At 38.5% G+C, this 72,089-nt stretch overlaps 2 protein-coding genes across 4 annotated transcripts; one reads left to right on the top strand and one right to left on the bottom strand.

The window, feature by feature from the left end:
* Positions 1-467: 467 nt before the first annotated feature.
* Positions 468-3,196, bottom strand: RAG2 (recombination activating 2). Of its 3 annotated transcripts, none has more exons than XM_085580203.1 (2): positions 3,047-3,196; positions 468-2,854 (listed from the first exon to the last, which is right to left on the bottom strand). In XM_085580203.1, exon 2 carries the CDS (start codon positions 2,845-2,847, stop codon positions 1,240-1,242), a length of 1,608 nt encoding a protein of 535 aa, XP_085436329.1. In that variant the 5' UTR covers positions 2,848-2,854; positions 3,047-3,196; the 3' UTR covers positions 468-1,239. The 3 variants fall into 3 exon arrangements, with proteins under 3 accessions (XP_085436329.1, XP_085436328.1, XP_021410793.3); XM_085580202.1 differs by having other exon boundaries at positions 2,955-3,165; XM_021555118.3 differs by having other exon boundaries at positions 2,995-3,131.
* A 354-nt stretch (positions 3,197-3,550) lies between these two features.
* On the top strand, positions 3,551-42,580 carry IFTAP (intraflagellar transport associated protein). Its single transcript, XM_085580204.1, has 7 exons — positions 3,551-3,698; positions 7,212-7,286; positions 25,825-25,982; positions 27,523-27,594; positions 28,511-28,565; positions 34,834-34,964; positions 41,500-42,580. The coding sequence occupies exons 3-7, from the start codon at positions 25,941-25,943 to the stop codon at positions 41,659-41,661; spliced, it is 462 nt and encodes a 153-aa protein (XP_085436330.1). The 5' UTR covers positions 3,551-3,698; positions 7,212-7,286; positions 25,825-25,940; the 3' UTR covers positions 41,662-42,580.
* The last annotated feature ends 29,509 nt before the right edge of the window (positions 42,581-72,089 follow it).

Raw genomic sequence — 72,089 nt, forward strand, 5'->3', positions numbered from 1 at the left:
TAATGTCAAGAATGATGAGGCTTCACAAATAGCCAATAAGAGAATCTACAAAAATCTTAGTAAACTCTTGGGCTATTCAACCTTGACATTGTCCTTTTCAATCTGAATCCAATCTTCCCGTGTTTTGAGAAGCCAACCGCATTTGTTTTTACCCTCACAGTGCCTCCACTGGCTCAATGAATCACTCTGAGCTGCAGTTTGCACTTCTAAACTTTCGCACTCTACACAGTCACCCTGGGAAAGCAGAGAAAGAAATGGATAGTGGAAGACCTGGAGTAAATGATAAAAGTCCTGTTCGTCAGAAGGAATTTCTTCTGAAGTCAATGGGAGCTCACAGCATGGGCGGCTGTCAAGCTAGACGTCTCATCAGGCCTCATATGGACCTCCCAAGAATACGTGCTGTCCTTTTGTAAACTTTAGGATTTACAGTATTTGATTTACCCATGAATACATGAAAAAAACTGCAGTCATTTTCATGATAAACTTTATTCTCTTACTACATTTTTAAAAATACAAAGAGCAGTTGATGATCACAGTAGTTTATAAAAAGCAATTAAATTTTTATTATGAGATTATACTCAACTGTAGCCAAAACTAACATATAATCATTCCATAACTCTCAAAATAAAAAATTAATTATCCAGAATTAAATGCTCCATATGTAAGCTTTCCATAATGGAAGTCTCTGAAGAAAACTGACCCTCAGTATCTGAATATTTCATTATTTCTGACACAAGGGACTTAAAACCACTACTTTTGTTTAAAACCAGATTAGTCTCATTTTATTTCATTACACCAACATAAAACTAGAGTAATGCAGCTATAAATTAGGTCAAATATTTCTAGAACTACTGACTAAGATAAAAAATGTAAATGGGCAATATGTTCTTAATGGACAGATGGTAACAGCACTGACTACATGGGACAATGTCTTACCCTACCAGCAGTTCCGTTAAACATACTGGGGAGTAAGTTATAGCCTAAAATTCAGCACACAGTTTACCAGCGTCTGCCTGTGTGTTTGCACAGTGCCCTCTAAGATGTGCTCCCTGTCTGGGTATTACAAAAATACACATAAGAGACAGAAAAAATTAATATGCTTTGAAATGTAACAAAAACATTGAGATAACTGAAATAAAAAATCTCTTCAAGCTTCAATAACCCACTTTGCTTCAAGCATTGTTGCCTTTGCTTGTGATTTCATTTCCTCCCAGGTGAATACAAATCAGCAGTGTAAATCTATTCAAACAGTCTCCGAAGAAAGGACTTTTTCGTCGATGTTGATAACTTCATGGTTTTCTTTTTGCGCAATGGTTTCATGGGTGTCTTTTTCAGGCACATCACTTTTTGGGGAGTTTGTAGCCCTTTATTAAGGTCAATGTGCTCATTGCAGAAATATTTGACATTTGCTTCTGAGAGACGTAGAAGCATGGTCTCTGAGAGATCCATACACTGCGCATGGACCCAGTGGCCAGCCCCACTGGAACACAGGATCATTGCAGGTTTGTTGAGTTCTGTCGAATAGAAAGGGACCCATGTGTTGATGTCAATATTGCAACTGGCACAGCAGGTGATCCAGTAGCCTGTTTCTGATTCATCTTCTTCATCATCTTCATTGTAAGTATCAGCATCGTCAGCATCAAAGCTATTGGCTTCAGCACTAAAAAAAAACTCCTCCGAATCTTCAAATGGAGTGGAGTCTCCAGGGTCTTCACTTGATGTCTGACTGCAAGTTTGTGTTATCAGTTCTTCTTCCTTGTCCTCTTCTGCACCTTTGCATCTCAAAATGTAGAAATAGTTTGCATCAGGAATTATTTGTTTGTTGGCCCCTGGAATGCCCAGCAAAACAGACCCTTTACCCATATCACAGCCAAACCACATTCTGCAGTGTTTAATATCTGGTGTCCATTCCGGACCCACACTTTCAACAATCTCTATCTTACTATCTTCCAGAACTATGGTGTTACACGCCAGCCGTTTCTGGTTGTCTGAGTGGTAGCCACCGACAAGGACAAATTCGTTGTCACTGATCTGGGTCACTATAGCACTTGACACTGATATCCCCCCTGGCAGGATGGTGCAGGTCACAGCTGGGCTGCCCAGGGGCAGATCAATTTTTAGCCTGTACAAGTTGGGGGACCTGGTGTTATTTTGAAGTGAGTGGCCTCCCAAGATGTAGATTGTATCATCTCTGGCAATCGAAACGTGAAAAGAAAGTCCATCTTGAAGCTCTGGAAGTATGTATGATGTACAGCATCCAAACTCAAAATCAATGAGAAACACAGATGGTAAACAGTCAACTACACTGTTCCATGTTTCCGTGGTTCTTTGTGCAAGAGGAGTATACGACCTCCCTCCAAAAAGAACACTCATGCTTTTTCCCCGGCTATGAACTACATTCATTGAATGCCCATATCTAGCTTCAGGGACATCTCCACCCAGGTCTTTCTCAATGCATTGGAACGTAATTTTCTTGCTAGTTTTGCTTACCAAACTTATAAGATAAATCTTATCAGAAAGGTCATTGTTAGGTGTTTTACCACCATGGATGATATAATGGTACTCATCAGCCCTTGCATCACTTCTGAACGTGCACAGAGCAGGGTAACGGAGAGGGGGAAGGTAACATGAATCTTTAGAGAAGAAGACAGGTTTCATTTTGAGCTCATTCTGCTTTATATCAAGGAGAAAAACACCAGTGGGGCAGGATCTCTTTGGCCATCCTTTCTGACCAAAAAAGAAAACAAGCCCATCAAAATTCAGGAGAGAGAAGCCTGGCTGAAGCAAGGACGAGTTACTGATGGTGGATACCATCTGCAGCGACATTTTGTCTGTTGACTGGGCCATACCGTGGCTGAGAAAATAAAAAAGACAAAACAAACAGATCAATTAGATCCTATCACAATTACTGTGATTAGATCCTATCACAATTATTTAACACAACTTTAACAAACCCTATGGAAGTTGCGCTGCAGTTCACTCTCTGAAACTCACAAAGGCACGCTTTTCTGCGTCTCAAGACATGAATCAAGCACGAGGCGCGCACCATTTCCGCGGAATTTTGGGGATTTCGTGCACACCACGAGCTGCCGGCACACGGAGCCTACACAAAGCTGCGCTGCTGCGGCTTCCCGGGGCCCGCGGCCGCTCCCCCGGGCCCGCGGGCTGCTGGGGCCGGTAGTTCTGGCCGGGCGCCCGGCCCGGCCCGGCCCGCGCCTCCTTGGCCGGGCCGCGGGGAGCCGGGACCGGCGGGCTCGGAGAGCCGGCGGCGGTGAGTGCGGCCGCGGGGCCAGGCTGCTGGCTCAGCCCCGGCGCCGGGATTTCCTGCCCGTTTGTCGGCCCGGGGCGGCGGGGATGCCGGGCCGGAGCCCCCCGGCCGCGGCAGGGCCGGGCCCCGCGTCCGGCGGGTCGGGCTCGCCCGGGGCGGCAGGAGGCTCCGGCCGGGAGCCGGCCCAGGGCCCGCAGCCGGCGGGGGGAGCACGGCGTGCTGGGAACTCGAGTGCGCGTTTTGTTTACGAGGAAAACGCCAGCATTTGTTGAGTGCCTTTAGAGGGAGGAGGTGCCCGCGGTGTTTGCAGCCGTGCAGGATCTCAGGACAGCCCAGTCGGGATCTCGGGCTAGAGGGTGCCGTGCCGCGGGGCCTCAGGGAGCGCCCGTCCTTTGTCCGGCATCTCTGCGCTTTGCTCGCGCCTTCGTGAGTAGGTTTCAAGGGGTGTCTTTTACTCTCATAAACATGTTTGTTTGAAAGACTGAAAGGAGTTTATGTAATCAGCCTGGATATTGACTGTGAAAGAGCTTTGAAGAGCAAAGACACCGAGGGGGAAATAACTGGCTGATTCATTGGCAGCATCCTTTGGTGACAGTAGGCAGATGCCCTTTAGCAAATACCTTAAGTTTTCTGTCCCAGCCTTTGCCAAATCCCCAGCATTTAAGGGTGTGAATGAAATATTTGGAAAAAAAAAAAAAAACAAACAAACCCACTACATTCTATATTTTAAAATGTAATAACTTAAAAATAATTAGGATTCATATTTTCATAGTTGCTGCTTTTCATTTTGCTGTGACAACAAAAACAAGCCACATAGCTGTTCCTTTTTAAGGAAGGATTGGTATCTTCTAATTATGTGACGTTAAAACGTGGGGGGATCTGAACAGCTTCATGTAGAGGAAGAGTTGCTGTAAAAACATAGGAACTGGTGACACTGACTACATCAATTGCTATGTTGCACCATATTGCTGCACTGCCTGCCTGCAAACTGGTATGGGAACTGCTGTGCTAAAATAGGGATCTCCCATGGAATGTTTTTCAAAGGTGAGATGTTTTCAGGCCAGAGCACACAGACAGGGTAGGCGTAGCCATTACTGACTCTATTTGAAAAACAATCCATGGAATGGCTGTCTTAACTTGTGGAATCATCTAAAGATCATGGTTGAGTTCTGTTCACTATATAGCCTAATGTCTCTGCCCTGAAGGTGCTAGTTTTTTCTACATTTGGATTTCTTTTTGAAGTACTGCACTTCTAAAGTTAAGGTTATAAGTTAATTAAATTAGTGAACCCTTTTCTGAGCGTGTCAGTATACACAGCAGGTTGTGTCCTTATTATGCATGAGGAAAGACCTATGAATTTATTTACCTTCAGGTGATATGCTAAACAGGAATCTGCTGCTTGTTTCTTACAAGCATTCAAAAATGGCATCATCAGAGGAGCTTGCACTAAGTTAGGTTTATTGATTAGATGTCATTTGTCTCTTCTTTCGTATTGTCTGGTTACTTAGCTGCTTTGATTTTACAGGATCTTTAGAAAAGTAACATCTTTCATACTGAAGATGCCATAAGAAAATTCCTGTTCTATGTAAGAAAATTAGAGTTCTTTATCTTCTATTTCTCCAGTTCTACATTTGACTGCTGCTTTATAGTTGAAGTCTAACAACAGTATTAAAAGTGGCAAACAATTTAATTGGCATATTGGTATGCATCTTACATTTTTACACATACTTAAAGAATCTCCAAATAGGGCAATTATTGGTGTCCACAATATCACAAACTATTTCCCAGATATTGAGCAGTACTCACTTCTGAAGACCTCACTATCTGAAGAGTCTGCAGATACAGAGTGGAGAAAAAAATCAGTGAAAATTTTTTGATTCATAGACACATAGAACATACTGGTTAAGAACACTTAAACACACTTCCTTGTTTCATAATATTTCTTGAACTTTACATAAGCAAACAATTCAGTATGTAATGGAGGGAATGTTTATCTGAGATTTTTGGACAGAAGTAGCTCCTTAGGCACTGGCTGAAATTGCTTTGGCTTTTCACGTATTTTCCTGTTAATTACAGTGTGTCAATACAGTGTGGTTGCTCTTTGGCTATGCTGACCTCCAACTCTAACCTTCCAATACCACTGATTCCTCTGGGCCGTGCCTCATGTAGCCCTGAACAGCTTCAGGGAGCCCAAAAGATCTAACCTTATAAACAAAGAGTTTAAAGTGCTTTTTTGTGGCTTTATGCTCAAAACTGGAGTTGGATTAGCAGTGTAGCTAGTGCAGAGAGAAACAGACAAATGCCTTTGTTGTGGTGCAACACAGGATACCGGGGAAGAGACACTACAAAGAGTAAAGACAAATAAGAAAAGAAGTGGGGAGTTACATAAACAATTTCCAATTATGATGACTTGAGTCATGCTTCATCATATTTCGTGTTTTTTAGAAGGATTATACAAGTAAATGAGAATCTCAGCATTACTTTTATAAGCTCCCTATTTGGGAAGCAGTAGAGACCTGAGCGAGAAACTAAGCTAACAGAAAGAAAAAAACCTGATATTCTCTCTGTCTTTATTTTAAAATCAAACAGTATTTTGAGCAGGTTTTTCAGGTAAGAGTTGGTTATATGGTGAGATTATAAGGAATTCAGGTTTTGATTGATGCATTGGGAGATACATTTGTAGAAGGATCAAATGAAGACAGAAGGTATTTTTTAAAAACACTAGTTAATGTAATTTGAAATGTGCTTGCTATGGAAATAGATGGACATAGATACAATTTTGGGTGATGTACCATTTCAGAAACCCTATTAGGTGTTCACAGAGAAGTACAAGATGAACATCTTTTAGAGGCAAGGGGTAGCACTGAAGGACCTAAACAGCAACTGACATTTCATATACCTTTGGATAGTCTTCCTTGTCTTCTAGCTTCTCCTATGGAAGAAAGTCTGTCATTGTTATATATCCTAGACCCTAGTAAATCTAGGATTTATGAAATGTCACTAGATGACAGTGTGGCACTGAGTCACCCCAAACTGTGTTTAATAGTTACTGTCCTCTTTGACCCTATGAAGAAATGGTTTGTTCACCTATGTGCTTTGCCTGTTACCTGTTAGTTATCCAACAAAAATATTCTAATCAGGAGAACAATGACTAATCAGTGCTGCTGTTTAGTGTGACATCTCATATTTTTCAGCATTGGAAGTATTATTTGTAATAATTTCACAGTAATTTGAATGCTGCAAAATAATGAATGACTAATGAGTTGATCTTATGAACTGTAGCAAACACAAAGAACCTTTTTAATTTACACAAAAATAAGATATTTGAGCTGTACTGATTGGACACTGAGAGAATGAAATGCAGGATACAATGGAGTCTTAGCTGGTAAACACCCATTGCTGACCATTAATTAGTTTGCAGTTATTTTGATGAGAACACAGATACATAGTATAGAATTAAATTGATTTTGCAGTATTGTGTTTTCTTTTCTTTGACAGATCTGTTTTTTCATATCCAAAACAGAAGAGCATACCCCTAAAAGCAAGTGCTGTTTCCATATTACCCACTATCAAAATCATATCCATACACACAGAGAAGTTTGAAGTCCTCCATAAAGAAGCTTAAGGAAGGAAATCTTTTATGTAGCATTTCTCAAAATATTTTCTAAGTGTATCAACCAAGTTTGCTTTGGGCAAAACAGTAATTTAGACATACCTGGCTGATAGCAGTTTTTTGCGTCCTCCGCAATCTTTCTGTGTAATTGGGATTCAAATGTGAGCAATGTGAGGAATCTTCTGTGACAGCCGAGGGGTCTGTGGCAAGGACAGACAGCCTGATAGAGGGGATTCTATATGCTTAATTTGCAGATGTGCTCCTGAGAACTCTATCTGCTGTGGCTAACTGGCTGTGACTGGTTTGTTTTCTTTCCCCTTTTGTCTTTAGATGGCACAACAAGAAACCCACCAGCCTCCAGAAGCTTTAACTCTTTGCTGTGGAAGAAGCTCAGAGTGACAGCAGGTGCCTCTTAGGTTGTAAATATCTACAGCATAAGCTTCTTTATGGTTGAGTTTTTTTACACTTTTTTCTTTTACACCTATCAACCTTGTGATCATCTTCAGAATTTTTCAGTGCTGTTTTAAAATGTAATTTAAAATAAATTTTGAGTTAAAAAATAATTTCAATAGGTAGTAAAAGAAAACAACTCTTGCTGATTGGCATACTACTTTCCCCAGGAATTCTCTGCTGCAAGCGGGCAATGACATTGAAACAGAGCAAAGGAAATGACAAATGCATGCAGTTCACTGAGTGAGGGCTGACTAAAAAGTCCAACTCCAAGTCCACTGAATTAATTAGAAATGTCTTTTTTTCTCCTTTGGTGGCCTTCTGATCAGACCTTGAAAGACTAATAAAACTTTGCACCCTTCTGTGGCATTTTTCATCAGTTTCACAGTGCTTTTCTCCAACACAAATAAATAATGAGACTCTGGGAAGTCCACTGGGAACATATCCTTTCTACAGCTAGCAGTGCTGGGGCACAGAGGATAAACCACTTGCATAACACAGCACAACAAATAAACAGAAAAACCTGGAAAACAATTACTCTTCATAGCTCTCTGCTTTTGTTTTCCTGGCCCTACTTCACCCACTCCTGAGTTACAACATCTGCTGCACAGTATTTTAGAAATATCTCAACTCCCATTTGAAACTGCTGTGAGAGTAGAAATAGAAAGAACTTGAAATAGAATTTGATTAGTACAGCAAAGCAAACACCAAATGTTTGTGAAAATTGTCTTGAGATGCTGAATAACTGTAATGCAGATAGGATGTGGTGATATTTCTCATCTGAAATACAGCAGTGCTAAGGCACTGTGCCCTGTGGCATCCATATGGGCCTTTTCTACTGAAACAAAGATAAAAGGAAGCTGTAGTGCAGAGCTGAATGCTGAAGGACTTCCCCTGAAGTTAAGGGCATTCAGAACACATTTATTTGTATTTTCAGTAGGGCTTAGATAATACTCAACAGCTTTTTATCAAAGTGTTTGATGTATTCTGACCTTTGTTTGGATCTGTGTCAAAGATCTACTGGCAAAAAAACAAACAAACAAACAAACAAACAAACAAAAAAACCCAACCAAAAAATCCAAGAAATTTAAGTGAAAAATCCAGTCCCCCGGTTGTGTCACTTTAATATTTTACATTAATTTTAGACTTTTTTTTCTACCAGTTGACATGCCTTATCTTTAGAAATTATTTTTCCAATTACTGTAGTTGAGAAGATAGAGAAATTAATTTTTTTTTTGGCAACAGCATGTCATTTTTGGATGAGTACATGGCCTGTCTAAGCTGATCTTTGTCAATGACAAAGTGCTTTGGAGAAGCTGCAGCAAATAGCTTCAGAAAAACCTACATGGTAGGAAAATTATGTTCAAAACTGTCCTGGTCATAGCAAGAAGATCTTGGATTTCCATCCTAAATTTAACTTTATGTGAAAATGAATAGACTTTTCCTTCACAATTTCTATTTTAATAACATGGACAGAGCTAGTATGTTTTCAGTGGATTGCTCACTGTTACGGAAATGCTTTATTTCACTTGGTTGTCTTCTTCTACAATTAATTTCTTAAGATAATATATTGTTTGCATCTTCTTCATCCCAAATCATTCGAAATTGCATTGAGATATTTCCAGGCTTTTCAGCATATTTTCTGCCAGTAAAACACAGTCATCTCTGAGCTGAAATTTAGCTAGCTTCCTGTGGGTTGCAGTAATGCACTCCAGCTCAGCAGGGAAAGAGAAGACTGCCTTACTCATTTGTGTAGGGTTTGCCAGCCAGAATAGAAATATGCTAGATACTTAGCCAGGACACACAGGCTGAAACCTGTAAAAAAGGGCACAGGGAGTCCAGCATCCTACAGTCTTCAATTTTCTGTCTCATCTGAAACTGACAGTAAATGATATTTAACTTGTGAGGGAGAGGGCTTGATTTGGAGGGCTTATCAAAAATATCTGATCGAATCCAGCTGTGCTTTGACTATCAGATCCTGGACAATTGCATTCCAGGGGGCAGTGGCTGCAGCAGTTTGGATGAAATGTTACCCTTACCATGGACCTCCAGGCTGTCTTTAAAGGGAGCAGTACTCTTGAAGCCATTGGAAATTCATTAAAAAAAAATTCTGCTCAGGTATGGGACTGGCATAATAGCACTGAAATCCAAAAGGATCAACATGCTTGCTTGCAATTAAAGCCCTCGGATATATCCTTTAAAAGCTTATATGAGCTGGACAAGAGAGGCGCATGTTTTTGTCCATCTAAAGGTCAGCTCTCAGGCTCAGTAATGCACTCAGGCAAGCAGATGCAGCTCCCATCCACACAAACTGCTGATGCATTAAGTGTGTGCCCTTAAGGCCTCCTGCTGAAGGCAATGGCAAACATCCAGTTGATTTTAACAGGATTAGCTATCATGGATCACATTTTCATCTCACATGAATTGTGAGATGTTGGAAGGAACCTCATCTGAAAGTTTTTGTCCTTTGTAACTTTTATGTTTTTTCCTCCAGCTGGGTTGATCTGCACCTGCTTGTGGCCAGAACTTGGTGCCTTTGTGTTTGCTCCTGGAGCTCTGCCTCCCTACAGGTGGTGGTAGCAGGGAGGAGGAGGGAGAAAAGTAGGGCAGGACAGTAGAGCAGGGAGAGCTTTCTTCTGTAAGTACACATTTGCAGATGTCTAGACAAGAAGGAGGCAGTTTTCTGCCTGTGGGAAAATGGGCAACTGCTTGACTCAAAATGTTTTATGTCTTTCTGAAGCAGGAATTCCCAGAATCACACCTTTCACCTGGCCTACTTTTAAGGCACCATCCTGGGATGTTTGTTAAGGCAGTAACCACGGCGCATAGCTAACAACAAGCATTTGTTAAGGACAGGCTTGAGTTCCAGCTTTGCCTGCCTCTTTGCACCATGGAGGCTGATGATCTGCACTGCAGGCTCCAGCTCAGCACAGTGGGTGTAGGAGTGCCCTGCTGACATCTGCTTTTGCAGTGTGGAGGAGGCACAGCTTTCTGGACCATTTGTGAGGGTGTTTCTGATGAGGCTGTGCTTTCAGGGTTGCGTAAGCAATTATAACAAGCTGCCAAAAGGGCAATCCTGTATCTTTCCCTTGATCATGCTGCACATTCCCACTGTCCCCTTATATGGGCAATCATGATAATATGGGTGGAAAGGCAGGTTGGAAAATATGTCTTTAGTACAGAATAATACATACATTTGCTCTGTTTACTCTCAGGTTTTGTGTTGGTAGTTTATTTTGTCTGCCCAAGAGATGGACTGGAGTGGTAGACCAGGCGGTGTAGAGGAAGTAAAGGTAGTGGTGGCCTTTTTGGGAGCAGCCAGAACCTAGATAGACTTAAATTGATTCTGAGTGCACTTGTCTGCTAAAATCTCATTCTTTTTGCGAAGCTGCTACTTCATTGCTGCAACAATTTTGTTAAAGGTGTAGTTAATGTGATAGCTCTATAGGGAAAAAAGATGGGGCATTGTCCAGTGGTAATAGAGTATATGATTTAAAAATAGTGTATTTATGTTCAATCTGAATTTTGCAGATATAGATTATAAAATCTTGATAACAGGTATACCTAGTGGATATTTTCCATGAACCTATGGGCGAACTATTAAAAAAACCCATTTATTAATCAGCCTTTTTTAAAATTTGAGAATGACTTCTAGGAGAGAAAATAGTGTGAAAACCTGACTTGAACGTATGCTAGAAGTGCTAGTAATTATTTTTTTCACCAAAAAATTAAATTACATAAGATTTTATTGAGACAATTAGCTTTATTGCTCTTTCCTTAAAAAATTCATAATCTTGATTTTTCTTTCATTGCCTCCATTGTATTTTAAAGAAACATAAAGCACTTAAAAATGCAACATAAACCAGGAAGTTTATATTCCACCACGTTTTGTGTTGTTTAATAGAATTAATCACTGTATAATTGAAATCATGCTAATACTCACTTGACCTGCCTTTGTGATTCAATGCAGAGACTTCTGATTTGTCTTAAACTGCTTGGAAGAAGACTGTGTTTTAAGAAAGAAAATTGATTTTGCACAATCTGCTGATGATCAGCAAGGCTTAATGAGTGATTGCCTCAAGAAATCTCATTAAAGTAATTTGGATGGATGAGCAGGAGTGAATTGCAAAAAGAAGAAAGCATAGTTGCTGCTTGAATGCATCACTTACTGATATTTGACTCCTGAAGTATCCAAAGCCAGCAAAAGGAAAGGATCAGACACCCCTGCTTTACTTTCCTTGACACTTCCAAGTTAGTTTGATTCCTTTGGGGAAAAATGAAGATAAGTTTTTGATTTTAGTAGTATCTATTCTTTACCAAAACACTGCAGTAATTTCATTCCTTAAAGTGTATTTTTTCATTTTTTGGGGGATAATTTAAAGAAGTCATTTCCTTGAGGCTGTGAATTGGGTGAAGCATTTTATTTATGTAGAATCTACTGGTTAGCTCCTTAGCAAAGGTGAGAGTCTTCTGGTCAGCCTGGTTTCAGCTGTTCACCTCACAAAACTTCTGTGGCTGACGCAGTGTGGTGGTCATTTAAGAGAGACTCTGGAATAAAGTAGGTGGGAAGCAGCAGAAAACAAAGTAGAATGAAAATGAAAAAAATACCAAAGCCTTGATGGATTGAGATAAATTTTGAACAGCTTTCTTGTTCCATCCATCCTAAGCACATGTTCAGTTTCAGGGGCAGTAGATATTGCCCACATACCATCATCTGCACTTGCTGTTATTTAGGGCCATGCTACAGCACCAGGCAGTTCTTGAAAATTGTTGCAAGCAGGGAACAGGCAATTCTGGCTGCCAGTCTCTCCTCTGTTGTTTGAGAGGGTGGCTGTTTTTCTGAGATAACCTAGGCTTTCATTAGGGCCTTGCTGGTTTTTCCTCTCCATGAGGAGATGATTCTGTAAACCTCAATAACAGCTGTGCAGGGGAATATCTGAAGTGAAGTTTCCCACATTCTGTAGGAAGTAGAAGCTGCACAGCAGAGTAAGAATTGAAATACATGATTTTGGTACCACCTGGTCTGGGTGCTGAGTCTCGGGCTCATGATCTCATGGCTGTGATGGCTGTAGAGTATGGTTTTCACAGAGAAAGCTGTCATGCAGATGGTTAAGAATATGATTATGCCCCCAAAATGCATATTAACTTTCTAATTTAATCTAGAGCATTTTAGAGTGAATTAGTGTAAGACTGGCTGTCAGCCCTCCACTAACCTGTTTTTAAATAATTTTAATTCTTGGTGACTCATTTTTTTAATCTGCTATTTGGAATAGTATTTATTTTCCTTATGGGAATGTTTTTAAGTTTATTATGTTAGTGTTTGTAAGGGAGTTGGAGATCCTAGACACCAGACTTCAAAGAAAAAGTTAATAACTTTTTCTTGATTAGATATATATATTTGTTCTTTTACAGTAGCCTTACACATCACAGCGCTATTTCAAGTAATGGTTTTAATAACAATAATGAGGAATAGAAGGTACTGCTTGACTCTCAAAGCCGTGTAATAGACATAAACAACTCTGAGAGTCTGTTGAGTTACATTCTGCTTTGTCAGTCTACAGAGAGATTAGTAATGGTTGGATTTTTGTAAAATATTAGAAAACTTAAACTTTAGGTCATGTGGGTGTTCATGTATTTTGATATCTTCAGAACATTAGTCTTCCTTGGAAGCAGGCAATGCAATAAAATTAGAGCTTTATGTTAGAAGTCATGCTTTATTTTCTTTCTGGTCTCCAAACAATTCTTTGACCTTACTTAACTTCAGTATCAGGTTGGCAACCTTTCCTTAGTATCATTGAAGTTTTGGTGAGCAATTAAGCTTTCATTCCCAAAACCCACTTCTTAGTGTTGTGCTAAATTAGGAAAGGAAACAGAGGAACACATGCAAATCAAGCACTTCATGTATTATGTGTTCCTGCATCTCGGTTAGGTTTGTGTATGCAAACCAATTCTATTGGTGTGGACCTATGTGTATGAAAAAGAAGTAATATTTAAGTGTTTAGCATCATGCAGCTGTTAACATGCATTTAAACAGATTTTATGAGTTTGGGAGCAAGGTTAACTTCAGCAGGCTTCACCAAGGGCTGTGCAGGACCCGTAGATGAAGGTTAAGTGATGAAGGTGGGCTGCAGAGCTGTTGCTGTGTGGTTGGAGAGTGGAGCTTCCTTCCTTCAGCTCTTAGCATTTGTTCCCTTCTCAAGAATGGTCCTTGCTTTCCTGCATGGCTGTCCAGCTCCAGCATGCTCTCTCTGTCCTGTGTGCTGCCTCAGCATACCCACAGACACACTGGGATTTAACGTGTGGTCCAAAATCTGGGTTTGTGGCTTTGATGGTACAGTGAGCGGTGCACCTGGAGATGATGGATTCATTCCAAAATTTGAATGTACAGTTGTGTCCTGGTTGTTAAATACAGCATGCTGATGTGGGGTGTCACTGTTTCTGGAAAGAAGGCAGGGTTTGAAAGACTGAACAACTTAAGGGAATTAACAACACCAAGAGAAGCTGGCACTTCTGTGGCCCATTATGACCCAAGGTCATAAATTTCAAGCATAAATGATCACAGTTTCTCCTTTTGTACTTAAAATTTCTATGTCCATGTGAATTTTGGGAGACATGTTTACTTGAGTAAAGTTCCACTGATGAGATCAGAACTTCACAATGAGAGAAGAAAAATTATACTTTCTAGTGCCCGTCTATGTGAACTAGGGATTTCTCTGTTGACTTGTTTTCTGTTGACTTGTCTTCTGCCTGCAGGTAAATATAGCTCTTCTCTTTCTATTGCAGAAGCAGCCTACAAAAACAGATATACCCAGTCGACTCTCAAGGTGTAGATGATCATGGGAGAACAACTGTTAAAGAACAGCATCCTTGATCAATTTATTAATAGCCATGAGCAGTCATATGAGGAATTTCTAAATACATTCACATATCTTTTGAAAGGTATGTAATTTCCCAAACCTCCTGTTAGATACCATAGACAGAAGGAAAGATAAAAGAGTGGTATTTAGTGTCATTGTGCTACTCACCTGCTTTGTGTCTTCGGGCAAATCTTTGTGATGCTTTTGTTTTTCCACTCAGCAGTGGGAGTCCTAAGGACAACTTTCTACAGATTGTTTCCCAGGCTGCTCTGTCTCTACAGGTGGTTAGCCATTTATGCTTGCTTTAGGGAGGCAGGGGAACATGCACTGTTTGGAAGCTTAGATGTTTCCTAAGGACATCTTGCATTGTTTTGCTTGAGAAGTCTCCATAAAAGAAGAGCCTAAGGAAAGTGCTTAATAGTGTGAGATGGCCTGAGATTAGTGTGCAATTCGGGTACTTTTACAGCTTTACTAACACTAGCCCACTGTGCTCTGCCTGTGTGTGTGCCTTCTACAAAGTGATTGTCTTCTATGATGAAACAGCTACCTGCAGGGATGTGGATGTTGTCTAAATTGATTTCAGCAAGGAAGGCTTTCAACACTGTCCTTCACAAAATCCTTGTAGGCAAACTCAGGAACTGAGAGCTGGATTAATGGACAGTGAAGTGGGTTGAGAGCTGGCTGAGTGGCAGATCTCTGAAGGTCATGATCAGCAGCACAGGGTCTGGTTGGAGCCCTGTCACTTGTGGTGTCCCCCAGGGTTCAATACTGGGCCCAGTCTGGTTTACCTAATTCATCAATGACTTGGAGGAAGGGGCAGAGTTCCCTGCCAACACAAAGCCAGGAGGAGTGGCCCACACCCCAGAGTGCTGTGCCACCCTTCAGAAGGGCCTCGACAGACTGGAGAGATGTGCAGAAAGGGACCTGCTGAAATTCAACCACGGCAGGTGTAGGTTCTGCTCCTGGAGAGGAATAACCCCCTGCACCTGCACAGGCTGGGGCTGAGCTCTTGGAAAGCAGCTCTGTGGAGAAGGACCTGGAGGTCCTGGTGGAAAACAAGCTGTCCATGGGCAGCAGTGGCCAAGGAGGCCAATGGGATCCTGGGGTGCATTTGGAACAGCACTGCCAGCAGGTTGAGGGAAAAGATCCTGTCCCTCTACTCAGCCCTGGTGAGGCACATCTGGAGTTCTGTGTCCAGTTCTGGGCTCCTCAGGACTAGAGAGACTTGGAGCTCCTGGAGCAGGTCCAGCAGAGGGCTACAGGGATTATTAAGGAACTCTCACTTAGGAGCATCTCACTTAGGAGGAAAGGCTGAGGCAGTCTGGTCTGTTCAGCTCCAGAAGAGATGAATGAGAGGGGACCTTATCAATGTCTATAGGTATGTGACAGGAGGGTGTCAGAGGATGGAGCCAGGCCTTTCTCAGTGGTGCCAGCAATAGGACAGGAGGCAATGGGCAGAAAATGATGCACAGAAGTTCCACCTGAACATGAGGAAGAACTTCTTTACTGTGAGGGTAAACGAGCACTGGAACAGGCTGCCCAGAGAGGGTGTGGAGTCTCCTCACTGGAGATACTCAAGATCTCTCTGGATACAATCCTGTGCAAGGTGCTCTAGGATGACCCTGCTTGACCAGGGAGATAAGACCACTGTGGTCACTTCCAACCTGGCCCATCCTGTGCCAAGCTAACAGGTAACTTGGATGAAGGTACAGCAGGACATCAGATAGATGATTAGGCTGAAAAGATCTCATGCTCTGCAGATGAAATTAAAAGTGGAGCTTAACCTTGATCTGAGCATTGCTGAATTACAGAAGTCCAATTCTGTAGCTCAGGTTCACATTTTTTAACCATGTTCAGACAGGTGTCATAAAAATAAGTGCAAGCTATATATTACTCACAATTCTCTTTACCACTGCTTTACACTAGAAGTGATGTCCTCATACTATTGCAGAAGCACTGTATTTTTCAATTACAGCATGTGGCATGCCCCATTGATTGGTACTCAGAAGTCTGTTCTGTCCTTATCCTTCAGGCAGAACTAAGTGTCAGTCACAAGCATTGAGCAGAAAACCAATGGGGGAGCTGAAGCTGCCACAGAAATAATCTTGTGGCAACTTTCTGTCTCTCGTGGCTATAAAATATAGAAGAGAAAGGAGACACTGGGGGATGAGATAAGAGGATTGAAAATCTGGTTCTGGTCTTATGTATGATTGATACACTGGGGATAGCTCCTATCATAGAGGCATGCTGCATGTCATGATGCTACTTGCAAAAAGCCTCAGCGTGTATTTCAGTCACTTTCACTGTCACTGTAGGCATTTGCCACTAAAATAATATAAAAGGTAGAGCTTTACCTGAATCAAATGCTTAGAAATGCACTTGTTTTCCTCCTACTTTCATTTTTCTTTAAAAATACCCAACATGCTGGTCTGCATTGTAAACTAGTAACCTGCAAAAAATCTACTTAAAGCATAAAACATACATTGTCATCTAATAGATTTTTGTCTGTCATAACATTGGAAACAGAAAACACACAAAACTAATTGGATCCCATTGATTTCCCAGAATAACATATTTACAGAAGGTCATTTTCACTTTTGCATGAATTTGTACTAGGTGTAGCATTGCAAGGCTATTTTCAGCTGAAGTTTCCATGTTATTCTTGAAAGCATTTCATAAGTGATTTATAAATTTTTATTCATATGCTAAATTTACACACAGTGAAGCTGTAAAGAATATACCTACAGTGGAAAGACCCAAGCATCCTTGGTTGTTCTGGCCTAGCTAAAAAGAGCCTTTTGAGGCTATATATAGCCTGGAGTGACCCCCTGTGAATACATTAGGACCTTCTGCTGAGAGTATAGTTTAATTCTTAAAAATGTGGGAAACAAGATTAATGAATTTTTACATTCCTGACTTCAATTTGGCTTTTTACGAATTGCTAATATCCCAATCAAGAAAATCACATTTTTAGAATGTTGTCTTTTTATTGTGTCTGAATGTGTGATATTACCTTCTACTACTTCTATTCTTCCTGTGCTATTTGGAAAGATACTCTCTTAGTTCACATACAACAAGATCTGGAATGAAAATAAGTCCTTCTAAATTCTTTGTAATTGGTTTAATTATGTGTGTTGGGTTTAACTAGCACAGAGATGTGTTATAATTTAGCTGGACCATAAAATTACATCTTTGATATGGGTTTTTAATCTTCCAGATTTTAGTATTCCTGAAAATCCCAGTGGTTCTGTTTTTTAAAATGTGCTTAGTGCAGTGAGAAAATGAGAGTTCATAGACTAATTGACAAGTAAATCCTATAGTAAGACTATTATTTAATGTCTACAGATCTGATGGAGAATGGATAAACATACGTAAATATATTTTTAAAACTCTGATCTCAGCATATAAAACATGAACATGACCTATACAACTTAAATAAATACTATTTTAAAATTGTAGGAGTACTTGCTCTGTAATGGAATTTTTTTAAAACCCTTTTTATTGATTCTGTAATGAATGGGCATTTGATAGCTAGGTTAAGATTCTAGTTAAGTCTCTTTATTTTTCCTATTTAGAGCATCCAAAGTGTGTTTTTTTGTCATAGGGATAATAGGAACTAGATGAATATATGGGCAGAAGGGCTGGTGAACCCATGGGAATCTAATTTAGTAAATTAGAGCATGAGTGCAAGAAGATGACATCTTCCATACTCGCTGTAAAGCTTTGCAGTTGAAGGAGCCTCAGAAGAGCTGAATTTACAAAGGAGCGGGTGATACAGATTTCTGCAGATGAGGTCAATGAGTGGTATGTTCAGAACTACACACTTTCTAGAAAAACTTTGGACAAAATCTCATAGAAATCCATCCAACTCTGCTTTTGAAAATATTGCCACAGAGGACAAAAGCCTCTTTCAAATCTTAAGGAGAGTGTTTGAAATCTGGTGCAGAGCTATGATGCTCAAAATCAGAAGGCAACATCTGCTCATTTTTAAAACTCAGAGGAAGAACGGGAAATTCACTGGAGCATAAAATATCTCATTTGACCTTGTTAAAAAATACAGAAAAAAAAACCCACCAAATGGTCCAAGCTTCAAAATTTTCATATAGAAAATTTTAAATTACTCCTCTCCCACTTCTAAAAGTACAGGATTAGGGATTGTTCAGCTGGATAGGAAAATGCTACCATGGACAAAATTCTTACCCAAATCCAAGTTAAGATTTGCATTTTTTTCCATGATTCTGGGCATTTGACTGCTAGGATTAAATGAATTCCATTCATGCTGTTAATTTTGCTGTATTTCATATACCTCCCACTGCTTGGGAGTTTGATGAAGTCCAGGGACCTTATTTAGACCCATCTAAGCAAGCCACAGCTTGGATTGAAACTTCTTAGCCTTGGTGCTGTTGTTTTGATGCCTCTGCTGAACAAACTGTCAAGTGGAGGAAGTTTGGAAGTGACTGATCACTTCTGTGCTTACAGGTGGCATGGCAGGGCCATATTCTATGTTGTGCTCAGATTAACTAAATTCCCCAGTGAAAGCTGGGCAAGGTATTCAGTTCACAGTCCCTTTGACTGTAGCTGTCTGCTTCCTTTTTACATTAACCACATTTAGGAAAAACAACAACCTTAAGCTTCCCATATAAGTGGCAGTGGGGGCACTTTACAAATGTCAGTCTTCACAGCAGAAAGCATAGCAGAGAACTATATGAGAAGTGACAGTGAATGTGCTTTTATTTAAAAATGGACCAGTAGGACAATGCTAACCCCAAGAGAAATTTCAACCTATGAGTAGATTTGCCAATAAAAGCAACTAGACAGTTCAGTAAAATGAATTAAATTAATCTGTCATCCCCAGGGAACTTAAACAGGGCATGAAATAGGGAAACAGCGTCAATTCAGAGCTTTTTATTGATGTGTTGTGCTGGATCATTTGAAAGAATTGGTTGGGAGACAAAATTTGCAATTTTCTATTGATCATAAATTCAGTAGCTATCTCTTTGTAGCCTTTATTCAATATAGTATAAAATCAAATGCCATACAGAGCCCCTAAATGTAAAAAAGAATCCCAGACATAGAAATGTAAACTTAATAGATTATTTTTGCAATAATAACTGATCTGTTTTATGGATATTTGTTGTCCTGGTATTTGCTCTGCAACATACTTCATTTCAATTGTATAGACAGATAAAAATAGGCTGAAAGAAGGGAAATGACTTGTGCATTTGCAGAGTAGCTCAGTGCCAGCACCAGATAAGTATAGAGTCACTCAGCCTCCTGAAACTGGAACAGCCTTTGAACAGTAGTGCTTCCCTGATAGCAATTATTTGTTTTCTGTGATGCCTTTATTACTAAACAATTTCTGAAGAGTATTTCAGATTTAAAAAACCCATGTATTTTCATTCTCTTACATAACTGAGATTCTTTAGAACAAAAGGGAAATATTTAGTAATTTTCTTGTTGATCCTTTGCTAGAAGTTCTATCCTACAGGGGCATATTGGTAGTGATTGAACTCTGCTAATATAAAAAGTAGTAACACCAAGTGAATTTTGCTGTACTTCATTACCTTGTCTAGAAAAGCATCAAAGTGCACTAAATGCAGCTCTTGGCTTAGTTTCATGTATTGCAGTGAGCTGAAGAAGCCTTTCCACATGTGGGAAGGACACAAAGTAAATAATGTCAGAGATCAAAGTTATGTATAAATGACTCAACAGGACAATCAGAAAGAGAAGTACCAATTTAGTGCTGAACTCTTTGTAGAATTAGGTACTTTTCAGTGTTCAGTATAAAATTAAATAGAAATGCCTAATTTCAAGAAAGTAGGCACTTGCCTTTAAAAAAATAAGTCAAATAGGGATGCCTTAATGTTGTGATTATAATGTCCAAATTCTAGCATTTTCAAAAGTCTTGGGCTTTCTGACAGTAAATTTTATTCCCACCTGCTGTCATCTTTTTTACATTACTTGTTAAGAAAGGAATACTTTGTATGAAGATGTCAGATGCTTTTCATTATATGCAATTTGCTTGTTTCTTACAGCGCTTACTTACTTGCCTCTTAGTGCTGAATTCTTCTAGGATGCAAGCGCACAGAAAGTCTTCAAGATTGATTCTGCCCTGATTTATTAGTACATCACATGCTCTTTTAAAGTGCTCCCAACATATGTATTTAATGTCGTTTCCTTGTGCTGAGGAGGTCTTTAAGCAAATTTGCAGTTTCTTTGACTGTAAAAAGAAAAATCAAAAAGCCAAGCATTTAAGACATAAACTCAAAAGGTTCAAAGTATGGCTTAGTATAACCCAAACTCAGAAAGAAGTCCAGAGTTCTTGTACATCTGTTGAAACAGGATTTTGCTTGTACAAGCTACTGAAATGATAAAGTGCACATTTGCCTTGCTATTTAATTCACAGCATTAGTATTCAAATGGAGAAGGTATCCAGCAGCAGCACTGCTGAGCTGTGAAAGAATTATATGAATTTTTAAATGATCAGATGGAATGAACGAGGAATAAACAGGAAATACCACCCCTTTTCTAACACTGAGACTATCAAAAGCATGACAGAGACATAGATATGGATACATATAAATACTACATAAAACCAGAACACATATGTTCTATTAAGTACAAAAGGAGAGATACTGGTACAATAAAAAAAACCCTAAATTTTTGAAAATAAGGAGCTCAGTTAATTTTAGAGAAGTATTGCTCTACATAAACCTAGAGCAAGTCTGTGAGAGTGGCTGAAATATACTTGAAGTAGCAGTCATTCACCATTCCCCTGAAGGAGCACATAAAAAAATCCTTTCCTATCTTATTTTTAAAACATACTACAATAATTATCCAAAAATGGCAGTCAAAAGTAACTATTCGGACTTAAGAGTTTACCCTTTCAGGTTACAGTTAGTCCCACTGAAATTACTTGTCCCAGTCCATGGAATAGGTATTTATCCTGGCTGAGGAGATAATACAGTGAAATTTCCTTAAGAATTGGGTAAATTTAAATTAAAAAATCAAGCCCATATTACTGATTATAGTAAAACTTGACCTTCCCTGAAGGGGAAAAAAGAAAAGCTAAACAATACTTTGTGCTGATTGTTATTTAATCAGGCTAAGATCAAAGACATTAGGGGAAATGGCTGCACCAGCTGAATTTTTGTGTTACAAATATTAATTCGCACACAGAAGTAAATGTTTTAGGCAAGTTATTTGCTGTAAAGGAGTTCTGCTTGCTTAGTACTACTCTGAGATCACTGCCATTGAAATTAGTGTGGATTTTGATGGAGTAAGATTGGAATGTACCTTACAGGAGTTCAGATAGTAATGGGATAGACAATGCAGATGCTGAGTGTGGGCAGATATGGTACAATATCTGGAAAACATCCACTGCCTTTTTGGCTGACATCAGGAGGCTGAGCACTTAGACTCTCAAAATATAGCTACATGATGAAATTTAGGTGCCTGAATTACACCTGAATCACTCTTAATTTTGGACAGGCATGGAGGATTCTTACACTGAAATCCTCCAGGTACATACTATATGGAATAATTCTTGTGTTGAAAAGTCAAACTTCATTGATATACAGCAATTTATACATAGAAATATATGGAAACAGAAAGGTATCTGGTTGACATAAATCAAAATGTCTTTTTTAGGCGTTTAGGCTAAGTAACTTTAAAACACTATGTATTGTATGTTGTATTCCCAGCAGGACAATATACAAGCATAGGGAGGCTGCAAGTTTTGTTAGGGTCACTGTGTCATAGAGTTACTGCAGAAAATGTGGGAGCTGCTTTGAGTTAACAAAAATTAAGAAAAGGTTCTAAAAAATATCTTCTCAGAAAACTGGATTTTTAGCCTTGAAATTTCTTGTTTTCCTCTTACAGCTTGTAATTTAGGGTAAATGAATGCAGTGCTGTACAATGGTTAACATAGTCGCAAATAGTTAAATACAGGTAGTTCTAGAGTGTGTTACCACCTGTGAACATGTCAAAGTGGTATTTTATGGAAACATTTCAGTGACAGCCTTTTCTTGTTTTAAAATGTTTGCTGATGCTGTGTTTGAAGAATGGAGAAAGTGAATGAACATGACATTTGTATTTGTTATCTCTGCTCAAGACAGTTATTATCGTACTGTAATTTTTTTTTTTTTCTGTTCAGGAGTTCTGCAGAAAGACACTGTAATATTTGAATTCCAGGTTTTCAATCAAAGCATAATTTGGAAGAGATTTAAGGGATTCATAGGCCTTCTGCTGGCCCTCAGTCCAGGATTTGAGGACAAAAAAAGTAAACTGGAACTTAAAATAGTAGCTTTGTTCTATGTTGTTTTTTTTTTTTAATAACTAAAGGGGCCTGTTTCTAAATCTCAACAAGTTTGTTTTTGAAAAGAATTAATCCAATTGAAAAAAGTGGGAAGTACTTGTTAGTTTGAATTGTTTTGTCCAGTGTATTATCCAAGCCAGGTATTCTATGGTATGTGATTGATTGCTGTGTCTGGTCTGGCTTTGAAATGCTTCAGGCCATGAGAATTTTATCATTCTTCTGGGGCTACTATGTCATCTGAGAGATTTCACTGACAGTAAGTTTTTCCTGATAATACAGGTAGCTCTCTTCTCTGGTTTTGTGATAAGTGACTCCATTACTCTTTGAAATATGTGGGTAATCACTAGACATTCTCAAAAAATTCCTGTCCAGATTGGAAGACAAAGAGAATTTTAGGCAATATATAGAACAGATAGCAGGAGAGAAAATAATTTATCAAGTTGGATATCCTTTTTGATTGAAACATGTTTCTGAAGTCTGCACCATACTTGTAGTGACACTCAATTATGATGGATACTGCCCTTGAGAGACTCAGATGTACTTTTCTAGAGATCTAAGTTGGCTTGTTATTTCATTTTTAAGATACTGACAGTGAAATGACTAAAAAGTGAGACAGAATCTGTCTGCAGAATAAATATGTGAATCTTTATATCATTTCAGCTTTCTTCCTCTGCTATATTTTGTTGTGTTTGTATCCCTTATTTTTGATTTTTATCACATATTGTGAAGACCAGTGTTCTACAACAGGATCCTGGCAGGTTGAGAGCTGTGACTGTGAATAATTAGTCAATTATCACTTAGTCAGGAGAAAGGCAGAGTGATCCTCTTGCTGGCTTGAATGTGAGCCTTACTTCTTCCCTTTCTCTTCAAAAAGTAAGGACAGAAATGGTTGAAATTCAGAACACTATCACAGAAATACACCTGTGATGCTTGTCTTCAGATTGTAGTTTCTTTAACTTCAAAACAGCTTTTGTGTGGCTTTTTAAAGAATATTTTTTAACTTCATGACTGTTACTGCTTCAAAGAGGCCAGTTTTGTGGTGCATGCATTGGGAGACTGTAGGTGTCAGGAGTTGCTTTGGGCAGCTGAAGTTGGCTCTTACTGGTCCTGTGCTCAAGGCTGGCAACAAAATGTTTAAATCACCTGCCCCCCTTTAATTTATATGGCATGGCCTCATTATGCACATGGTTGCATAGCTGACATTCTGTCCAGAGAATTGCATTTAACAGCTGCTTTGGGTTGCTTAGACATTTTTCTTCTCAATTTTTCTTCACAAGCAGTCATGAATCTAGTATCACATTGCAGTGCTGAATGTTTCATTGAATGTATTGTTTAATATTCTCTAGCCCTATAACTTTGCAATGGTCTTAACTAGAAAGAGGTTTCTGTCAAAAGTTTATGACTGATCTCTTAGGAAAAGGGATAGTGCTTCTAAGCTGTAGTCTGGGGTTGGTAAATGGCACATAAATACTCTGAATGCACTTGATTTCTTACTAGCTCATTTAATCTATCTAGCGTTTTAGCTGTGACGATAGCTCAGGTGTCCAGAAAATCCATAACCTAATAAAGCAAGTTTGTCAGCTCGTATGTGTGCCTAATTATAACTGCCCAACTACATGTCATAGGTCTTTTGATGCTAAACGTGGTATTATTTTCTCTGGAGAATTCAGAACCTATATTTTTGAGAAGGATGATCCAATTTATAGCCCAGAAGAATGACCACAGCGGTATACAAGAAAAACATGGGCTAGTGCAGGAATATCATGTTTACTCAGAGTATTTAGCTCTATGAATTATGCTTCTGATCATTCCAGTGATGATTTCTTTTATATCTCTGTTGGTCTGGTGAGAAAAGTGTTTGGCTTCCAGAATTTTTTTATCCCTTCTCATACGGAAATGCTCCTGATGTGCACAGGGAGGACCCTGGGTTGGTTCTCAGACCCTGTTGGCACTCTGATGGTCTGCAGATGTTCAGCTGCATTATTTGCCAATACACATTTGCCCCGAAATACATTAATACTCTTTTGTGGCTTATCAATCTTTATGATAAAGCTTGCAAGTTCTTAGGGTAAAACAGGAAGCCCATCATGTTTTACTGCTAAAGTAAAAAAAGATGGAAGTCTTTTGAGCTAGCCATCTAGTTCTTCCTGTAGAGTAGGATGACAATAAAATTATTTTCAAATAGTGCTTGACCATTTTACCGGTCAAGAATTTAAAAGAGAGTTTCATGTCTAATATTGCCTAATTTCCATGGCTTAAAAAGAGAGTAGGTTGGGAAAAAGTGATGGCTCATATATAGTGCTGTATCCAAATACTGTTTTAGGAAAGTACTTGCAAAAGACTCAGGGAGAAGCAAGATGTTACAGAGACCTGGGACTTAGGAAATATGCAGAGGATCCATCTGTTATCTGAGCACTGAAACCTGTTTGCTGGATTGCTTTGGTGTGGTGCAGTTTGCTTTCTATGAACCCTGACTCTTGTAAGTGTGGACTTCAGGTTGTGCCCAGCCTGCCAGCCCTTTCTGCGTGTCACAGTAACTGCAGCACAGAGCTGTCCCAGGGGATTAATAATTCTTTGCTGTATGGCTCAACATAGCAACCCCAAAGGCATCATTAAAACTCTCCACAAGAGTTACTTCAATGCTTATAATACATAATTATGCTTTAGAAATGCAGTGCAGTGTTTCTTATTGTTGCAAAATAAATTTTTCAAACTAAACCCAAAAAGCTTAATTAAGGGAGCATTTATTTTTCATTAAGAACATGTAGTGTGAAGTTCATTTTAATTGATTGACCTATAACTGCTCCTTATTTCATAATGGGGCTTTTAAAATAAAAAGTACTGCATTTTTATTTTGGCTATGATTACTTTATTTTTTGCCAGGTTGAAGGAAAAAACCCCAACTATTCAGTGTGGTTTTGGCAATCCATACTTCCAGGTGCATAGCAGTCAGCTTCTAGATGCAATAAGGCGTAACCTTACTGTCCTGCTTTTTGGGATATTTATATTCTTGGTTGATTTTATGAAGTTTTTTGTATCTTGCATAAGCTTTTGTGATAATGAATTCTTCAGTACTGAGGAATAGGTGGGACTCTGTGCAATTGAAGTTCAGACTGCATTTTCAGTTTTATGGTAAAGTCTGGTAAGGTTTTATGCTAAAGTTTTATTTTATACTTAAAATAAATATATATGTTGTACAAGGAAGCTTTCATGGGAGGAAAAGTGAATGTGTAAAAGTATTAAATTTAATTAGATACATGCTTTTCTTTTTCTTGAACTGTGCGTTATGTTATCTGATCTGGTGTGATTCTGCTTGCAGAGAAAGAAGGAAAGACAGTTCAGGGAAGTAAAGTGGACTCCTTAAGAAAAAAGAGTTTTACTTCTGAATTACCAAACAGAAATAAACAGAATGGCTCATCTGAAAGAAGCAAAGAAATGTGGGTGTCATTTCCAGCAGAGATGCCAAATGAGAAAGAGGTAATGAGTTAACATTTGTCCATGTGGACAAGCACTACATTTAAACAGATGAAAATACAGAGAGGTACACTGTCCAAATGTTAGAGGCTAGTGGTATTTATCCTATGTGAGGCAAATATTTAAAATACTACCTAAGTGTTAAATACTCTAAAGAGGCACCTGCAGAGATCATGTTTGGCAGTGGCATTTGCCCTGCTGAAAAGCTGCCATAATTTGACTAACAAATAAGGCACCCTGCAATGAGCTAAGTAATGCTTTCACTGAAGACTGCAGTTTGTGGTAGAGGTTGGCAAAATGGAAAAAAAAAAAAATCCTGAAAGTATGGATGCCACCAGCATGGACAGATTTATTTGTTTCTTGTAGATTTTAGGAAGTACGGAGTTCTATGTTCCTGAAACTATGTTACTGCCTGAAATAAACAGTAGGCAGGCCAGAGGCATTTTTGATCTTCTGAAACATAAGGCATTAGGGATTTAATGTGTAGGGACAAGAAAAAAACAGACATCATCTGGAAGGGAGGGAGATGGAAATCTGAGTCAACTTGTTAAGAATTTCTGCCTTCCTGTCTGAATAACAAATAATTAGGCTGTGATCTAGTCTGTACTCAAAACTGCCCTTCATTAAACTTTTATTAAAAAAAGAAGTAGCAGGTCCTTTTGTGAAATACACGGAGCAATACACCGAAGTACTTTCAAATTATGAGCCTGCCAGGCCTCAGAGCACAAGTTGCCACTTTCCTCCTTGCTAGGACATGTCTTTGAGGTAGAATCAAGCAAGGCTTTTAAAAAAATTATGTTCTGTCAGTTGATTGTGTAATAATAATGACAATATTTTTTGCCATATTTTTTCATAAGAAGTATTGTTTCCTCATGGGTATTAATTTGTCTTTGTGTCTCTTACTTTAGCCACATCAAATGGTCTTTCTGTCACATAAAGCAACATACAACTTCCATTATGTTTTATGTAATGGAACTTCCATAAACCTTTATGTATGTTTTTGTTTCTAAAGAAGAAAAAGCTTCAGACATGCCTGCACATTTTTGTCACATTAGCAGTTTAAGAAACAAATACAATAACACTAGAATGCTGCAGAAAATTGCAGTGTAGTAACAGGAAGAGGCCGTGATGCATTAAGTTGACTGCTGTAACCTGCCCTGAGAAAGGAAAAGGGGGAAAACACTGCTGTTGAAAGCAGTGCTACTATTCTAAATGTTGCTTTTTAAGCATGCTATGATTACTTGCACTGTTGTTCCAATTGAATCAGTCTGGTCCCGTGTAGGTTTTCAGAGTATTACCTGTACCTGTTCTGCTTCCAGGATCATTCCATTAACTTCTTAAACATTTTTATATACAACATCTATAGAGCTGAGTAATGTGTTCTAGGGGACCCTTCTTGAGCAGGGACAAGGTGACCTGCAGTGGTGCCTTACAACCTTACCCATTCTGTGATTCTTTGAACTAGGTATAAATCAGTAGGAGCTTTGGTTGTGATTTTGATTCTGTTTCATGCATGTAAGTATTTCTTCCCATCTATCTACAGACAGTGATGAGTGAGAGCTCAGCAGCTGGTGTTTCTGATGCAGATAATCTCAGTTTGTCTGAAAGAGTGAAGGTGAGGTTTTTTTTGATTTTCTTCAAAGTGGGGATTATGAGCAGAACATTACTGACTTCTCCTGTATTAATTTACAAATTACTTGCAATTTGTTTATGTATTTCCCATCTGTGGGAAAGAAGAATGAGAGCAGTCCGAATTTTTTTATAATGTTTTGTACTTTTAAAGTGTAAAGGTTATTTTCAAATCAGGTTGGAAAAAATTATCTGAGAGCATCTTTAATTACTTAATGAAAACACAGAAGAAAATCCAGGGCATGTAGTCAATCCTCCATGGTAACACTATTTGCAGATAGGCTGGGAAAAGCCTTTCATTGTCACTCTGTGCATCCATTCAGAGTGACACCTGAAATGAGAAATGTCTTGTCTTTGAGTATGGTTTAAATAGTTTAGATTGTTCAAGGGACATCAGCCTGAGAAAACAGTTGAGTAAAGCCCCAGGTGAAGTACTAGAAATGAAATAATTCTTAGTTTTTTTTTTCCTAATCAGTTCACCATTAGTCTCAAAACAGAAGGATCAAGCTCTAGTTTGCCTACAGCAAGTATTCTCTTTGTGCCATATGAAATGAGCTTTCAAAATTGCATAGTAACTTATGCATCATTTTCCTGTGAAAATATTTTACTTCTACATCTTCCCACTAACTTCCTGAGAAAGTTACTGTACAGCTTGAGCTTTCTTTCCATCACTTAAGTTGATACATGGTAATTTTGGCAGTAAATCTCTGACTGTACCTAAAAGTATTTCCTTTGGGTTACACATTTCAAAGAAAACTCATATGCTTTCTTGGAAAAATGCAGGGGAATATGGAGAAGATGAAGTAGACAATTTAATTCATTTTCGCTATGCTGTAGATTGTACTATAAGGAATGGAACTGATATATTTTTATCTATTTTCTGATTTGGGTTTTCATGGCAGGTGGACAAGTACTTAGACTTGGAAGATGTAGACACAGATGAAGAGACTTGCAATGGTAGGTTTCCCCCCTTCGTATTCACCATCGTTTTCTGTCTTTGAATGTATGTGAACATTCATTAAAGAACTGCTTCTCCCCTAAAAGAGATGATCTTGCTCAGTTCTTCTATTGCTAGAAAATTCCCCACATTGCCCCAGTTCTCCAGCTGAAGTACTCATTTCCCCACTCTTAAGAGGTAATGAAACAATAAATTAAGGGGAATATTTATTGTACTTTTTCCTGGTGAAGTTTTTTTTTCAAGCTTTTCTAAAAGTGCGGAGAGCTTCTTTTTAGCAACATCTCTCTATATTAATGCATTTCTATTTTATATTGAAATTACTGTCATTACAAATTTTTTTTTTTTTGTAATGTGGGTGCTAAGAGACAGTGCTGTAATGTGGAAATATTTAATGAAAATGCTGTCCCTACCTATTAAAACAGCTTCATCCTGAGCTTAAAATAGATTAGTCTAATTCTGAATTCACGGTGAACTTCTTTAAAAATTCCAATTAGAAGCATTTTGAGTCATGTTGAACTGTTCTGTACATCTATAATAATTTTAACTCTTCCACCTCCAAAAAGTAAATGGAATGCTAATGTCTATAGTTATCTGTCTATCATAGGTCCTTGTATGGTCTTTATTACAACCAAAAGTGACAACCTTTTAGTGTTTAAATTCATTTTCTTCATCTGTACCTGTGACTGTACAAGGTATCAGCCCACCCAGATGAAGGGATTTACCTGAGGTCACAGACAGAAGCTGCAGGGCTTTGATGCTTGTTTTCTTAGTTATTGCCACTTGATTGATCTCTCCACAGTAAAATTTTGATTAGTCATTCCTTTCCGAGTGTCCTGAATTCCTGTGAGGTCTGAGGGCTTAGAGACTTCCTGTATCTCACAAGATTAATAAACCAACATAAGTCAGGTTTGTGGCAAATATTCTTTCTCCAACCTTTCAGAAAGGAGGGAGTAAAACAGCAGTCCCAGATCAGGTACAGGTATCAAAGATTTTTTTTTTTTGAGTGCAATGTTCAAATGTGCCCATTTTTCCCTTTGGAGGGCATTGTTCTGTGTTTATGTCTTTAATTCTGGCATTACCTATTAAAAAGCCCCTGGAGTTTACTGGTGGAAGCACAAACCCACATTTTACTTGTGTCATAATGAAAGGAGAAATGCTTATATCCAGTTCATTAAAATATTGTTAGATATCTTTAGTTCCAAACAGGCCTCAAATTGGTTGATGAGAATAAAGACCAACGCTAAAATACCAAGCAGGACAGTGAGGAAAAAGAACTCTGCTTAAGCTTGGGGATAATTTAGTGCATTCAGTACTGTGACAGACCCTTGCCTCTCTCCAGCTTTTGGGCCATTTCTGTATATTTGTGTCCAAGAGTAAATGTTAATCACATACATATGGAAAACCCTGGCAAAACACACTTCATTTGAGGTAGACTGCCTCAGTGAAGAATGAGACTATATCAGCAATGCTTACTAACAACCTTAGGCTTTTAGATTGTATTTTCTAGCATTGAAACACTGCCTAGCCAGAAGTTAATTTTTCCTTCTAAATGCTGCAAGGAAAGTGAACAGCAAACAAATTTATACCTGGGAAACCCACAGCCTGGATCTTTGAAGATAGTGGTTGAGTCAGGCTAAAAAATTTCTCCTTGACTCCTAAGTGCAGAAAATAGCACTTATGGTTTGATAGCTGTCTTACATGTCAAAATTCACTCAATAGCTTCATACTAGGAGAGGTAAAATCTTAGTCCTGTAGAAACCTTAGCAACAAAATGCAATTTAAAATATGAAATTATGTCACTTCTGTTGCTTGTAATGTTAAAGTAATATAGAATAATATCACTAGTGAATATGTTAATGAAAGATTAATTTTGAAGAATTCTAGTTAGTTTATAAATGAGGTAAATTGTGGCACAAATTAGAGACATTCTGTTGTTGACCTTTTTAAATGCTGCCACGTTATGTCAGAACAAATGATTGATTTAAGACTTTGTATTGTCAAAACAAGCGTAAAAGTATTGTTTATTTTACCCAGTAAAAAATACCTTGCTAGTAAATTGCAACAAGCCTTTATCTCTCCTTGTTACTGGCAGCATTTCAATATGTCTGTGCTTCACGTAGCTCTAAAGGGCAGATCAGTTAGCTGAGTTAGCAACTGTACATTAATACAATAAATATTCACACTTAAGGGCAACTGACTCAAAGCTGACAGTATGAGAAGTATGACAGAAAATAGGTGTTAAAACTTCCTATCCAACCAGTGCTGTTTGGCAGATGTCCTGGGTCATTCTAGTCAAGTTTTGTGGTTTGTTTTTTTTTTTTTTTTTTTTGGGTTTTTTTGTTTTGTTTTGTTTTGGTTTTTTTTTTTTTTTTTGGTTGGTTGGTTGGTTGGTTGGTTGGTTGTATTTTTTTTTTTCCCAATTAATCTGGCAAGTTCAGTGTCTTTTAGGGTGTGAATGAATGTGACTGCTTCTTAGGAGTAGGAAAAGCAGCCCACAGATTTGGCCAGTATGCAAACTCATTGTAGCTGCTTTTGTTTGTCAGCACTGGGCTGAAAGCTTGAAACAGGGGCAATGCTTTGCATGGTGGGACTGTAGCACTGTAAACCATGATTGGCGAAGTGGAATTGCTGCCCTAAACCACAGCCTTAATGCATCGTGTAGAGACAGCATAGGCATGGTGTACTGTAATCACTCTTTCTCCCTGAATTTAATCTCTGACTGTAAGGAGCTTAAGGCAACAATAGAGATGATCAGGCTTTCTCCAGGGATGGATGGATGCTGCCTAGTGCCTATGTGTTGGCAACAGGATTTTCCAGGACTGCTTACAAATTTCTTACAGCAGGGCTTGAGGGGTAACTTAGTAATAATAGGTAATATTTGAGTAAAGTATCAAATATGTTAAATAATGTCTGGAGATCTTGAGTGTGCAATTGTTTAAATACAAGAGAAAATGAAAACAGGACTAATTAAATGTGTGTGTGAGGCTTCATAGGCAAGGATATAACTGTCTCATCCTAATCCAGCATGGAGCACTGAAGCACTGCAAACTTGTCTTTTCAAGGTCCCAGCTGTCTGTAAGCCCCCAGAGGCTGAGGAGAACCTGATTGATTCAGTTACTTTGAAGCTGAGGCCAAGCATAATGTTTGATTATTTAAATAATTTTTTGGCAAATTATATCACCATCTGTTATTTTTCTTAATCTATGCCTCTCCATTTATATTTTGAGCCTGTCCTTATAGCCAGAAAAACCGTGTTGAGGAAGAGGATTCAGAGTTAAATGAGGTGGAATTTTTAAAGTTTGGGACTCTCCCCCAGCTGGTGAATCCCTTTCTTGTTTTTCTTCTCTAGTCTCTGCAATCCATTTAACACTGCCTTGAGATGATTTCACACTAGGCAGCTCTTTGGGACTAACAGCCTGAAGCATGAGAGTTAGGGGAGACTGCAAAATTTAGCTTTTAAGCTTTTTTTGTTATCACTCTCTTCTCAACTCCCCATCAACAGCATTTTTGTGAAATGTAGTGTCTGAAAGTGGTAAAACCTGTGTCAGTGTATATATAGCTGTCAGTGTATATATAGCTGGGCATCATTTGGCTACAGTAAAGTTATAGACAAAACTTTGAACTTCCTCACTCTTGAAAGTTAAAAGCAGACTTGTGCCAGTAGATTATTTTTTCTGTACTCAAAATTGATGTCTGTGGTACACAATAAGCAAAAAACTCCAACTCAGCAGTGTTGACAGATTTAGTAATCATTTTCTGGGATGTGTTAGGGAGGGACTAAAGAGTGTTGTTCACTTTCCAAATATGCTGTTATTAAAGTATGCTGGACTTGAGTAAAATTGTCAGCCATATCATCCAGGGAGTTGATTCTTCATGGTGTGAGAGGTGCATTTCAAAATGTCTTCTCAGTCTTTTTGGTATCACTGGCTGCTCAGTTATCTCTATATATGGTGCTGTTGGCAGTATCCAAGGCTTTCCTGTTGCTAATTAATCACCTCCACAGAGAACATAATTAGCAGTTTAATTAGGATCATCATCCAGTAGTGCTGTAGCAGCAGCTTAAACAAGCTGTGAGGTGCTGGCTAGAACTTACAATGGCCTGGAGTTCCTTTGGGTGCCCCCACTGAGAAGGATGACTGTCAAAACTCTCTAATTTTTTCTCACTGAAGGGGTTTCTTTATTAAACATTATCAGGGAAAGCAGTGTTTACCAATTAGACTTTCATATGCTGTCACACAGCCAGCATAGAGAGAGACAAAGCTCATTTCTGGCATGTCTACTGGCAAACAAAGGTTGATTACATTCTTACAGGGTGATTGAAGGGAATTTGAAACACTGTTTGCATTACTAACAAGCCTTAAAAAGTGGAATTGACGTTCTGAGTATGACAAGCACTTCTTGCTAAAAGCAAAAATAAATTTCCTTCTGTTGTCCTAATTCTTAAAAGTTATCTTTCTGAGCCATTGCCAGGTTGTTGCATAACAGTGCTTCCTCCTCATCTTGTCTCTGCAGATTGGTCTGTTGAGGGGGAGAAGCTCTTATTGCAGAAATAATCAGTGTTTATATCAGTAGGTGATAAAAATCTCTTGATGTCCAGACTTGCCTTACTTTAGTAAGGATGTAGATCTAGGTTGCAAATTTGAAACAGTAGTGGAAGATGCCATTGTCTTTAAATGAGCATTCATATCTTCATTCTGTCCTATAAATACTTTTGGCCCAAATGATGAAAAAAGCAGCTGCAGAGCATGTGTAGACATAGCCTAGATACCTGTGGACTGTACTGTCCTATTCAGAAAGTTTTCTCATATAACTGGTGCAGAATCTGAACAGATGCTAATGCTGAGAACAAGGACTGAAAGCACTTACATGGCTGGAGATAGAAGCAACCAAGAGAACAGGGATGAAAACAAACCCACTTATCATGAAACAAGAGACAAAAACCCAGAAATTAAATACTCAAGGGAACTAATTCAACTCTTTTAAAAAGAACATTCTACTTTGCAATTCAAAGCCCTGCTGGCTTTTAAATAGTATACTATTCCCAGAAGAAAACGAAATGAAGAATTTGATCATGGATTTTTTATGAAGATCTAGCTAGGAAATCTTTATTTCCAAATGTAGGTTCACAGGGGAATGAGAGGTCCATAACTCCACTACTGTGGTAAAATTGTGCAGGTAGAGATAAATAGACACTGCCATTTCACCCTGGATATATGTACTGTTTTGTTGCTTCCATTAAGTAACATTGAAGCAGTGCTTTGAAAATTTATTCTGAGATTATAAGATAAATGTAAATGTAGTATAAAACTGTAAAGAAACTTGTGTATCAGCTGAAAAAAAATAGTAGGTAGATTTACATAATTTTTTGACTAAATTGCAAGACATATGGTCCCCTTAAGTTCTTTCATAAAAACATTACTGAGACTCAATGGACACATCTGTGCTGTGGCAGAGCTGAGATTGATTCATGTTAGAAGATATTTCTAAACCTAAGGCATATCCTTCTGATCTGTCACAGAATGCAAACCCACTGGTCCCCGTATGAATGTTTTGCTGAAGTTTGTAAAAGAAAAGTGATTCAGAAAAGCTGTTCATTTGTGATCTGTGGAACAAATCCTGGCTGTATGGAAAGGTTACATGTCACTCCATCCCAGACAGGGGGAAGTCCTCTCAAGTACCTCTTCTTGGAAAGCTCAGGGAGAAACAAACATTTGTGAAATACCCTTAGACAAGAGATTCATCTCGCACTGCAGTGGGGAATATTAGTCATTCTACCAGGTATTTTTACTTAATGTTTTGTGAGAGTCATACTAAGATGTTTTGCAATGATTCTTTATGCCCCATGTACAGGTGGTGAAGCTCTAGCTAAAGAGAAATGAATGAGCCTGCTCAGCTCATCAGTGGCAGACATGGTGTTTTATAACTTCTACTGCAGACATCTCTGCTGAGGACCTTCCATCTTTGTTCTGAAAGAAAGGAATGTAATCCCAGGTGCTCTCTGAGTTTAAGAGCATCTGCATCCAGATTTAATTCAGTACCTTTAAGAAAGAAGAGCTACCAGACAAGTTTGATTTTTCCTTAGTGCAGTATTACTACCTAGATTTTATCTCAGGACAGTGTGGATCTGTTTTAATGATGGCTTATGCAACAATAACCACATCACATTCGAACAAGCTACTGCCCATGTCTGAGCACTACAGGATTTTAGCAGGATTTTGCTAATTTATGCATTGAGTGGAAGGTTAATGTTGACTTCTTTTTATTCAGCAGGATCATTAGTTCTTCCAGGAGAGGTGGAAGAGACAGTGGCTTGCTGTACACCCTTCTTTGATAAGCCTATTCAGCCAAAGTTCAGAGCCTGGTCAGATCCCCAGCCATCAGATGGCAAAGCCCAAGAGGTATGAGGTCAGATGTATTCATTCAAACTTTGGGGGTTTGGCGTATTGTTATTTTTCCTGTTGGCTTCTACTGCTATTTCCACAAAAACAGAGGGATATAGATATAGTATGTTGTGAGTTAACAAGTCATATTATTAATTTTTAAATGCATAATGAATTCTTAAATATGTTAAGAATTGAAATAAACACTCTATTTTATCTTGCACACTGTTGCTATATAATCTTACATTTTCAAAATGTGCATTTCAATACTTCAAGTGGTATGTGGGCTTTTTAATATTTAATTTGTGTAATTCGCAGAATATTCAAGTAAGCCTTTGCCCTTTAAGCGTTTTAGCTACCCTTGCTTATGTAGAATGATGGACCATTTAATTTTCCAGTGATCTCATGATCTTGTGTCATACTCATTGGCTTAGTATAGGAGCCATTTTTTGCAGCAGTGAGGTAGTGAATGATCCCTTTAACATGATGCTTCAAAGAAAAAAAAAGAGATTTTAGAATATATTGTGGTCAGAATTAAGATCTGGTCCCTTGGAAATGAGTAGTAGCAAGATGCTGCTGAGAAACTGCATTGTCAAGGTCTGATGTGGAGAGGTTTGCTTTATGGCCTCTGAGCATTTCAATCAGACACAGTCAGTGCAAGCTTTAATTTAGAATTGCTGTCTTCCTTCAGAAATTCAGTTCATCTCAAACTGCAGCAGAAGGTGTGGATCGCTTACAGGCTTATTTTAAGTCATTAAGCTTCCTATCCAAACAGTCTGTGTGAGCATTAACTTTGGGGGTGTTTCTATTGCAGAGGATTCTTCATTGCTCTTTTCCCCTGCCTGATCATTGCAATAGAAGCTGAAGTTAGCTTCCAGCTAAAGTGGGCCAGTTTTGATAGTTTCATATGCTTATTGATGTTCCCATGAGGCTTAAATCAAGTTTATAAATGACGCGTGACCAATGGAGGTTTGGTGTTATAGCACTGCATATGGTGCCTCCTTTCCTGGGCTCAGTTGTGTTTAGTTCCTTGCAATAAACTCTTTACTATAAGGAACAAGTCTGCTTTGGGAAAAAGTAGATGTTCTAAAATGACCTTTCAAGCATTAATACCTACCATTCTGTGAAAAAAAATACTCACTCTTTTCCCTAAGGATTGACATAATTCAAGGTTTTGCCTTTAGATGTATCCATTGGACACAAAACAACACCCAAAAAACTAGAATGAGGCTTTATAGCTTTCTAATTTCATAACTTCTGTAGAGAAGAAGGAGGGTTGTAGCAGCCTGCAATGTTCATAAAGGACTGCATATGATTCTTTAAACTATAGTTCATGAAAAATAGATAAAGATCCAACTGCATGCAAAATTCATTTCCATTTGAGGGAAATTTGGGTTATGAAAGAAACTGAGTATTATTACATTGTCTATGAGTTGCTGCATTTTTCAAGAAGAAAGACAATTTCCACAACCATTTGGTTGGTGCCAGGCTACTTAAAATGAAGGCTTTCATTTTAAATTATAAACATATTTTTGCCTTCATTTAGATAATATAACTGTGGCCTGATTTTTAGAACCGTCAAGACTGAACAGGTCCAATTTAAAGTCCCTCAGTGCTTCAAATTGTCATTGCCTTGAAAATTAAGTCTTGCATTGCTTATGGCAGGACTAGTTTAGAAAGAGAAAAAGATTTTCCCTGGAGACATCTCTGCTTTAAAATGAGACTGTTCTCTGTCCATCGAAACAAATCTGTTAGGGAAGGGCAACATAATGTGGCTGCCTAATTGGTTTTCTTAGAGAATGGAAGACCATTCTGTATGAGAAACAGCAGGATGAGAAATGTCTATGCTATGGAAACACTTGTGAAGCACTTTAGGGTAAATTGTGTGTCTCTCAACATATTGCTAGGGAAAGTTAAAAAAAGAAGCTCTGCTAAGACCCAGTTTATAACTTGGATAATTGTTGAAGAACAACTTGTCTCCCTGAAAATGTTTTTCTATCAAAAGGTGTTAGGAAGTGGCTTAGTGAATGACACAGCAAATTATTTGTGTTGTCCACCAGTGTTGCTTCATCTTTCTTTCCTCCCTTTAAACATAAATGTATTTCAGGATTTCACTATTGACAGTGGAGCATACATAACTCCCACAGGCCACTGCAAATTGAACCAGCATTCATTTTATGTTTGAAGTACATTATCAAAGAATATTTCCATCTTCTACCCAGAAATTTATTTTCTCCTTTATTTCTACTTAATATATTTTTTCATAAAAGATACCATAGTATTTTTATGTCTTAATTTCTGCTTCTTTGTGTCTTTATTCATTCTTACTTCCTTCTCTGTGTACACATGAGTGTAGTTGATGCATAGTTTTCATACACTTGCTACAATCATGCATTCAAAGTGGGATTCATCTCACCTAACTTGGGCTTTAAATGTAGTTTTAGTCCTCCAGTCACCAAGAGGCAGAAATAATCCAGAAAGTGATTAATCCAAATTGCTGTAGGAATTTGTTGTAAAATGTAATATATCTCCATCCACAAGCTCAGGCTGGGCTGTTTTTGGCTAATTGACTATCTTAGTCTAGAAACTTAATTTTTGTATGGCTCAGATTAGGAAAGAAGAAATCTGCCCTTTTATTCTCCTTTATTTGTCTATAGTTTCAGCATTCAAAAAAGTACTTAGCATATCCAAAATTTTATTTTAACCTGTGGCATGGCAGTATTTATCCCCTAAAATACAACTTCCATTGAGTTCCTTTGGTTAAAGTTTTACTGCTAGGCATCACCTGAGGTTTGTTTCTGCTACATGCTATGCATAAATGCAACAAGAACACAGAAGAATTTAAAGACAGCTAAGTCAAAGAAGATGGAAAAGTTATATCTTCTCAGAGGCCAGTAAAGACACAGAGATTGAATGACTTGTCCAGAATGATGAAGCAGAAGTGGAAAATTGGCCAAGATTTATTGACTTCTAGTCCAGTGCCCCAAGCTCAAACAAGCTTTTTTTCTCCCAGGTACTCCAGGATATACTAAGCTTATATGAGATCATAGCATATATGCCTTCCCCCCACTTCTTTTTTTTATTTTATTTATTGTTAGTGAACTAGTAAGTTTTCCCTTGAGCATGTAATGAAATCACTGGTGAGTGTATGTGCAAGCTTTACATAACTTGAACAAGTGAATTGTAGAGTGCCATAATTACACAGAAATACAAGTTTTAGAAGGGTAGAGACAAGCTGTTCAGCTAAGTGTAACTCCTCACAGATTAATAAAAGAACCTCAGATTAATAAAAGAATCCTCACAGATTAATAAAAGTAGCCAATTATTAATAGACTTCTGAAAACATCAACTTTAAGGCATTTTATTTACAATATTACTTGGTAGAACAACCTCTAGCAAAATATTTCATTTCAGAATATTGCATTCTTTCCCTCCTTTAATTTGGACATGCAGGAACTGTAAATGAAAGTGATTTCTTTTCTTCAGAGGGTAAATCACAGAAGCAATCTTAAGCAAACTGGCAGTTTTCTAATAGAGCAGGATTCTATTCCCAGAGAGTTCTCAAAAAGATTTCAATTAGATGTTAAATTAGACACCTGAAATTTACATATTTCTCTCAGCTCCTTAGGCAAAAATAACAAGATAATAACTTGATCAGCTCAGAGAATTCAGTGCTCTATTGTAAAATGTCTTCCTTTTGACATAGAATAAAATTGCAGTTTGCAGTATATAAGTTTTAGATTGCTTGTCTTCATGGAAGTTTCAAGTCAGTGGCTTCTTGGAAGAAGAAGAAAAAAGGAATCTCTAATGTTTTGAATATTCATTTGAGAGATGAAGCACACTGATAAATATGCGGTGTATATAAACTTTTCAAATGTGCAATGAGTGGGTAGCAGAGAAATTATTAATAGAGTGAAGTTGGGTATGTTTTATTTTGGCATCATATTTCAGTTAGCACTGTGGGGTCAAGTTTTGCAAACAAAAGTTTATCCAGTATTTTGCTGTGTCTGCATAAAATGTTCATGGAATGATATGAAGGCCAAGATAAGGTCAGAGTGAATGTGTGTATACTTTTTGTAACTCTACTGAGAGAGGAAAATAGATTTGCTTTTGTAAAATCCCTATAAAGGCTTAGTGTAGTTTGAACTGTTAGCTCAGTTACCTTAGGTGTGTGTCGTGGTTTAACCCTGGGCAGACACTAAGCCCCACAGCCACTCACTCGCTCTCCACCAGCAGGACTGGGAGAGAATCATAAGGGTAAACTGGAAAACTCATGGGTTGAGATAAAGACAGTTTAATAGGGAAAGTAAAAGCCTCACACATAAGCAAAGCAAACCAAGGAGTTAATTCATTGCTTCCCACAGGTGAGCAGGTGCTCACCACCTCCAGGAGAGCAGGGCCCCGCCACACGTGACAGTCACTTGGGAAGGCAAAGAATATCACTCCAAGCTTCCCTTTTCTCCTTCCTCCTCCCACATTATGCACTGATGATTCCACCCACATGTGGTGTGGAATGTCCCTTTGGTCAGCTGGGGTCACCTGTCCCAGCTGTGTCTCCTCCCCTGCACTCTCAGCTCCCTCACCACTGTGGCTGTTCAAGAAGCAGAAAAAGCCTTGGCCCTGTGTGAGCCCTGCTCAGCAATAGCAAAAACATCCCTGTATTATCAGCCCTGTGTTCAGCACAAATCCAAAACACAGCCCCATACCAGCCACTGTGAAGGAAATTAACTCTACTCTGGCCAAAACCAGCACAATGTTGTAAAAAATATTGTTACAACCAAAATAACTGAAAAATATTCATGCATTGAATTGTATTTTAGAAGAGTGCTTTGGATTTCTGCAAATGAAAGACAGGTAGTAGAACCCTGGTTGCTGCTACCATTTGTTACACAGTTGCTGGTAATCATACTGACAAGGAATTCTACAAGCTAAGCCTGTGGAAAATATGGAAATGAATGTGAATATGCTGAGGAGGTCAAGGAGTTGGCTTTATCTCTAATAGTGCAAGCTTTATCTCTTGTAACATCTTTCAAGTGGGCTTGAAAACCACCAGGTTAAGGGTGGTTTACCTGAAGTAGTCTATGGACATAAGCAAGATAATCTTTGTGAGCAGAATGAATAGTTTTTTCTAGACCAGCTCTATCTACAAAGTTTTTCCCATTTATAAATGCCCATGGTCTACTCATCTGCACCCAGGATTATTTGGCAGCTCCAACATGTGAGCCAGTTCTCTAGAAAACTGAGCAATATAGATGATTCATAAAATTATATAACCCCATAAAAATTATTTCCTGATTATTCGTGCAAATTACAGTTTATTAATAAAGGATGTAGATACTACCCAGATGCTCTCTGCCATGTCTATTGAGTACTTGGTCACCAGAGAGGAATCCAGTTACTAATTCTCTGACTTACTAGGTGGCATTAACTGTGTCAGTGCTTCTTCTTACCAAAATGTCACATCAAATTGTGCAGGATTGTGCCTTCAAAACTGAGCAGTGATCATAGGATGCTGAGTTTTCTTCCTGCTTTTCAGCAAGTACATGTATTCATAATTTCATATACATCAGTATTCATGGGCTTCATCAAAGACTTGTCAAAGGCTTGAAAAAAATAAGCATGTGTTTAAACATTTTGCTGATTTGGTGGTGAAGTACTTAAATCTTTGAAACACATTTCTAGACAATTTATATTAACTTCTGAAGGGATAGGGAGCATTCCTACACAGTTTTAATATTGAAGATATGTCTCCTGTGTTGTCCCGGAATTCATTTTATGTAACTGTTTACCATAAACCTTTCTTGTTGTGGCCCCCTGCAGTTTCTTATCAGCATGGAGTCTGCCGTTGTTATTTGTTTCCATTGGTTTATTTTATAGGCAGAGTGGTTATTCTAAGATATTCCAACCAGAAGCAATGCAGAAATGCTATACAGGATGTCAGCAAAGCACATATTGGCAAATGCAGTAAGATTCTTATGTTCATCATGCAAGAAATGCAAACTAGCCAATTCAATGTCTCTGAGATGGTGAAGAAAAATTATTGGAGTCTGAAAATTGATTATGTGCCATTTTGCTCATTGCAGGCCTTTTCTTCGCTGAAACTGTGTTCAGCGAAGCATGTTACATTAGTATCAGATGCATGTATGCTGCAGCTTTATGTAATACTAACCCAAATTTTGATGATATGGAATGTCTTTGAAATTTAACATAGCTGCATACAATAAGTCCATATCCCCACAGCCTTGCTGCTACAAGTGTCAGGAATATAATAGATGTGTGCAAGGGAGTTTTTTAGGTTCCTTGCCTTGAGCAAAATTAGTTAATGATATTCATTCAGATACAGTACAGTACAAATGGGGCACATTAAATGGCTTAAATTAGGTCAAATTGAATAATTGAATTTATTCTTTTACTTAAAAAGAGCTTAATCAGCTGAGAATGTTAGAGTCAGAAAAAATAGTTTAATTAAATATTAATTAGAAGTTTATATTTTGAGCTTCCTTGTTATCACTTGCAGCGCTATTATTTATGTATCTGTTTTTCCTCATTACAGCTACAGGGCGATGATGTTCAACCATTCTCACTTGATGAAGAATTTGATTATGACAATGTGGCACTGACCCCGAAGTTCTCTGAAGCTGAGCTGAAGGCCATTATAGAGTTGTCTAAAGAGAAAATGGGTACAGATGTCAAATCAGCACAAGCTGAAGACTGAGTCAGAGGTGTTCTGTGCAGGGCTGTTGGAATGACCTTTTTATGGGAGGAATGTAGCTCCTTGTTGTACCCTTATTTAGTGTTCTTATCTGTGTGGCCAGTAAATGGCATCCCTGAGATTTGTCATTTTTTCTGTCAAGGTGCCTTGGATCCTGTACTGGCTCAAGGTAGGTCTGCTGGAGTAAATTTTCCATAGGAGCAAAACAAGCTGGTGGATTTCAGAATAGCATTGTGGCTGCTCTTGCTTATATCTGGTACTCACTCGGTTCCTGAGTAGTACAAAGCTGGTCCTAAAGCTGCCTTCTACCTTGTTCTTTCAGTAATGCAGTTAAGAGCTTTTTTACAGTAGACAAAACAGTCCATGAACTCTTTAAATGCATAGAGATATATGAGTGAATAAATCTGGGAATATGTTTTTTTTTCTCTGTCTTTTGAGTTACTTCAGTTCTGCAAAAAATAAACATTCCTGTTTCCAGCAAACTTTTTGTGTTGATCAAAATTGACATGGTACAACTCCTAAAATTAAAACAGTAACTGCTCAAACCACTCCCCCCCCACCTTCCACACAGAGGAAAAAATAGCAATCTTATCCATTAAAGGAATTGGCATTGAAGGGCTGTCAGATTTTAGATTTTTTTCACAGGAGATTATTCCAAATAACAGTTTATAGTTTACACTCTGCATCACTGAAATACAGCAAGCTGGAGTTGAGTAAAGGTCAGCTATCTGGGTAGTAGAGAAGAGTGTGGCACCTCTGACACAAGGTAGTATGTACTCCTTTTCTGAAGAGTTCAGAATCCTTTGTTTTCAGTAACTGTAGAAGCTTTGTCAGTTGAGGCTTGGTTTAACATCACAATGCTGCATTGTATTTTTGTTTGCTTTCTGATATAACTGCATTCACTAAAGCTTACTGACCGGCATCTTGTCCTTGACCTCTATTATTTCTGAAGTGGGTGATTAGCATGATAAATATGGGAAGAGTGCCCAAGCAGACCGACAGGGCACCAAACCATAGGTTTGTTTAAAGGCTGTGGGTGAATTTTCTGTGGCTAGTGGGCTGCTTCATTGTCAGTAATTTATAAAAACAAAGAAAGGTCTTCTGATGTTCCAGAGAAGATTTTATGGATTAGTGATTTTGTAAACCATAATCATGCTCCACTGAAATCTGAGTAGCATTGGTTTTGAGGAATGGTATTTACCTTGATTAGGGGATATAATTTAAGAGTGATATTCCACAAAAAAAACCAAAAAAACAACAAACCAAAAACACCAGAAAAGAAAGAGCTCTCACAGAAGATATTTAAGGAGACTGATAGAAAATTACAAGTATGTTGTAAAAACTGATTTGTACAGGACCTTGCTGGTAGAAGGTAATGAGAATTTTTTTTAACATTCGCACTCAAAAAAATGCCTGTGGCATAGTTTGAAATGTTGGTGTTTTTTTTTTTTTTTTTAATGTAATTGGCTATGTAGCAGATTCTGGTGGGTTTTCTGCAACTTTTTTAAAATGTGAATTTATTTTAATTCAATAAAGTGTTTTGTTGGACCCAAGGTATTTTAAATTAAATGGTTTAGCTACAACTAGAGTTTTCCACTGAAACCTTAAAGTTAAAAATTTCTGAACAGATCCAATTATTAATTCATCTTCTGAAGGATACAGATAATGTGTATAAATCAGAAGGATAAGAAGTAAGTTCTGGAAGAGCTCCATAACAAATCTGGGAAAAAGAAATGGAGAAGTGCTGTATAATGATAGCAAGGTCAGCCTTTGAAAGCCTCAACAGAAAAATAAGGGAGACCTCATTAACATATGTATGTATAGGAAAGATAAAGTAAGGAACCTTCTGGCTGAGAGGCCTCTCTGGACAGAGTTTGCTACCCTGCAGACAAGGAATCAGCCATAAATGTGAACATTTGTGGCTTTGTGGAATGGTGAATTAGTTGCTTCTTGCATGTGGTTTTTTAGAAAGGTGTGAGTCACACAAACAAGAGATCAGTCCTGTGGGAATCCTCTTGCCTGTAGAGTCGATGAGAAAACTTATTGAGTGGTTTATAATATTCTTCAGGCCACATCAGCTCTGGAATCTCTTAAGTGCCTTTTCTATTCATTTCATTATCAATTTTTCACTGTACATTAGGGATACATCCAGCCATTCAGTTCCTTCTCTCATAAGCAGATGATTCTTACCAAATGTTCGGGGTACCTACTGTGCTCCATAAGTGTCATTCAGTATAGTCATTATATGGTTTCCTTTGATATAAAGAAACACTTTGCTGCAGAATACCCAGCAAAATTGGAACTCTTTAGTGACATTCATCTTACACAGAGAAATGGGAATAATTCACTTACATTTATACCACTCAGGAGTTAGATTTTTACTCTTTGTTAACAGGCATGAATTTCGCAGTGAAGATTAGGCAATATAGGCTACATTTTCTGTACATGACATTTTATTGGCCTGCCCCTGTGGTTGTTTTTGGCTTGTACCTTTCATTTGATTGCCTTTCACAGAGGAGGCATATTTTCCTCTTAGCCATTACCAGGTTGTCATTTTTAAGAACATACTTTATGTGCATGTTAAATTTTATACTTGCTCATGGAGTTACTTACCTGGAATTGTTTTAGTGTTTGTGAGGTAGTTTGGAGTCTGAATAATATATATTTTTTTTCCTCTTGTAGCTTGTATTCTGTTTAATATTTAATATTTTCAGCAAGGGTTGGCAAGGGACATTAATCTTTTCTATTTATGGCCTTTTCTAAACATTTTTCCTGGTTTCTGAAATAATTAAAGACAAAACTCTCACATGGAACAGGAATTTGGAGTGCTACTTGGGATCGAATTATGGACTGCTGCTGTAGGGAACAGCTTTCTCCCTACCACACTGACGAGGATTTTGAACTGCAAAATCTCTGACACTGAGTGAATCCCTGGGAAGTGAAGGCTGTGTGATGCATCTCCCAGTCCCTTTGTACTAATGATTTCATTGATGTCTAAAGTGCAGCAGAGATGTGCATCCTTATCAGTCAGTGAGTTTATCTGTTGAACTTGTGACTGCCTTTGGTGTTGCCAGATGGATACTGTTTCCCTCCACAGTCTTGATGGATCCTTAGTTATGGGAAGGGACTATTTGTTTTAGGAACTCTTTGAATTTTATGAGGAGTAAAATAATTCTTCCACTGGGGATGGAAACTGAAGAGTTGTTTCCTTGGCTGGCTGAGGTGAAAGCTTGGATATTGCTAATGTTCAGGGTTAATGTTCACTTCTCATGACTGTAAAGGGAACCGTAATTATTTGTTGAGATAATGGTTGTGGAAGAATGAGATAAAGACTGAAGAAATGAAAAGATATGCAGGCAAATCTGACTCAGACAGTTATGGGTATATTTCTATTAATGCACAGAGGTATCCTGGTATACACTTGTGTACACACAATGCTGCTGAAGGAAAATAATTTTATGGAGGATACCCACCAGATAATTCAGAATCTTGGGAAGAAGATGGTGTGGAAACAAATCCCTGCTCCTATGGAAAAGACTGATCCTCTGGCCTTCATTTTCTGCTGCTATAAACTGGCAGAACTCCACTGAGGCCATTTGTATGCATACAGAGCAGACAGGAGTCTGGTATTTACAGTCTTAACTGAAAGAATATGGAGCCAAATCAATTCCTGATTTAACTTCACTGAATATATAGTTATGTATATGACCCATTATCATTATGGGAAAAGATTTAAATGAAGAGCCAATGCAAATGAAATGGAAAAAAGGGTATCTTGTAACTGTTCAAATACTGCACAGATTCTTTTGAAGTTTCTGTGGTTGTGTGTGCTTAGAACATTGCTTTTTGCTTTAACAAAAATATATATTTTCAAGTCCTGTGCAAATCATGAACTTGTTTACATACCTAACTACTAAAGATTCTGATCTACATTAGTGTGGTTTTTTTTCCCCTCTGCATATTGACAAGGATTGGAAGTGGACTTTGCTTTATCTTGGAATTGTTTTTAAAATATCTGATGTCTTTTGTAAAAATATACAATTTCTTATAAAGGTAGATTCTCAGTTAGTGATTCTACTCTAAATGCAGAAGTAAAAATAGGACCAAATTCTTGGTTGCTCAGCAACTTCATTTACATCATACTGTGGGTAAACAGACATTTGGTGTAAAAGTCTTGGATAGCAGGCTGATTTATATCCTGTTGTCCTCCACCTTGAATTTTCCTTGGGAGTCTAAGCAGTAGCTCGGTCCCACCAGGAACTGAGTGTTCGCAGCCCTGCAAGGAGACGGCGAGACAATGCAGTGACACTGACCAAAGCAGCTGAAGCAGCAGCCTTGTGCTGGGGCTCCCGCTGCAGTTTAGCCAAGTGTGGCCGTTCAACTGTGTTCGGCGGAGATTTGTGTTCTGCAGCAGTGAACGTGCTGCTCCTGAGGACAAGGCTTGGTGCAGAGCTTCCTTGGGCTCCCTTTCGGCAGCTCACTGCCCTCATCCCGGGCTGCAGCTCAGCCCCTGTCATTCCGAGCTCCCAAGTAAAGCTGAACCCCCTGCCCAGGGTCCTGCTGGCCTCAGGAAGCAGCTCCTTGCCCGCAGGGCCCAGCGCTGCTGCCAGCCCAGGGCATTCCCACCGTGCAGCGGTTTCATGTGGCAGCTGTCAGCACAGCTGGGCCCCAGCGCCACATCTGGCCCGGGCTCCTCTGGCTGGGAGCCGGCTGCCTTCGCCAGTCCCGGGCATACGCAGCTCTCCCAGGTGCTGGATGTCTGCGCATCCCTTGGGAAAACCAGGCAGACAGTTTTCTCTGCCGTGGTGTTCTGTTGGAGAACATCTCAAAAGGTGATGAGTTTGGTACGTTTGTGATTGCTGGCTGTTGGAGGTGGCAAAACCTGGCTGTTTTGCTGGCAAGATACTGAAAGCCAACGTTGCAGGTGTATGGGCTGTGAAATACCACAGATTTGACCAATAATGGTTTTAGTGCTTGTCTGTGACAAGTTTCTAAGAAGAACAGCAAGTGCTAAAAGGTACTGTCATTTTTATAAAGCTACTTTATTTGCAATTGCAGTGCCCCACAGTTAAAATGGAAATCAATTTTAATGCCTTATGAAAATGTAGAAATATTTGTCTCATTTACAGCACTTCCAGAAAGGACAGATAATAAAATTACCCTGATTTATGATCTATGATTTTATATACTCTGTGGTATCTTGTTCAGTACATCTCTCCACATAAACATTCCAAAAGAATGAGGAAAGATAGATCTGAACAACATTCCTGAATCTAACTTCACACTGAATTTCAGATTGTAGAAACTCTCTCCCTATATATTCAAAGCTCTCTTTGATCTGAATATTCCCAAATTTGGGGGAAGTAGATGCTTAACTTTAAAAATCACTAATCAAACATTTCTCTAGCAACCACATAGTACCGATCTGGACTAAAAAGCCCAAAGTAGTAAGGGACCTGCCTGTATAAAAAGAATCTATGAAATTTGAAAATTGGCATAATGCACTCTATATGAAGATAGTGGATAAAAGGACTCCAAAGATAGTAGAATTAAATGAAAAATGTTATTTTTCTGGAGAGTGAACCGTACTCAAATATTCTGTTAACTTCATGCAATTCTTGAAAGCCTTTGAATAGCCAACTGAAAAATTAGTGTAATCATTTTGTAATTCATGTGGATATACAGCATAGTTATTTCTTGAGCCATTAAAACAAGATTAAAATTTGTGTGAGATTCTTCAGTATATTTTGTGGCAGTGCTGACACCATAAATAAAGGCTTTAGCCTCATTCTATCATATGTTACAACAAAGTTTGTTCTTCCGTGGCTGTTGTGGTTGAGGATTCTTGTGGCAGTTTCTGGAGAGCAGGTGTGAACTTGTAGCAAGTAAGCTCTAAGTTTTTTTGAATACATCTGCTTTTATGTCCAGGTGTGTAAAAACTTGAAAGGTGCAAGATGATGTGCATATTTCTTAGGAAGAAGCAAGTGTCATTTATGATGTTGCTTATGCTACTCAGAATAACTTAGCAAGAGGAAAAATTCTACTGATTACCTAAAGTCTTGATTCTGCCACTTAGATTTGCTGCAGATTGTACATTTGGTGTTTGAGAGAGAAATGCTGGAGTGCATTTTTCATCCTTTTTTCCTTATATTTGATTTTGTCTTTCCTATGTCAGTTTTGCAACTAGCTTTCCAGAAGATGACACTACATTAATCGAATGGGCTACTTTCCTGCTGGATAAAATTTTCAAGGAAAAAAGATGGAAGGCTGGTGTGTGGGCCAGGAAGCATCAAAGCATGGTTAGCATTTCATGCTCGAGCTTAGCTGTCAAAACAATCAGGAAGATACAAATAATGGTCAGCCTACTTGTTGAATGAAAATTTAATTCCAAATTGCCTTTGTTCAAATCAGCTACTTAGACTTTGTCTCCTCTGCTCACCAAGGATTCTGTTAACTAACATTTTTCAAAACCCAGACTGCCAAAAATCCTGATGGCTTTCATTAGCTGAACAACATTTCCCACAACAAAATTGTGATCCATTTAAGGCTCTTTGCTTCAGGTTGTGACACATTGCCTGAATTCCATATATTTATTCCCCATTCATGAACATTGGTGATGTAAGCTGCACAAACCCCCAGTGGCCCAGTGGATACCCTTCTGCTGACAGCAGGAAGAAGAGATGTGGTAGGAACAGAGATTGGCTGAGCAGCCAAACGTTGCTTGTGCTCCGAATGCGATGCTTCATATTTTGCTTTTGATTCTTCTGCAATGTGTGTGTGAGAAGCTTGGTTGTCAAAAGCCAGCTGAATAACACTCCTCCCCACTGCACCCCCAAGCTCCCCTGTATGAAGGTGCTGGCAGGCAAGCTAACCAAATTCAGCTGGCTACTGTTTCAAGGGTGATAGGGTTACATGCATGAACAGGGTGTGTTTTACAAGGTGCTGGCAACCAGTAGCATTTCCTAACTATCAGCACTGGGCTCTGCTCACAAGTGTGCAAATGAGTGTTTATCTGGCACTGCTTGTAATCCTATGCTTCCCAAAACATAATTTTTGAAATGTATATTCTTTTGATACTTTTGACTCACTGATCCAGAATCAACAAATCAAGGACATTCTTCAAAGATAATGAGTTTGAGTGCTCTGAAGTGATGAAATTAAGAATGAAATAAAATTAGGTAATATTAAACTTAGGAAAAACATCATGCTGAAATTCAGATTCACTAGACTCTGTAAGTACTACAAAGAGAAATTGATGGAGCTGTTTTGCTAAGGTAAATTAAAAGAAATCTGGAAATAAATATTGGAGATTATGCTGTAGGGACACAGTAGCACATCATCCAGGAGCTGGATTTCATTAATATTTTTCCTCTAAGATTAAGGTACATGAGAATGAATGGTTGAGGTTTGAAGAATTTTGCTTGTTAAGGTTGTCTTGAGTTCCAATTCCTGTAATGGAAGAAAGGATGGTTCAGTTTAGTGAAGCAGGTTCAGTCTGATGGTTTTATTTCTGGAGCATCTCTACCAACTCTTGATTTGTACACAGGCTGGCAGCCCATTTGTGAAGCATCACTGGCAGCATTTGCAAAAATGAGCAATGATATATTATTTAAATATTATGCTTTTTTTGAACAGTCTCACTGCATTACAATTGCACAGTAAGATAGGATAAATGGCGCTTTTTTTTTTTTATGTTCTTAAAAGGCAACTTAGAATAGAATTTAGAAGTGGAATGTTGGATCAGAACGCCATCAGGGCTTTGTGAAAACCTGTGTCTATATGTATGTCTTTGGTTCATGACTGCATGGCTCAGCTTTGAGCTCTTTGCCAAAGTAAATTACATCACATTTGATCTTGCTTTGGAATAAGGGAAGTATTTTTTTTTTTCAGAATCTGAAATGTCTGTCAGATCTATATTTGCAGGGCATTCTTCTTTTACTGTTTTCTCTACTTGCCTTTATTGGTCTCAGTTGCTACTATAGAGAAATCAGTATAATATAGGGTACAGAGAACAAGCCAAGGCATTGCTACATTTTTCAATAAGAAAAGGGAATCTTCTCCATATTGAGAGCTGAAGAAACTTTTGAAACCCTTTGGCTGACCTCTTTAAATTTAAATAGATGCACATTGGAGTAAGCTGGTATTTTTGTGAAGCATTTGTTCTGCCCAAATCAGGGAGGTGCTGCTGGTTGAAATAATTTAGAGCAAAACTCAGGTCAGTCAACTTCAAAATTGTCTTTTGGTCATTACAAATTTCTCTTGATACTCCCATTTCACTCTGTCAGAATCCATACAGCAAACACATGGACACTCCCTGTCTTTTTCAGTTGGGCTATTGTATAATGCTGCCAATTCCCTGGGACACTTCCAGGGAGCTGCAGCTTATCAAGACACTCCCCAGAGGAGCATGGAGTTTTTATTTATTTTCTGTTTCAAAAAAGCCTCCATGCAATCCTTCCTCACCCTGCCCTCCCTGAAGGAATGACTAGGGGAGAATACCAACATCTAGATTGATTACTACTTTTTGGTGTAACAGTGTTCAATTTTGCTTTTCAGTTCACCTTCCTCAACCTTTCCTTTTCAGATGGAATTTTTCCTCTGGTGCCAAGTACTGAGGAAATAAAAATGTGTGTTTCTTCAAACCACCCCTATATTATTAAGATTCAAAAATATGTTTCCTGATGTATTCAACAGGAGAGGAAACTGATTGCTCCCTCACAGTAAAGTTTCTCTGTTATACATGTTAATTGTTTAAAGCACTCTGGAGTTTTCTGTAACCTCTAGGCAATTTTTTTTCAATGATTGTTGATACAATCTCTCAGAAGAAGGAGAGAAAAGAAGTGCTTTGCTGGCCTAGTTTCAGGTAAGCTCTAAAAGTTCAAGTGGACCAATTACACATAAAAGAGCAACAACTTTTTTACAAAGCTTCGTTTGAATCCCAAAGGGGAAAAATGATAGAAAATCAATTAAATTTCCACATGAAAAAATAGCTCATATTGCAAAGCTCTCCTTGCATAGCTTTCTGATTATGTTTGGAAGCAAATTACTTGATTATACCTTTGACGGGAAGGAAAGTCTTTTAATTAATTTAATACATACTATAGAAGTACTAAATTGTATCATGGAACAATTAAGTGGGTCTACACTGATATTTTTTGCCCTGTTGAAAATGGATATTGCTCACTTAGTGAGTCATGCTCTTGCTGGGTTGACGCAATTATCCATTCATCGTAGAGCATGTGACCAAAAAGTTATTAGGACCTTTTATATAGGAGAGAGGCTGAATGGAGTAAACAAAAAGCCCATTTCAGTGAAGAGTCAGTGAAAGTTCAGAGCCTGTGCCCCTACTGGAGGCTGAACCCAAACCCTCAAGCCCTAAGACAACCCCTACTTTGAGAATATTCAAGCTTCAGATGTATTTTCTGTCTTGGACTGAAATGAGGAGTAGAAGTGATTGTAAAGTACTGACATGATCCTCAAAATCATGTGCAGCTAAGAACAATTGATACCAAATTTGTAGTAGCATCTAGAGTAGTTGCTGCATTAGCTGCTTCTGAAACCAAGTTTTAGCTCAAGCTAAAAAACATTACATTTGTTGTGTTTGCTGAGAATAGGATTTTTAAATGACAATTTTAATTTAAATGTTCTAAATGTGACATGAAATAACAGTTGATTTTTTTTTTTTTTTTTTTTGCAAATCCTGCATGTTCTTATAATGAAGTTACATGATGCTGTTGAAAGAAAATAACATTAGGAATCTTCTTGATATGTCTGTTTGATATTGGACACGTTCTTGTCTTGCTGAACTAGTATATATGTGTCGCATCACTTTCCCTGATGGATCTTGTCTGCTGGAAATGTATTTGCCTGCATCCTGCTTTTCATGCTCAGGTGGGCTAGGTCTTTTCTGGTGAGCTGTAGAATCAAATATCCAAGAGCTGATTAATAAAGGAAAGACTCCATCACCAAAGAATATCTCATGAATTAACTCATAACTGTCTAAACTCAGATAAAATATTAAAATATTATTACAGATTTTTATAATGTTTCATGGCCATAAACAATGAAAAATAAAAAGCTGTACAAAAGAGGAACAGTACTGTCATTGCATGCTCTCTGATCTTTCTGTGTTCTTAGAGAAGGGCCAGCTGATGAGGGATTTGTTTATAAAAGGAAGCTAGTAACAATGGTTATGGAAAGACTTGGGATAAGAGGATTTCTAGCAGCAGTACTTGAAATGAATTTCAGAGGTGCAAAACTGTGGCTGTGAGCACTGTACCACAGGACTGTTAAGTTCTGATGTAGTATATTCTTCATTATTTAGTGATTTAATTTGATTATAAGTCTTAGATTTCATAATTAACATTTTGAATTGTGACAGAATTGGGCTGGAAAGCAACAGTAAGCAAGGAGTGCCGTCAGATTCGCTTTCTAGTCTTGTGTACCAATAAAAATATTTAGTGTTGACCAGAATGGCAAAGCCAGGAACCACTATGGCTGCATGACATGCTTGGCATTAGGTAGAGAGGTGCAATTTGTGCCAGTTAATTCAGTAGAGATTCACTTCCTTGAGGATACAGTTCAAATTTGCTTGTGGCTCACTGAGTGTGTGCATAGGGTGAAAGGGCCAGCTCTGTACCTGTCCCTTCCTGGCTCCAGCAGGTTTGCTGCCCATCTCCTGGACCAGCTGAGGACTGTGGCTTCAGTGACCTTGACCGTGGTGGTCAGGCTTAATTGACTGTGTGTAGTCAGTAAATGTATCCACACTGCTGATACAATCACATATTGGCTTTTTCCAACTCTGGCATGAATGGTTCAATGTAGCTCTCCACCTTCCCGTCAACTGAGATTAGGAAACAAAAAAATATTTTTTCTTCTTTGTTATTTAAATCTGCCTTTCTTACCATCGCAGACACTATACATTTATGTGTTTCTCCAGTTCTCCCAAGTGAAAAATATCAAAAACATAGCATGCCTTCACTCTACTGTAGCTTGCTTGCACTAAGGTTCTATGTTTAATGTTAAGCCTTTTTCATCAAGAGGAAAAAAAATACATTCTAGCCTTGTTGAAAGGTAAAGATTGTTTGTGAATTCTATTACTGCTGAGATCAGCATCGCAATTACTCAAGACCTAGTCCCTCTGAAAAAGAACAAGGTTGTGTCAAAGGTGGTTGAAAATGTCAGTGATCCTGAAAGGCAATCATGTATGGCTAATAATTCCCAGTGTAACTAGAATGTGATTTTCATTGGATTACTCTAGGAAAGATGCTGCTGGGCAGTTTCAGCAAAAATGTTAAAGAACTATGGTATTTTTAGAAAAAACCACTCCCTCCTGATCTATTTCAGTTCTTGAGTTTTCCACTTAAGCCTGGGATCATTAATTCCTAATGCAATTCGTGTGCCCCACGAGAACAGCAGACCAATAGGAGACTCCCAAGTGTGCTGCCTGCTGGCTGACTCTGTAAAGAGCCTGGTGGCTGATGAGCAATGCTCCAGACATAGTTTCCCAATGCCTAAGTCACAATAAAACAAAAATTTTTGTTGAGGAGAAATTACTTACTTAGCCTTAATTTTTTTTTTTCCTTTTTCTCTGAGATAACTCAGAAAGAAGGGTAACTGTACTGACTCCACAAAACCAGTTCTGGGTGCAAAGCACATGGTGGCAATGTTGCACCACTCCTGAGCAGCTCTCATGTGGCACTTACCCAACCCATATTCATTTACTGTGCAATAAATAGATAGATGCAGTAGAGTGCTGCTTTACCCAGGGAATATTATACATGGTAGCACTGATTGTGCTTTATGGTAAAACAAAGAGTAAGGTATAGGAAAAATATTTCTTCCCTTCTTTTTACCACTTCTGTATTATTTGCATGCATCCTCGACACAGAGATACAGTTTAAGTTTTGCAGAAATAATGTGGCTGGTATTGGAAAAAGATATGACAATTTAGTTTCGTTCCATAAACCAAGTACACCTGCCTTAGAGGAGTACTTAGGATAATAAAACCTTCTACCCATCACGCACACAGAGAAACCAGAAACGGAAGGTTTCTCACTTTCAAAAGAAGGCTTTACTATTTAAACAAGCTAGCCATGAACTCTCTCTTTGAAAAAACATCTCTGGCCTAAATATAAGCTTTCCTAAATGTCTTCAACGAAGTGGAAGGAAACTTTTCCTTAGCTAGAGAAATTCCAGGCACATATGAGTTCCTGGGTTCAGTGGCCGTGGATGGCTCTTAACACAAACTCCTGAGAGCCGGTGTGGCTCGGCTGAACTCTTCAGTGATCACTGCAGCAGAGCAGCCAAGGGTTCATGTACCTCTGGCTTTCTTCTCTGTTCAGCCTCACAGGAGGGCCCTTCAGAGGCAGACGGAGTGGGAGAGTACTTGCATTACAAAGGCAACACTGCTGAGTATTTCGGGTCCCTGGGGCTGTTGTCTTTCACATTTGTTCTGCTTTTGGTGTGCTGTTGCAGCTCCAGCAACTCAGTTCCCAAGCCATATTCTTCCCTGGTGTTCTCCTGATTTTAATGATCTCTGTGCCCTGGCAGACAAATCTTTCACTGTGCCTCTCATGGCTAATCTGATTTCCCTCCCACCAACACAAGATGAATGAGGTTTTTTTCCTCCTCCTATTTTTTCAGCTTTTTAGATCTAGACATGGTATAAGCCACTGCCTGGTTATTCTAATTCTCTTTAAAGAGTCTGGATTCAACTCTAGATATTGATGGCAGGAGCAATGAAGTCAGCAGGTATCCCCAGACATTTCCACACTGCTTTCTTGCTCTCTGAGTGGGAGAGGCCAAGAGGAAAAACAAAGCTGCAAGATGCCAAGAGCATCTAATAGAGCAAGAAAGAAAATACAGGTTATTTCAGCTAACAAGCAACATTGTGCTTTTTTCCCTTCTCCTAATCCTATCAGACACATCTGTAAACTAAAATATAAAAAAGCAAATGTCAAAGAGTGGGAGCAAGCACTCCAGGCAAGCCATGTTCAACCAACTGCTTAGATTCAGTTCTTGGGAGACAAGTGCATTCAAACTGGTTGGTACAGGTTGATTTTTGTGAGCAACACTTATTCACAAAGACCAGCAAAAACAACATATTAGGAATTAAATAAGTATTTGTATCATGTTGCTGTTAAGGTTACTGTAAATAAAAACAATCTAAAACCACTGTAAATATATTGAAGTAATTGATGCAGCAATAGAAGAGAAATGAATGGTGGATTTTTTCAGTGTCTAAGACCTTTTTTAGGTGTACATTTCCAAGATGAGGCTCAAGATTCATACAATTCAGTGTCTTCTTTATTTATTCACAAGAGAGATAACTTAATTGGTAGTGGAAAAATTAGAGTGGAAATGACCAACAACTGCTAATCAGGATTTTGGTATGTCTGCCTCTCCCTGCATCCAAAAACCAAGATGGAAGCCTTCAGAAATGTATTGAGGGAGGAAACTTAAGTGCCATATAATTATTTTTCAAATGTGTAACATAGCCCATATGTTATGATCATTATTTCTACTGTCAATATTAGAAAGAGAAATAAATAAGGAGAAATGGCCATGGTAATGAATTTTCTCAAAATATGTTGTCCTTGAGTGATTCGGATGGAACTGTAAAGGTCCCAGTTCAACCTGTGCACATGAACCAGACCTGCTGCCTGTGCCACTGAGTCCCTGGGCCAGACTGACACAGTTCCTAATCTTTCAATCCTATTACCCACCCTCTCTGTGTTGCTGGTGAAGCCTCTTGTGACTGCCATGTTCCCTGCCTCAGAAATGCTATGATAGCTCCCAGTGCTATTTTACTTCATTTCATTTCTCCCTATTCAGCCTCTGCCAAGTCCCCACTTGCCCAGCACCTGTCAATAGTGTGTCAGGGTTGTACTGTGTGTGATTTTCTGTGCTCTTTGCTTTACAGCCCACACTGCTGGAGATGAACAATGCAGTGAAATTTCATTAGGAGCCCTTGGCCCAACTGCCTGCAGTCCCAAGGCAAAGAAATGCACCACCCTGTTTCACTCAGAGATTTAGTTTACTTTCATCTTTCTGTTTTGGTTTTAAATTGAGTTTGAAAAAGACAGAAACAAACTCAAACACTACTAGGAAGAAAATTATAAATCCCTCTGTAAAAATTATCATCTGTGAAGTGCAGAGAAATAGCTAAGCTAAACATTTGTAATTTAGGAAGAAGGATATTAAGACCCTTAAAAATGTTGCTGGCTTTTGCTTGTTTTCTCACATGTAAGTGAAATATCTGTTTGCTAATCTCAAACAAGTGCTAAAAGCTCAAGCATTTGCCAGTTGCCCCAAAAAATTGGTGCTTTTGCCACTTTGCATTAATGGCATGGTGATCTTTTGGATTTTTTTTTTTTTTTTTTTTTGTTATTTTTGCAGTCGAGGCCTTAAGTCCCCAGGAGTCTTAGCAAAGCTTAATTGGTGTGCAGATTTATTTCCACTGAGAAGCCAGAAGTATTTCAGCAAGGGAAAGATGCTGAAGAGAAATGCAGTAGCTACAGACAGTAAAGGCAGACACTATGGAGTACTGGCTGAGGGCTAGAAAGTTACAGAGATTGTGATATTTAATGCTCATCACTAGTTCAGAGATGGTCTGTCTTTTCCCTCCTACCCTGATAATATTTTAGTTGGTCAAAGTTTAATGGTAACAAGCAACAAACTCTACAGTACATCATATATTTTGTCTTCTGCAGGTGCAGCACATATGGAAAAAGTGGGAACATCATGTTACATGTTGAAATAAATCCTGCTTCCATGAAGTGCACCATAGAAAGGATTAATTGTATGGCTTTCAGATGTAATGTGAGCTCCTTTAGAAGCAAAAGCACAGAGTAGGCTAGACAGGACCATGGAAATACAATTGTCCAGCTTGTCCAGAAACTGAACCCCATTTGTCCTCAGAGGGAGCGACACAGTCTAGAAAATGGTTAGTGGAGACAATGGCTCTGCTATCCTGATTATCTCACTTTATTTTTCTCTACTACCCTGCAATCACTGGGCAATCTCTTTTGTAGCAAACACCATTTGAGATCTCATTGTCTTTGGGGAACTTCCTTTTCATGTTTTATTACTTCTCAGTGGAAGCTACTTGTTTTGGGTGGTCTGGGCATCTGCAGCAGTATAGAAGAGCTGCAAGATGCTTATAGTATATTCCAACATTTTCCATGCTGTTCTGTGACAGATGTTTTGTCCAGTCATATTAACCTATTATCTTGAAAATAAGTTCCTATTAAAGGAAATGCAGACCTCATTTCCCCCACTCTTACTTCAAAAATCTGTTCTAGTGTGCTATTGAGGTCAGAGTAGTGAAGCAGCTATAGCATGCAGTAATTTTTACCCCTTCCATAAAGGTATTATCTTTCTGTTTGCAGTCATATAATATTTTCCAAATTGAAAATTTATTAAAAATCCTTGCTGCCCAGCTTGTGACTCAATCTGTTTTGTTTCTTGCTGTTCTGGGATTAAGTGTATCTGGTTCACTTTACTGTGATCACTGGGGGTTTCTTTCCTCCCCAGAACTGTTATTTTGAGATTCTCAGTTCCAGCAGCAATCATGCTTTTTCCCTCATGTTCAACATTGTTGCTGCTACTGAAAAAAATATTAGGTTTATTTTTTGTGGGTTATAAAACCAGTGTTTTTAATCTCCCTGCCAGATTCCTTGCATACCACATGATGATCCCATTTTTTCTTGTAATTAATATCTAATAAAAAAGAATGTGTCTGATAGTGAAATTTATTGGTGGCAATGCCAGGAAGTGCTTTAAATGTAGAAAAGGGCCAGAACACCACTCAGAAGACAATGTTTTCCCTTGAAAATAGAATCATCATGAATTAGATGAAATTCAGAAATATAGAGGGAAAGGAAATTCACATGAGGAGGGATTTGCCACTAGCCAGCTCTCCTGGGGATTCACCAGACTTCTGTCAAGAATAGGGACTTTGATATTATCAACATAACCGAAATTCAGCCCAGCTTGATGTCAAGTCTTCTATCTTGTCCCTTTAAAATGCAGTCTTCCTTAACAAATAATGTCTTGTACAATAACAAAGAAATAATCAATTTTTTTCCATGATAATATAAACCCTCTTATATCTTAATTTAATTTATTAAATATTAAATGTTTGTTGGTGTTAATATTATAATATTATTAAATTATTATAATATATTAAATTATAAAATATAGAATAAATATTAAATATATATTATATATAGATACAATATAATATACTATATTTATATATAAATATTCTATATATTCTATATATTAAATTCTATATATTAAATTGTTAAATTTAATTCTATATATTAAATTCTATATATTCTATATATTAAATTGTTAAATTATAATATTAAATATATGTCTTGTTGGTGTTGATATTAAATTATTAATTATATTTAATTTATTAATTTTAATTTATTAAATATTAAATGTCTTGTTGATATTTTTGCAATAGAAGATTTTTGCCATTCCAAGAAAAACAGAAAGAAAATTCTGTTGTCTAGGTTTTAGTTTTCTTTAAATGTTATCTCTGAAGGCACATACATTTGCTTGAAAATAATTGCAAATGGCATAACTCTGATTTAAGCCTATGTGTCACCTGAATTTCAGTGATAGTAGCACTTAAGTTGCTACTAAACTCCAGCCTAGAAATGCTCTGGCTTTTTCAGTTCTTAAAACATATTTAATAAACAGCATTTCCCTTCTAGCCTGCAGCAATAGGATTTGATATTTATATACTGCCCCACACATACATCACATAATATTGCCAGATTCTTTATGAATAAATGATATAATTGACTTCTGAGATAAAAAGAAATTTATGTGGGAGAATCCACAGAATCAAAGTTGTGATTGTATTCCAAAACTGAACCAAGAAAGGGAGGAAATAGACCTTTGCTGAGGATAGGCATTCCTTCAGGAAAGCGAGTGTAAGAAAAGCCACTGCATCAATACTGGGGAGAAGAAAGGGCATGCCAAATTTATCCCACACCTTGGCAGATCAATGTATCACAGCGAATGCAGGAAAATACAGAGCAGACATCAAGGAGATCACAGCAGGTAAGTAGTGTTCTCCAACCTGGCAAGAAGCCTTCTGCCCCTAGGAAGAACTGATTCCTTATTTTTGGACTACACTTTCACTGCTGGAGTATTAAACTTATCAGTGTTTCTCTATACTACAAGAGCTCATTCTACATTTTTGTGGGAATTCAAAAAAATGGGAAACAGAACAGCAACCTTCAGACAGCCCACAAGAAATCAGACAGGAGAGCAGCCATTTGGACATTAAGAATATTTCAGATCTTATTGCAGCTATGATGAAGAGGAAAAGCTTTTTGTTGGCATCCAGAAGACTTTATGACTTTGCTTGCAACTCTTGCCTTTTACCACTGTATGCCTGAATGTGTCAGGATCAATGCAATTTTCTTGTTTGCTTGATGATGGAAGGGTTTCAAATTAGCCAGAAAAAAGCTTTTGTTGAGTAATTTAGTTTTCCCACTGGAACATGGTGTGATTCTAGAAAAATTATCTTCCTGATGAGGACAAACTCTGAGATCCCACAGCTCCAGAGGGAGGATCAGTGATGCTGGGGTAATCTGTATCTAGGGAGTGGTGTGCTGTGCCTCCAGCTTGAAGGGTAGGGAAAGTCTACCTAACTTTCCTCACTGCATATATTAAGAGCTCCTCATTTTGTTTCATATCGCTGCTGTGGTATTCAAGGAGTGACAGATGCTGTGTGAACCCCCAGCTACTTAGTTTTTCAGCTACAGAACTGAACTTCAGCAAAGAGAGATAAATAAGAATACTTCAAAAACTATAGAAACCTGTTGTTCTTGTGTTAATAGAAGAAAACTGAACAAAGGAAGGAATAAGGCAGGGAAGATTAAGTGACTCCTTATCTCATAGCACAGTGACATTTTCCTATCCTTAGAATTCGTGGCCAGCTCTAGGAATTGGGTTAGTAAACTTATATATTAAAATTCCAACTACTTGCTGAACTTTAAAATATTTTCCCTAACGCCCATTAGATTGAAAAGAAATCTTCATTATTCCTCTATTTGTGAATGGCTTCCTTCTGTCAATGTTATTTTGTGAGGCAGCAGTGGCTGAGGCATTGCTTTACCTTTATTTATGGTGGTTGGAAATACAGAGTTATACATGCTAGTAAGCAAACAATAATTTATGACAAGGTGTGCAGTATGCAAAATGTCATGTATTTTGCAGAGATTAATGCACGAGCCAAGTGCAAATACATTAACTTAACCAACTATCTGGAAAGAAAGCTTAATGAAAGAGGGAAATGAATGCAAAATATGAAGATAAAGACCCCTATGAATTGACTCATCTCTGAGTCAAGTACACATGTACTTGGTAGGGACAGTTGTATAAATCAGAGCAGGCCAGTTATGCCTGACAATCAAAAACAGCACAGGAGGCTTGAGTTCAGCCAATCTTAGTCTGTTCCTGTGTTATGGGTGTCACACATCAAAAGATAGTATTTCAAACTGTGTTTCTACCACATTTAAAATCAAATGTCCATGTCTCATCCTGTTAAATCCCATTTCTGCAATATGGATTAGTAGAAAAGGTATAGCGATGTCGCTGTCGAGGCAGGACGGGAATGAGAAAACTCAAAGCACCTCGGTGACTTTGAGTCTGGGCATTCCTAATGAATGCTGCATGTTGTGGTCTTTGGGAAAGGCATCCTTATCCCCTCAGGCACACATATAAAACCATGACCACAAATTTTATCAGTGTCTATCTGTGGTCCTTCCCCAAGTCAGCTTCAAAAGACTGTAGGTTTCTTGGTTACACTCTAAACCTGGTGGGTTTTCTGTGCCAACACCAGAATTTACATTGTAAAGCTGTTGACCTTCAAGTCAGGTGTTTTCTCTGAAGTCTTCTGTGTTGACACTGCTTGCCTTACTGTTTGCTGTGATTGGCACACATGAATTGAAGCCTGTGAAGACACCAACAGTAACCTTAGGCTTAATGGAGGCCATCAGAATTGCAAAAAATTCCACCATCAGAAACATAGACCTGCCATCTTATTGTCTCTTCCTATAGCACCTGACTCTGTTTCCACCCCAAGACTTCTGCCTTCAAGTGCTACATCTTGTTAGGCTGCAGAAGAAGCTAGTCTGTATATTCTCATGGCTGCAGGCCCACAACATGCAGACTTTTATGTAAGAGCAGCAAAGCTGTGACAGAAAGTGGCTTGAAGATGTAGGTTTGGAAGGAAGCATCCATTCTGGTTGATCCCCTCCTTCTGTCCCAGGAGCTGAGGCAGTCCTGTCCTGTGCACACTGCAGGCTCTGCTGCTGAGGCTTCTGAAGCTCATGCCAAACTGCCATGGGTGATAAAGATGACTAGCTATGTATTTATTCCTGCAGAGTGGGCCACACTGTGAAATTTAAGAGCCCCTCAATATATAGGAAGTCCAACTAGATGATTGAATGGGCCTTTCTAGCATCATGAATTTCTGTCTGTATATATATATATATAACCATTAGGATCCTGCTTTCTGTAGGCTGCACCATTAAATTTATGGGACTTGGCAGTGTGCAGAGGTAGCTGCCATTCTGTGAGACAGAACATATGCTGCCTGCTACACTGAAATGCACACTACATTGTTCTGAAAGTGTTGGTAATTCATATGAGTCTAAAATAACTAATTTGTTGAAAACATACTGTGATTTTAGGGGCAAGGAAAAATATAATGCAGTCTTGTTTGATTTCTCTCTGTTTGAATTTGGAACAGAAATCATCAAACTGTAACTGGAAAAGTGATGAGAATTCAAGAAAGGATTCCTCACAGGGTCTTTGCTTATAGTTTTATTTCCACAGGTTCTATTTTGAGTGAAATCTTATACTTAGCCATTCAAATACAGGCTCTCGTGTCAGATAATGTTCTCAAAAAACCCTTATGGAAAAGACTACCACAATGGCTGTGATAAAATTAAGATGTTCTTAACTTGCATATGAAAAAATAAAAGTATTAAATCTCATTAATCACTTAGACAGTGATTGTTCATGTTTCAGGAAACAATACAGTTTAAAAATTTTGTATGCATAATTAAAAAAAAAAGACTGCAAGAAATAGTTTTCTATCTTAATTCCTTATTTCAACTGACAGTAGCTAGAACTTATGATAACAGGAACTATTTTCCATGTAGCTAGCAGAAAAGTAAGTGTTATATATGGAATAGGAGTGTATTATACACTCAAAATTCTAACCTTTTAGCAAAACATACCTTAAAAACCATTAACTAAAATGATGTATTTCTTAGTCACTAAATATGTGTGTGGTGTTCTTTTTAATTATCTTATTCACAATTTCCCTAGATAATTTCTTGGTTAATATAATAAGGAAAAAAAAAGACATTCTAGTTCCATTTTTATCCTTTCATAGCACATGTCTATAGCAAGCATTGAAAAACAAATGAAAAAAAGCCATGTCTTCTGTCTTTGCTTTGGGGACTTAGAGGGCATTAGTAAGGAACAACAGTAGCTGCTAAATTGGCTTGCATGTAGATGAACCAAAGTCACCTTGGCTAATGTCAAACACTGGGTCTGAAGTTTATAACCAGCCCCTTTTTGGACTCAAGATTCAAGGAAGTCCCTTCAGTCAAAGTCATTTATGAATTATTTTTCTCTCCTCACCAATTAAGGAATTCTATATATCCTGCACACACAGCTGTCACTAAGTTAATGTATCTTAAAAGTTTTTGTGCATATTAGAGAAAAAGGTCATATTCCTCTTAAATGCACTCTGAAGGCTACCTTTTGTAGGCTACCTCACTGTTAGAAAATTCATTAATTGGCTTTTTCCTAACAATGCATTCTCTCATGCCTTTTATTGTGTACACTGACTGTTTCAATTGTATCTAATAATAATTTTCAGGCATTGTTCAAGCCACAAGGGAGAAACTGTACTGACATTAGTGCTAAGTGTTTGCTTCTGGCAATCTGGAGAGATTTGATGGTTGATTTCTTTTCCCCACAGTAACCTCATGATATCCATGCTGCCTGATAGTTCTATAAAGAAGAACATCCAAAAATACCTAGTCTTAAAATTTAAGTTGAGCCTGTTTACCTCATTATTTCCTTTTGCATTCTTCTCCTTGGAGTAATTCTTAACCTGTCTGTAAATTCCTTTCAGTTATTATTGTATATATTTAGGATGCTGAAGGCTCTTTGAAGAATCTGGGAATGATAGTTAAAGGGACTTGAGCCATATATATTTATGGATGAAAATCCATGACATATCTTTTATTAATTTATGCCTCTTGATGTTGTGTTTGGCTCCAGGGCTCTCCCAGAAGAGGCTCTGTGCTCAGCTGGGGAGGCTGTGCTCCTGTCTCAGGAGGCAGTGGTGGAGCAGCTGGGGCTGGGCTGCTTTGTGTAGAGCACTAAAGGTGACACTGGGCTGTAGGCAGGGCAGAAGGAAGGAGGCTCAAATGGGGAGAAGGACTCAAAGGGGGGAGTGGGGACTCATTCTGCAGTGAGACACTCCTCCAGTGTCTTGCTCCAAATTATAGTGATGGAACCACTCAGCCCTCTTGGGGAGGGTAAACCCTCCTATAACCACTTGGCCAAAGTTTGCTGAAGGGACCCCATCCTATTTAGTTTGCATGGTTTTCAGTTTTCCTGGTGGCTTATAAACACCCAAAAGCCTTATCTTCATCCTCAGGGGATGCTTCCTTAGCTCCCCCCTGGCACACAGGTGAGTTAGGGGAAGAGAGCCATCTGGATCAAATAGCAATTCTTCATAATAAGGCTACAGGGACATACTCATGGACCCAGCTATGTATGAGATCTGTATCTGCATTAATGAGTTAAGATGGAGCTTAAGAGGTGCAATTTGAAGACCCATTAGGCATTTCTACTTGGTACATTTTGGAACAGCCTCTGGATTTGGTTATATAATTACACTTTTTGCTTTTGATATACATTTGTTTTTTACATGCTTTGTGAAATTAGATGCCATTCATAGAGGTGACATTAACAATGAGGAAAAATACTAGTTTCTTTTATCCTCTACTCAGTAAATGCATTGTGATTTTTCCAAATAAATGATATAGCTAAACTAGTTCTGCTATTTTTCTGATGTATAAATTTTTGATCTTATTATGTTTAACAATGTCCATTTTAAAGTGAATCATCATCTGCAGTTGCACTCTAGACCTGCATAGTATTTATTCTATAATTTGTGGTTCATGTGACTTTTGGTATGTATTTATCCACCAGTTCCTTCAATTTCTTGAGGAATAATAGTGAAAAATACAGGAAGAGAACTTTTATTTCAATTATGTCTCTTTTGTCTGGTAAGAAAAAGGAAAACTGCTTCAGGTAAATATTTTATTACTTGATCCCTTCAATTCCTGTAAAATCAGTCTTTGAGAGATAACTATATACCTCAGTCCTCTTTGTTTCTGTTCAAATATATCCAGGGTACCAATACTGTTTCTATTCCTTCTACTTAGGTTCAGAACTTTTCTTTCATGTCATTTATCTTATAGCCAGAAATTGAGCCATATTCCTTTATTATTTTGAATAGTTCTCCAATTGATTTTGAGGGGATTGAAATATCCTATAAAGCAGCATCCACATGAAAAGGAAATTTTATGAATGACATTTCCTAGTTTTACTGCCCTTGTTTTTTCTTCCTCTCTCTTTGACTATCAGTGGTTCTGCTGACATGATAAAAGGTGCCAACAGATACCCCACTGTGGATAGGGCTCTGCATAAATAACTGAGCTGTATGTGAAATATCCCTGCTCTTCCTTTCATCATCTTCCTTCCCTTCAAACAAAAAACTATGGAGCAAAACATAGGAGATGCTGGGAGTTATGTTTTTGAAAGACAGTAGAGATAATAGAGGGAACTAGGTTTTCCATATGGATGAGGCATAAGGTGTATAAGAAGGGGGTGACCTTCCCTACAACCACCAAATTGGAGAAAGAAAGTCAGAGCCAGAGGGGAGAAATCTTAATCTCAGAAGATCCCCTGGGAAAGATATTTTGTGTTTATCCTGCACAAGTGGGTGGTAAAGCGTGTTAATTCACCACTCGTTTGCCACAATATTCTTTCCTCTTTTTGGACTGAAGCCAGCTCTGCAACTAGCCAAAAGTCTGCACCCTTTCAAGGACACTAAAACACAAATATGGAGGTCCTGCTATTTTCCAAAAGAGTTCACAGCCTGCAGAAAATCTATTATTTCAGTCTAATGTATAGCTTTACATTTCTCTCTCCTTCCAAATCTTACAGAAATCACTGCAAAATCTTTCTTGCTCAAAAAAATAACAGGCAGTCATAACTAAGCATACAGAGTTTGAGTCAAGTAGATGTCAGGATATCTGGCTTCCTACATGTTTTATAATATTTTATGGTACAGTGTTCTTTCATGTAAGGGTGCAAAGAACTGCTTGTGACATGACTTTTGAAGGCTGTGGTGCTCCACAGTGTATCACAATTACTGAAAAACTTCTGGCTAAATAATCAAGACCTTAGAATTCTTCATATCATGTCTCTTGTGTGATGGTTTATCTGGTAGAACAGATGGATGTGTAAATCAGGAACAGAAATGGAAACCACTAAAATTATACTCTCACAAAGCTATTGGTGAGATGCCCCAGTCCTTTAGTCATCTTTGTTGCTTTCCACTCCATGCAGGAGCTCCAAGTCTCTCTAGTCCTGAGGAGCCCAGAACTGGACACAGAACTCCAGATGTGCCTCACCAGGGCTGAGTAGAGGGACAGGATCTTTTCCCTCAACCTGCTGGCAGTGCTGTTCCAAATGCACCCCAGGATCCCATTGGCCTCCTTGGCCACTGCTGCCCATGGACAGCTTGTTTTCCACCAGGACCCCCAGGTCCTTCTCCACAGAGCTGCTTTCCAAGAGCTCAGCCCCAGCCTGTGCAGGTGCAGGGGGTTATTCCTCCCCAGGAGCAGAACCTACACCTGCTTTTGTTGAATTTCAGACAGATCTTCTCTGTCCCTGGGTCATAAGCAATACTGTTTATCAGACATACTTTTTAGATGCAGTGGTGGCAGCCTATGTTGAAGAGCCCATTTCCCACAGATTACTTGGAATAAAGCTTATTTCAAAAGGAAAAGCCTGGATTGGAGCATGGTTCATGGGCTGCATACTTGGTAACACACACATCAACTGAGTGCCAATCCGTCCTTTTAGAAAACACAGGGTCTTATGCATTAGTCACAGTTGAATGAAAGATGTGCTATTGGATTTTCCTAATCAGAGGTGGTTTGTTTCTCAGATTATTCAGCAATTGTAATAGCCTTCTAGCAAAAATTTAAGTACTTAGAAAGGTATACTGTGTAACTCAGTCATTGTACTGTGTGGAAGGTAAGAGAGGAGAGGAGAGGAGAGGAGAGGAGAGGAGAGGAGAGGAGAGGAGAGGAGAGGAGAGGAGAGGAGAGGAGAGGAGAGAAGAGAAGAGAAGAGAAGAGAAGAGAAGAGAAGAGAAGAGAAGAGAAGAGAAGAGAAGAGAAGAGAAGAGCAAGGGGAGGAAAAGAAAGGAGAAAGGCTACTTGTCAGCTATCTTTTCGATCATTTTCTCAGATCCAGCTCTAACTCAAAAAGAAGGGAACATTCACAAAAATGGGACTTTTGGTGACTGTAGTTATGGGCACAAAGCTGAATTGGGATGACTCCTTATCCTTTCTGGAAAATAGTTACATTTGACATAGTCCAATGAAAGACACAGTGATGTAAGGACAGATGGGTGTGAAGGCTGTGACAGAGCTGGTGGGTGGGTAGAGCAGATGGAGGGCTTCAGCAAAAAGTGTCACTGGGAAATGTCACTGATGGGTAGGGTTAGAGTGGAAACAAAATGTGCATAAAAACAAAACATGTGGGGTTTTGTGGCTTTGTCATCCAGTTTCCAGCTGATAAATTATATTTTGCACTCCTGCCCATCTCACTGTCCTGCCAAGGCCATTATGGTCCAAAGTAAGTGTATGAAAATAAGTGCTATATAGACTCCCTGATTCACACTCAGCTCACTGACAGGACTGGGAGTGATTTCCACAGACTTTTCTCTGAAATCACAGAATATTCTGATTTGAAGGGACCTGCAATGATCATCAAGTCCAGCTCTTAGGTGAATGGCCCATATGGGGATCAAACCCAAAACTCAGTTATTTTTAGCAGCATGCTTTAATCAACTGATCTAATCACAGTGGCTAAATTTTAAGCTCCCAGACTCCAAATGAGAAGACAACATAGGAGGAGCAGCTCAGGGAGCTGAGGTTTTTTAGCTTGGAGAAAAGGAGTCTCAGGGATGACCTTATCACTTCACAACTACCTGAAAGGAGGTGGTAACTATGTGGGGGTCAGTGTCTTTTCTGAAATAGTAAGTGGTAGAGCAAGAGGAAATAACTTCAAGTTGCACGAGGAGAGGTTTAGAATAGGTATTAGAAAAAAAAAAAATCACTGAAAGGGTGATCAGGCATTGGAACAGGCTTCTGAGGAAGTGGTTGAGTCATCATCCCTGAGGATATTGAAAAATGGGGCACATAAGGACATAGTTTAGAGGTGTACTCGGCAGAGCTGCGTAAATGGTTGGACTTGACTATCTTAAATTATTCTATGATCAAAATGATTCCATGGCTGTGCCATCCCAGCACCTGTCAAGTAGGACTGGGAAATGAGAGTGAAGCCCTTGTGTGTGCTGGAGTGTAACCCCCTGTGCTTCCTTGGAAGCCACAGTGAAGCCAAAAAGCAGATGGGCAGTGAAATCCCTCTGCCCATTCCTCTGTGATCTGGCTCTGCAGGAATGAATCCGTCTGAGGAACGTGGCAGCCTTCGTGCTGGCACCATCTTTGTACTGCGGCGTGTGCCGAGGTGCAGCCAAAAGCACTGCCAGCCTGCAAAGAGCTGTTCTGAAAGGGAACCGCTGACCCACTTCTCTAAGGACATCTGCTCTCCTTCTGCTGGGAAGAACAGCTTTTTCTGTATTTAATGGCAATGCACAGGGAGAGCGTAGCTGTGATGAAGACATTAAGGGAGAGAGGAAGGAAGGAAGGAAGGAAGGAAAGGAAGGAAGGAAGGAAGGAAGGAAGGAAGGAAGGAAGGAAGGAAGGAAGGAAGGAAGGAAGGAAGGAAGGAAGGAAGGAAGGAAGGAAGGAAGGAAGGAAGGGACATCTGCAATAGAAAATCATTAGATCTGTTAGACCTTTTCAGCGAGCAGGTAAGTTTCATGCTTTCAAACCTAATGTTAGGGACTTTGCTTCATAAATAAGCCCCCCTTGCATAACCTGGTGCAGTTACTGCCTGAATTTATGCACATAATAAACCTAGGCTTTGCTTCACATAATAAAATCTCTACATGGAACAAGGAATAATCCTAAGGTAGTGGCTAAGTCTGGCTTGTGGATGATCTGAGGGGAGGATTAGGAATGTCCCCCAAAATGAACAATTGGTTAATAGCCTGGAAAATTATTAATGGCCTGGGAAAGCAGAAAATAAAGAATTCTTCTGTGATTGCCTCCAGGTGATGAAGCATTCAAAGTTAGGAGCTATGTCAACACAAAACCCTCATGACTTTCTATATATCTTGCCTTTCCCAAAAGAGGCAGTATGAGAGATGAAGCTGGGTAGTCTGAATTGATCTGTAGAGGTTATCTAGACATTCTGGATGCCATGGTGTAACTTGACTTCCCTCCTCATACTGTAAATTGCAATCCCTAAATGTTCTGAGGAAGTACTTGAATATTATGAGCAAAGGTGAGACAATAAATGGAAAGAAGAGGTATAGCTGGGCTCAGCACTGCCATCAACAAATCTTGGCTGTGACCAGAAGTACCTATAAAGTCTAGAAACCAAATAGTTCTTTAACAGATAGGAGAAAAAAAAAATCCCCTTCAACAGAGTTGAGGAGGAGATGAGAATAATTTTTAATTATAGGTTTAGTTCTTCATCTGATTACTAATACAGTTTAATTTAACACATCTTCTTAGGAAAAGCAAGTGAAAAATGTAACTGTGGTAAGGGATAAAAGATACTCCCTGGGCAAGCAATATCAGGAAAACAAAAGAAAAGTAGTTGCTGATTATGAATTGGCAGGGCAAAGCTCAAATAAGTAATCAAAGTAAAAGGCAACCCTTGAAAAACCCAATGAAGTTCAGAACATCTCTCTAGAAGCACAGTGGTGGTGGGTGTAAAGACACTATTCCTGTATTCATGGTACTCAAAATTGAGCTCTTGGAGCTCTGGGGAGTGCCTGGCTGGGGAGTTCTGCCACAGAAGAAAAAAACCTACTGATGCAGATGCAGTTAGAAAAATTATGAGCTATAACACCACTTTGTCCATACCTATTGTGTTATTTTAATAGGCTGAATCCTGTATGTCACCTTAAAAGGAAGAAAACCCTACAAAATACTAAACAAAACAACCCAACAAAAAACCAACTTCCAAACAATGGATTTCTGCATAGGAAAATGTCTGTAAAACAATAAATTCATTGTGAGTTTATTACTCTTGGTGAGTCTTGCAAACCGAGCTACTGAACATGGGGCAATTTACATCACCTATCCTTGCATAAAGCAAGGGCACGTGGAGACCATGCATGGAACCAGCAGAATTCATCCATCCAGTACATTCATTTCAGATTGCCGTGCATTTTTATTGCCAAGTTGATGCATTAGCTTTCCATAATGCAAATGGAAGTGGATGTGTCAAGGAACACAGCTGTATTTTAACAGCAGTTAGGAGATCGGGATTACTAATAGGCTCATATCCCAGGACAGATTTACTCTGTTTAATTTTATCTGTTGCAAAGGAGAGGTTAAATCTAGATACATTATTAAGCAGATAAAGCAACTTTTTATACAGTGCTTAGAAGGGAAGCATCTGGTCCTGGGAGATTTGTCATCCTGCATAGACAAGCCACATGTTTATCAAACAGCTCCTGGAGCAGTCTTATTAGCTAGAGGTGGGCTTTATTTATTTATTTATAATAGCAGATCTGAATAGGAAGACAATTTTAAGTCATTCCAAACTCAAGCACTTTATTTTTTTCTCCTTTTCTTACCTAAGGTATTATTTCCTCCTATATGTTTTGTTTGTTTGTTTGTTTTTGTTTTTGTTTTTGTTTTTGTTTTTGTTTTTGTTTTTGTTTTGTTTGTTTGTTTGTTTGTTTGTTTTTCAAGGTGGTGAATAGAGGGGAGAAAGAGGCAGAAAAAGAGATGAGAAGGGAGACAGCAAGAGCCCTGTGGTTAGATGGTTAGAGTTGTTTTCTGGACTCAGCTTCTCCCTGAATGTGAAGGTACTCAGAACATGCCTTTTACACAGGAAAATTAGAAAGTTGAGCACCTGCTTCTGAGGTAACATCACTTACAAAAAATATTAATCTGATCTGAAGCTGAGTCAAAACTAGGTCTTTTCTGTGCCATCACATTGAATTAATATGCCCATATAGCTAAATCAGTTTGTGGCAGAAAGCAGGAAGCTGCCACCAGGCCAAAGTCCTGGAAGTTGGAAAGAAGGTCAGGATCTTGCCCACCATGTTCTGTGACTACCTGGATAATGAGTTCTATAATGCAGTTATAGATCTTCTCATGTCATCTTCTCAAGTGCAGCACAGTAGTAGACATTTGAAGCAATTTTTTTGGGACAGACATAGAATGCCTTTTCAACATATTTGTTCCCCAGATAACAACAATTAGTTTGTTGAGCTTAATCTTTCCTGTGACAAAATTATTTTTATCTGTTTTTTAGTCCTGAGCTGTTCATAAATTTAGAGGTCAAATTTGCTGCTCATACAGAGGACTATTATTTCTGAGAACACAAAATATTTCCCATCTTCACACTGACATTCAGGCACTGAGGAAAGACAGCTTTAGTCTAGCCTATCCTCTTCTTATTATTTCTTTCAGGCTTATTAACTATTCATCAGCAGACACGAGGAGCCTTTCTATATTTCTGAGTGTTTCCACAAAGCTGAAAGATGAACATTACTAGTGGCTTCATAAAATTCACGTCAGATTGTTGCTATGTTTTATTTGTCAGAGTTGCTGAGCCTGTGACATCCAGAGGGCTCAGAATATATCACAGTCTTCCCTGGGAGTGCAAAAAGAAAAACATTTGCCAAAATAGAGTGCCTACTGTCTCCCCTGCCTGCACAGCCAAATTCTCTTTCATGCTGAGGGAGATGAAGACACATATCAAAGGGATGAACTGATGTCCTACAAGTTTATAAGGCTTGGGGTCAAAGATAAAAAAGCATCAGAAGGCACCAAGTTGTAAATAAACAAACACTATTGACCTTGACTTTCAGCATACATTGAACTGTGTACTTCACTCTGTGATAAAGAATAGAAAAAACCAAAACATAAATTAATGTTGAAGCTACTGTGCTGTTTATAAAACATGTGCTTTGGAATATGCATATGAAGTATGAATTCATATACATAGCAAAACCACATACCACGAATCCAGGCAATTTTGAAATCCAGGCAATTTATGAGAGTAAATTTTGTTTTCTAAAAACAAAAATACATGTTTGTGATGGTAACACAGTTTCAATACTTAGGATTCTGGGCATAAGGGTGAAAATTGGAGCTGCAGTAGAGTTCTCAGAGATGTGTTTCCTAAAAACTAAGGTAACTTATCCAGGGTTGTGGCTCATAATAGGAAGTGTTACCTAGTGATTTGGCATGCATTTATATTTACATGGTTAGTTAGACCTCTAAAAGGCTTTTTACTGTGGCAGTGTCCTGCATTTTTGTATGTGTGTGTTGAGTACTGAGAAACAAAGTCTTTCAAAATGCCTTACCACTTTGGAAAAGCACATCATTTGGCCTTCTTGAAAGAAGCATAGTACTTTCTTGTCATAGAATATTACAAAGTTATGACTTAATTATATTTTGTATCTAAAACCAAATCAATCAGACACAAAACACAGAAGTCCTTTTGCTTCTGCCTTGTTTTATTACAGAGCTGTATGCAGATAGTTTACAGCAGAGTCCTTGGTCCTTATTTCTACTCCATGTAGCCTACATTATTCATGTGCTGTGTCTTATTCATTAAAGTAGGACCCTTTGAAGTTTAGAGCGGTTTAGCTTCTCTGTGGACTTCTAATTATCCAAAAAAGAAAAAAATTATATGGAGGTCCTCTCCTAAAATATGAGTGGGATCATAGGATACGCAGAATGCCCAGGTTGCTATAAAACTGAAAATTTCATTTCGACAAACCTCAGGGACAAACTGCAAGGAGTAAATCCCATGACAGTATCCATTTAATGGTGTGTATTTCAAAGACTGCAAGACTGAAGTGAGAGAGGCACTCTGAGAGAGAGAGATGAGTGTGGAGAAATGGGAAGAACTTGGTAATATTAAATTAATGACAAAAAACTCCAATATTAACTACTCTGCAATAGAACTAT

Source organism: Lonchura striata, chromosome 5, assembly GCF_050655825.1.
Source record: "Lonchura striata isolate lonStrDom1 chromosome 5, ASM5065582v1, whole genome shotgun sequence".
NCBI classification, from domain to species: domain Eukaryota; kingdom Metazoa; phylum Chordata; class Aves; order Passeriformes; family Estrildidae; genus Lonchura; species Lonchura striata.

What these genes read in the sequence shown, in the direction of transcription:
- IFTAP (XM_085580204.1), top strand. Translation starts at nt 25,941, where the DNA reads ATGTGGGTGTCATTTCCAGCAGAGATGCCAAATGAGAAAGAG. An exon ending in GTTTGTCTGAAAGAGTGAAG is followed by an intron (nt 27,595 to 28,510) that starts GTGAGGTTTTTT and finishes TTTTCATGGCAG; the next exon opens with GTGGACAAGTACTTAGACTT. An exon ending in CAGATGGCAAAGCCCAAGAG is followed by an intron (nt 34,965 to 41,499) that starts GTATGAGGTCAG and finishes TCCTCATTACAG; the next exon opens with CTACAGGGCGATGATGTTCA.
- RAG2 (XM_085580202.1), bottom strand. Translation starts at nt 3,049, where the DNA reads ATGGTGCGCGCCTCGTGCTTGATTCATGTCTTGAGACGCAGAAAAGCG. An exon ending in TGCAGCGCAACTTCCATAGG is followed by an intron (nt 2,855 to 2,954) that starts GTTTGTTAAAGT and finishes TTATTTTCTCAG; the next exon opens with CCACGGTATGGCCCAGTCAA.